The 71,131-nt window shown below is 45.5% G+C and overlaps 2 protein-coding genes and 1 non-coding gene across 4 annotated transcripts; 1 reads left to right on the top strand and 2 right to left on the bottom strand.

The window, feature by feature from the left end:
• Positions 1-27,092: 27,092 nt before the first annotated feature.
• Positions 27,093-44,865, bottom strand: Snx5 (sorting nexin 5). 2 transcript variants are annotated; one of them, XM_055602587.1, is made up of 14 exons: positions 44,802-44,865; positions 44,484-44,567; positions 36,285-36,389; positions 35,429-35,539; positions 34,519-34,640; positions 33,408-33,531; positions 32,567-32,662; positions 31,313-31,418; positions 31,151-31,226; positions 30,608-30,647; positions 30,431-30,517; positions 29,539-29,698; positions 28,412-28,497; positions 27,093-27,693 (listed from the first exon to the last, which is right to left on the bottom strand). In XM_055602587.1, exons 2-14 carry the CDS (start codon positions 44,532-44,534, stop codon positions 27,643-27,645), a joined length of 1,215 nt encoding a protein of 404 aa, XP_055458562.1. In that variant the 5' UTR covers positions 44,535-44,567; positions 44,802-44,865; the 3' UTR covers positions 27,093-27,642. The 2 variants fall into 2 exon arrangements, with proteins under 2 accessions (XP_055458562.1, XP_055458561.1); XM_055602586.1 differs by lacking the exon at positions 44,802-44,865 and having other exon boundaries at positions 44,484-44,794.
• LOC129673038 (small nucleolar RNA SNORD17) lies at positions 40,323-40,557 on the bottom strand. The gene has a single exon (XR_008719601.1). It is a non-coding gene; the product is annotated as a small nucleolar RNA SNORD17 (small nucleolar RNA).
• A 2-nt stretch (positions 44,866-44,867) lies between the features above and the next one.
• Mgme1 (mitochondrial genome maintenance exonuclease 1) lies at positions 44,868-54,021 on the top strand. Its single transcript, XM_055602589.1, has 5 exons — positions 44,868-45,164; positions 45,822-46,390; positions 49,886-50,102; positions 52,489-52,621; positions 52,925-54,021. Exons 2-5 carry the CDS (start codon positions 45,886-45,888, stop codon positions 53,084-53,086), a joined length of 1,017 nt encoding a protein of 338 aa, XP_055458564.1. The 5' UTR covers positions 44,868-45,164; positions 45,822-45,885; the 3' UTR covers positions 53,087-54,021.
• Positions 54,022-71,131: the final 17,110 nt, after the last annotated feature.

Below are 71,131 nucleotides of genomic sequence, written 5' to 3'. Positions count from 1 at the left end.
GGGTGAGTTCACTGGTCCCAAAAAAAGGCCAGAAAAGTCGCCTGCGGTGGGGAGGGAGACAGAGGAGAGGGGAGAGAAAGAGTTTTCTTTCGAACACAGGGAAAGAGAAAATGCAGAGAGAGGGAACCGAAATGTCTGGATTATACTGGGAAGCCCCGCCCCTGGGCTGGGAAGTTCAGGGTAGAGGGCGGGTCTGCCAGCCGTGCCCTGTAGGGGCTGAGGGATGCTGGAAGAACCTGGAAGCCAGGTCCACCTTGGTGTGTTAGATATGCACCTTAGCTGATTGTCCTGGGTCTGAAACCCAGTGCTAGGAATGTCCCTAAGGGCCACATGCATGGTAAGCTTGTTCTCTGCCCCTACGAAACCCTCTCCCCCCCACCCCCGTCACACCCAAAGCTGCACTGCCTTTTCTCCTCGAAGCCCTGCTACTTATAGTGTCTACCAAGTATCATGGGGGCTCAGTCAATCTTTGCTCAATTAGTGCTAGACATGGTGGTACCTACCCTGATCCCAGCACTTGGGAGGTTGCTAACAGAGCTGTGAGGCAATCAAGAGCAGGAGAGTTCAAGATGAAGGTACACGGTTGTACCTTCATCACCAGAACCAGTTCAGTCTTCAAGTGCATAGAAACTGATGACGTCACATGGGCTGAGGGTGCAGAAATAAAGAAATAAGAAGCGCACGGCTTTGATCCCAGCATTTGGGAGGCAGGGGCAGGTGGCGCTCTGTGAGTTCAAAGCCAACTTGGTCTGTGTAGAGAGTTGCAGGACAGGCAAGGCTACACAGTGAGGCCCTGGCTGGCCTGAAATACACAATAATCCCCCTGCCTCTGCCTCCCAAGTGCTAGGACAAAAGGCATTGCACAACCATACCTGGCTTTTTACATTTTGTGTGTGTGTGTGTGTGTGTGTGTGTGTGTGTGTGTGTATGTGTGTCCATCTGGCAGCAAGCACCTTTACACACTAGCCCACCTCACCAGCTCCAGGAGTTAGGATCTCAACAGAGCAGTCTGGAGGAACTATCAGGACAAAGACAGCATGGCAGAGAATGAATGATCCAACTCCCAGCACCTTATCAGGCCGCTTACAACTGCTTCTGCAACTAACTCCAGCTCCAAGGGATATCGTAACCTCGGGCACACACAAATAATAATAACAGGGGGCTGGAGGGACGGCTCAGAGGTTAAGAGCACTGACTGCTCTTCCAAATGGCCTGAGTCCGATTCCCCGCAACCACGTTATGGCTCACAACCATCTGAGATCTGGTGCCCTCTTTTGGTGTGTAGGTGTACATGCAGGAGGAGTACTGAACACATAATAAATAAATCTTTGTTAAAATAGTAAGGATAATAATGCATTTTAAAAAGAAAGAAACTGCTTTGGCTGAAACACACTGACTACTCACTTGAGCCCAAAACACTGAAGGCTCAAAGGCCTGAGGGTCAATCTTTGTCCCAGGACTGTAATCAGCCTGGACCCCAGGAGCAGGTGAGGCTCCCCAAGGGGCAGGCCCTCAGAGGGAGGCCATTCATCTGGGGAGGTGATGCTGCAATCAGGGCTGGGAGGAGACCGTGACACAGGGCCACACCCTGACCGCAGCGGTCTAATACATACCTTCTGTCCCTGCCCAAACCCAACGCTCCAGTCAGTACCCTGCAGCTAGAACCAACACTTCACTTCTTCCTCTCCTCAAGCCCTTCATTAACTCTTCAGTCACGTGGTGGGAGTAGCTATGCTGATCACCCCCAGAACCCAAAATACCCCTGAGACAGGCCTTGTCTGACAAGGGTGGGGGGAGTGACGCTGCCTTTCTGATTCCGAGTCTCGGGGCCTGTGGTTTTCTGCTCGGTTGCTGAGCCCTGCCCAGACCTCCAGGGAACAGCCGACTGCTGGAGGAAGGGACCTCCCAGGGGCGAGCCGGGACCTCCTGGCTGAGGCCACAGAAGAGCAGCCAGAGCCAGTGTTACACACAGGAAGACCCCAGGGAGTCGCCAGAACCCAGAGAGAGCAGAAACAGCCCCAACGTGGCTACAAATAGGGGTGGCAAGTCTGGAGGTTGGTGTGCTGGGGGAGAGAGAGAGTTGAGAGACAGAGGGTGTGTGTGTGTGCACGTGTGTGTGTGTGTGTGTGTGTGTGTGTGTGTGTGTGTGTGTGTGTGAAAGGGTGGCGCACACGCGAGTGCACACTTGTGTGCTGGGACCCGGGGCTTCAAACATCCCAGGCCGGTGCTTTACCACTGAGCCCGTCCTCCCCAGAGGCGTTCACTAAGTAGCACTCCCGTGCCACTATGTAACCAATAACTTGAAGCAGGACAGCCGCTGTGGCGCACACCTTCAACCGCGGCACTCAGGAGGCAGACGCAGGCGGATCTCTGCGAGTTCGAGGCCAGCCTTGTCTACAGAGCGAGCTCCAGAGCATCCGTGGCCACACAGGAAAACCCTGACTCAAAACAAAACAACAACGACGAAGTCCTGGAGATTTATAGCGCAGCACGGGAGCGGTGTGGACGTCATCACTCCATCAGACTGAGGAAAGTGAAGTCTCTTCAGATGTGTCACAGCCGAGGTGCAGAGGCAAGCCATCCTCCACGCAGGACCGAGAAGGCGGGGAACGCAGCGCGGTGGAGCAGTGCTTGCTAACACGAGCAAGGCACCGGCTTCCCTCCCCAGCCCCACTAGGAACACAAATCAGATAACAAAAGGACAGGCCGAGCGAGCCACCAGCGGCAGCTTCCACGCACGCCGCGTCGGGGAACTTAGCAATGTGCGGCCGTAGTGTGGACAGGGCTGCGGGAAGGCCGCGCGGAGCAGGTCCAGGAGGTCCACGTTCTGGTGAGTTTACCCCCGCGTCCTCACCGTGACCACTGCAGAGAGCGTTCTGGGGCTTCCGCACGCGTGCGAGCGTAGCGTGGGAAGCCCTGTCCCCGTGAAATACGCGGAAGGCAGAAGCAGGTAGACCTGAGTTCGAAGCCAGCCTGATCTACATAGTGAGTACCAGGTCTGCCAAGGCTGTATAGAGAGACCCTGTCTTAAATTTTTTTTAATAACATAAAATAAAACCCTCAACAATAATTCTTTTAAAGCAATTTTAAAAATGAGAGAGCCGGCCCTGCACCTCACCTGGGCAGCACAGTAGAGCTGGTGCTGGTTTTGGGTTGTGGATGAGCCGGCCCCCAGGGCGTGAGAGTGGGAGAGCTGGCTCTGCCCTGTGCCAGCTGCGCCACTGGCGGGGCAGCGCTGGAGAGCTCGCGTTGGTGGTGGGCGAGGGAGAGTCAGCAGCCTCACCACCCAGCTACCACCCAGGCCCACCCCAACACCTACCCCGTGGATGGTCTGCTGGCACAAACCCGAAGGACCGCCATGACACAGGGCAGCCGTCCTGGTGAGGACCCAGAACTGATAAGAGTAGCAGGAGCCAGAGGCCTCCAACCAGATCACTGCAAGGAAGATTTGAAAGCAAAGAAAGTGTGGACACACCATGGCACACTCCAGCCTCCACAAGATTTTGTTTTTTTCTTTTGGCAGGGAGCTTGCAAGGTCAGAGGGCAGGTACAGAGCCCCAGGGAAATGAGTGGGATTGAGGAGCATGATGTGAAATTCACAAAGAATCAATTAAAAAGTGAGTAAAGAAATAAATAAAACGAGCCCAACACCCTCACAGAATCTTCACCAAGACAGACAGCAAATAAGCACGTGAGATTGGAGAACTGCAACTTAAACAACGAAAATGCGCCACTGCACAGACTGCAGGAGCCAGTCACCATCAGCGGTCAGCGGCGCTGGCTGGGCCAGACGGCAAAAGTGCGGTTAGCTTTAGGAAAAACCACCACAATGGCTTTCCCAGTGGCTGTGCCCCTCCCAGCAGGCAGGATGCAAACTGTGAATGCCGAAAACAACAGCAAGATTAACATAAGATGGGGGCTGGAGAGATGGCTCAGAGATTGGGAACGCCGACTGTTCTTCCAAAGGTCCTGAGTTCAATTCCCAGCAACCATATGGTGGCTCACAACCATCTATAATGAGCTCTGGTGCCAGCTTCTGGAGCATAGACACACATGCAGGCCAAAAACTGTATAAATAATAAAGAAATTAAAAAAGACTTCATGTAAAAAAAAAAAAAATAAGGTAAGAAAGAAGCCAGGTGACAGAAAAACACTGGAAGGACTGTCCAACCTGGGCTTCACGCTAACAGAGCATGCTCAAGAAAGGCCCCCACACAGAAAAGAGGCAGGCACTGTGAAGATAAAGCAGTGTGGAGCTCATGCATACTCCATTTTGAACTTTTTCTTCAGCTCACTAACCCGCTTTCATTCTTGGGAGTGTTTTCCTTCCCTCCTGTCTGTTTTCCTTCCTTCCTTCGTTTTGCAGATTAATTGTTATTTTTAATTCTCTGTGTGTCTCTGTGTGTCTGTGTGTATCTGTCTGTGTGTGTGCAGGTGCCAGTGAAGGTAGGAGGTGATGATCACCTGGGCCTGGAGTCACAAGAAGTTGTGTGCTGCCCAGTGTGAGTGCTGGGAACCAAATTCCAGTCCTCTGCAAGAACAGTAGGCACTCTTAACTCTCTCTCCAGCTCTCTTCCTTTCTTTTTTAAGAAATACTTATTTTGGCCAGGCAAGGCAGTGGTGGCGCACACTTTTGATCCCAGCACATGGGAGGCAGAGGCAGGCCTGGTCCACAAAGCGAGTACAGTACAGCCAGGCTACACTGAGAACCTCTGTCTCAAAAACAAACAAAAAAAAAGTGTTTTAAGTTATGTGTATGTCTCCAGAAGTGCCTGTAGCAAAACCACAGTGGAATTACCGTGTACTCGCTGATAGAAACATGTCATTACAAGTCGGTCACAACCCAGAGAAAGTACTCCACCAGTGTGATGGCTATTCTTGATTGTCAACTTGACTACATCTGGAATGAACTAAAATCCAAAACCAGAGCACACCTGTGAGGGATTGTTAGCGGTCGGGAGACACACATCTTTAATCCTGAAGTCCCACCTCCACTCTGGGCTGTACCTTCTGCTGGAAGCCTGTGGAAGATGCAGAAGGAGGAAGCTTTTGCTCTCTGCTTGCTTGTTCTTGCAGAGCTAGCAAGCCCCTTCCTTCACGGGCATTACAGCCTACTTCTTCAGGATTCCAGCGTCTGCTCACAAACAGAGCTACTACTGGATTCTTGGACTTTCCGTTCAGAGGCAGCCATTGTTGAACTCGCTGAACTGTAGCCTGTAAGTCATACTAATAAATCCGCTTTACATACATACTGAGATTCATTCTGTAAGTTCTGTTACTGAAGAGGTCCCTGACTAACATGCCAAAAATGAATGCTAATGCAAACTACAGACTGTGGATGCTTCAGCTGAAACAAATGTGCCACTCTGCTGGAGGGGGTTGACAGTGTACAATACTATGTGGGGAGAAGGAGGCCAATCTCCATCTCGTCAGGATATCACCTATTTCTTCTTCTTGTCTCTTTTCTCTTGACAAACCAGCAGGAGCAGCAGCAGCAGCAGCAGCATTACATAGCCTTGGCTGGCCTGGATCTCACTATGTAGACCAGGCTGGCCCCAAACTCATAGAGATGGATCTGAATCACAAGTGCTAGAATTAAAGGCCTGCATCATCACATCCAGCTCTCTGGACTTTTCTTTTTGCCGAATGTATTCCAGAAGAGGTGCCTGAAAAGATCACAATCTATAAATGGAAACCAACAGGTGCACTAGAGAGGGAGGAAGAGGAGGAAGAGGAGGAAGGGGGACAAGAGAAAACCGAGAGAGGAAAGGAGAGAAAAAGGGGGAGAAGGTCTGCTCTTTTTAGCCAAACTCCTAGAGGAAAACAGTCTCACAAAAGCATTTGGGAAACAGAAGTATACAGTCACCAAATCCAGTAAAAAAGAAAGAAAATAGACTTTCTTTTAAAGAAGAAAAAGGACAAAGATAAAAGTCTCAGGGTCCCATGGGACTGTGATCAAAGAGCTGATACCCACAGCACTGTCCAGGGAAAGGATGAAGAGGTTGAAACTGAAAGGCAGCTGAAAAAATGACTGTAAACTTCCCAGTCTGGTTTTTTTTTTTTTTTTAAGATTTATTTATTATGTATACAGTATTCTATTTGTGTGTGTGCCTGCAGGCCAGAAGAAGACACCAGATCTCATTATAGATGGTTGTGAGCCACCATGTGGTTGCTGGGAATTGAACTCAGGACCTTTGGAAGAGCAGACAGTGCTCTTAACCTCTGAGCCATCTCTCCAGCCCACCCTCTACCCCTAGTTTGGTTTTTAAAAAAAAAAAAAAGCTAAAAAGCATACGGCTCACAGCTATGTGTGTGGTCTAGAGAGGTGGCTCGGCAGTTAAGAGCATGACTGAGTTCACCTATGCACACACGCTCTCAGGAGCACCAATTGCCTGTAGCCCAGATCCAGGGGGTCCAACACTTGTAACCTCTGATGGCACCAGAACTCACAGAGCGCGCGCGCGCGCGCACACACACACACACACACACACACACACACACACACACACACACGCGCGCGCACGCGCGCGCGGTTAAAAAAGAAAACCTTTTTAAAAAATAAACTCCATGAATGTTAAACAGGATAAACCCAAAGAAACCCATGAGACATATCATGGTAAAATGTCTAAAAACTAAGGACCAAACACTAAGATCAGTGATAATACTAAGGCTGAAAGGGCCAGACAAGGACTGCATCCCCTTCAGTGGACAGTCAGGAAGATGGCACATCTTTCTCTCGGCCTGGACTGTGTTGGGAACAAGCAAAAGAAACTTATTCAAAGTCCTGCAATTTCATTGTCAGACTCCATTTAATCATAGGGAAAAACTAAATCAAGGTCCCAGGCCCGAGGGGAGTTGGGGCCTTTCCAACAGCTGAACAGCTTCTGCTGTAAGGAGACAGTTGTCCGAGTCCAGCCATCTCAGGGACAACTTCTCCATCTTGCTGGCAGGGTCAAACACGTTCATATCCCCAAGCCCAGGAATGAATTCCTATCCCACTTCTCCAAATATTTCTTCTCAACCCGTAAAGAAAATAGAAATTGCTACTATTTAAACCAAGATACATAAGTTATAAAATATATAACCAATTGCCTGTTGTGCTGTAATTGACTACATGCAGCTGACCTGTTCCTTTGTCCCCAGACTCTGGGTCTTGACCAGTGTGAGTCAAGGGCCTTGAGGCTGGGTGTCCTGGGTCAGGCCATCTCCAGCAGATAACGCCCCTGCTTAACCCCCAGCGTCAAAACACAACTGGATAACACTGTAGCTCGTCCCAGACACCGCCCCCTTCACTCTGTGTTCCGATCCTCTAAAATGTTGTACATCTCCCTTTGGGGATGTGGTTCAGATCCCAAACTGGCCGCCTCCCTGAGCTCAGAAAATAAAGCTTTTATTTTAAACTTCTGTATCTGAAGTGAGTTTTCTCAGCTTCCACCCCACACCCAACACACCAGAAGATCTGTCCAAGGAATTTTACCTTTCTTTCTTTCTTTTGATATTTCGAGGCAGGGTTTCTCTGTGTAGCCTTGGCTATCCTGGACTCACTTTGTAGACCTGGCTGGCCTCAAACTCACAGAGACCTGCCTCTGCCTCCCAGAGTGCTGGGATTACAGGTGTGTGCCATCAAGCTCAGCTAAAGGAATTTTTCTAAAGGAGAGAAATGATAGAAGAAGGCACCTTGAAGCGTCAGGAAAAGGAAAAACTCCTCAAGCAAAATGAATTTGGAGAAACACAATGGAGTCTATTTCCTCTCCTAATATGCCTGACACTTGAGAGGGCAGTGAGTTTCCTGCTAAGAGACTACACTTCCATGCAGACTGCAGAAGTGGTTTTCGTCCCTATAAGGCATCCCATCTTTTTCTGTAAGCATTTTGGACGTCCGCACACGTAGGTGACAAAAATGCTTTCTCACAAAGAATAAACACGGTCCTGCCTAAGGTCAGACCAAGCCTCTCTTTCCACCTCTGTCTCTCTACAACTGCTTTTATGTGAGGAAGTTAGTAATTGGATTTTTCGAGACAGAGATACTCTGTGTAGCCTTGGCCACCCTGGAACTCATCTGCTGTAGACTGGGCTGACCTAGAACGCAGAGACCACCTGCCTCAGCCTCCCAAGAGTCAATTAAAGGTGTGCAACCGTCCCCCACCTCGGCTCCTGAAGTGTAAAGGGTGCTTGCAAAGGCTCAGTAAAGAAACTGCTGAAATGCCTGCTCCATGGGAAAAAAGAAAGTTTATTCCATTCTGCCAAGGCTATCTCTCAGAGGAAAAGCAGAGAGAAGCAGACAGGGAAAAATCTTGGAGCCTATGAAGAGAACAGTATCCTGGAGGAGGCTGGTTAGCAGGAAGAGACTGGGCCTCTGATCTGTCGGAAGCTTGTTTGGGTAGCCAGAGTGCTAACTAGAGGCCTTCTCTGGAGGCTGGGGACTGGAGGAGCAGATAAGAAAGCAATGGCTTCTCCTGAGAAACAGAAGCCTGCTTTACACAGTTTCTGAGGAATGCTGAGCGTTTACTGGGTCAGAGTCCAGCATGAACAGAGCTGAAATTGTCGTGTGGGGTGGGAGAGAGCTGACAGTAGGTATTTAATACTAGCATGTTACAGGAAAGGGTAAGGGAACTAATCAGCCTCTAGTAACGTTCATCTCTGATGCAACTAGACCAACCACAGAAAAAGTGATGCATCTGAAACCAAGTCTCTTCAAATAAACAAAGAATGACAAGGAAATAGTATACATGACTGTTCACGCATAAACTTGATAACTTGGGTGAGACGATATTCAGCTTTTCATCCCAGTGACAGTTTCTGAGATGCTTTTTCTCAGCCTTTCTGAGCTCCAGTCATGGTCAGCTGGATTATTGTTCTGATCCCAAGGCTTGGCTGAAGATCACAGCAACAGGACTCTGCGGCTGAAAATGCTCACTTCCGGGTTGGCCAGGAAACAGGAAACAGAATTTGCCTGTGCTCAGTGGCTTCTTCCCTCTCCTTTTACTCCATCAGAGCCCCCAGGTTATTGGATGTGCGGTCCACCTTCGAGGCCGGTGATTGTCTCTGGAAAAGGCCTCACAGACACTCCCAAGGGTGTGGTTCACTAATCTCGTAGATTTCCCTCCATCTAATCAAGCTGACTGTCAGGATAAGCTATTGCAGAGCGGGCATGGTGGTGCACACCTGCAGTGCCAGCTTTCGGGGGATGGAGGCAAGAGAATTGGGAGTCCAAGGCTAGTGTGAAGTACATAGTGAAAGAAGCTCTCAAAATAAAACAAAATTTAATGAAAAGAATTGTAGTGTGAGGCCTGTGTAACCCCACTTCTGAAAAAGAAACTCCATCTTAAGGGTAAATGACCCAGGCATAAACTCCAGTTTCAAAAAGGAGAAAAACCCACAAAAAATATGCTTCGACCACTCACCTCTGGTAATATTTAGCCATCACCCCTAGCAACGGCTAATCAGTGAATACCTGGAGTTTACCCAGGTGTTCTTTACAATAGGATGAGTAAAACAATTACAGTTTGGCCCTCCAGGTAAACAATTTCCTCCAGACACCCAATATTTGCTAGATGTCAAAATCAATCATAAAACTGCTAAACTGGAATTCCTGAACCTTGATGTAACCCTAAATAAAAGCCCGTCTCACCCTGAGCTCAGGGCTCTACACTTGAGGACTGTGTTGATGACAATGTGGGCCAGAGCTCGAGCTTGTAATAAAGACCCCACTGTGCTTGCATCGGAATCAGCTCCTTGGTCATGTTTGGTGTCCGGGCATAACAGTAGTGGGTGGTGGCACACCCCTTTAGGCTCCACTCTTCAGGCAGAGGCAGGTAGATCTCTGTGCATTTGAGGCCAGCCTGGTCTACACAGCCAGCTGGGGCTACACAGTGAGAGCCTGTTCATTTTTTTTTCTCTTTTAGGACAGAGTCTCATGAGTAGCTCAGGTTAGCTTCAAATCCATGATGCTCTTGCTTCGACCTGGGTGCTAGAATTATAGTGACTAGCCAACAAACCTGGCTTTTAAGTTAAATTTAAATTAAAAACAAACAAACAACAGCAACAAAAAATTGAGCCGGGCTTGCTGTCACAGGCCTTTAATCCCAGCATTCTGGGAGGCAGAAGCAGACAGATCTCTGTGAGTTTGAAGCTAGCCTGGTCTACAAATTGAGTCCAGGACAGCCAGGACAACACAGAGAAACCCTGTCTCAAAAAACAAACAAAACAAAACAAAAAAACTCCATTGTAGATGGAGTTCTCATTCCATTTGTGATGATTGATATTCATAGTCAACATAACCAGACTCACAATTACCACAGCTGGCTGAAGTGCTTGCTGTGAAAGCATGAGGACCAGTTTGGTCCCAGCATCCACATAACAACTGGGGTGCCTGCTTACATTTGTAACCCCAACTCCAGGGGTTTGGAGGCAGGAGGATTGCTGGAGCTTGTAGGCTTATAGCTAGAGAGAACTCAAGCCCCAAGTTCATGGGGAAACCCTGCTTTCAAAGGAAAAGGTAGAAAGCGATAGAAGCAGACAAATCCTCTTCTGGTTCAGCACATGCACAGAAACGCATTTCCTACACACATATACAGCAAATAAATAGCTTTTTTTTTACATTATATTAAATGGCTACCTACTGTACTTTGCCCCATAAGATTAAGAGAAAGACAGAACGCCATGGTCTTATTCAACACTGTACTACAAATGTTAGCCAGTGAGATAAGGCAAGACAAAGTAAAGAGATATGAGAGATGAAAGACAGAATGAAGCTGGCTATGGTGGTGCACACCTTTAATCCCAGCACTTGGAAGTCAGAGGTAGGCAGGTCTCTGAGTTTGAGGCCAGCCTAAACAAGTGAGTTCCAGGACCTCTCTCTCATTCTCATTCTCTCTCTCTCTCTCTCTCTCTCTTTCTCTCTCTCTCACACACACACACACACACACACACACACACACTGAACAACAAACAAACCCAAAAGACCAAAAAAAAGGAAGGAGGAAAGAAGGAAGGAAGGAAGGGAGAGAGAGAGAAAGAAAGAAAGAAAGAGAGAAAGAAGGAAAGAGAGAAAGAAAGAATTAAGGAAAGAAAGAAAAGACAGACAGAGCTGGGCATGGTGGCACACACCTGTAATCCCAGCACTCAGAGGAGGTAGGCAAATCTCTGTGAGTTTGAGGCCAACCTGGTTTACAGATAGAGTTCAGCACAGCCAAGGCTACGTAGAGAAACCCAGTCCCAAAAAGGAAGAAGAAAAAAAAAAAAAAAAAAGACAGACAGACTGAAAGAAAGAAAGACAGAATGTAAGGGACAAATAGAGTGTGGCTCTGTGCCTGATTGCTTATATAATAATATCTATAGATCGTGTGGATTCCACCCCTCCTGGGTGAGAGAGAAATAGGTCCCTATTTGCAGATGATGTGAATGCCTATGTGGAAAAACCCAAAAAATCTGAAAAAATAAAAATAAAATGAATACCAAAACTATTAAGTAAAGACCTAAGCTTGATCTCTGGGACACAGAAAGAGAACTAACTTTACAGGTATCCTCTGACCTCCACATGTGTGCTGTAACACACACATGTGCGCACACATGCACACACACATAAATAATATAACAAAAATATTGAAAAAAAACTTTTTAAGGAAATAGAGAATAACAATATGTTTGTGAACTAGATAACCCCAAACAGTACTCAGTTATTCTTCATAAACTGACAGGCAGGTTTAAAGCTATTGCTATCAGAATTGCAGGCCAGGATTTTATTGATATTTTAAATTTTATATGGAATGACAAAGGAAGCAGAATAAACAATTCCAAGAAAGACATAGTTGGAGGGATTGACAAAATCAGTTTGAAGACCTCCAGCAGTATTGGAGAAAGGACAGACAGACAGATCGTGGATCACAGTAGAGAACCGGATGCTGATGATCTAGCCAGCTGCCTGTTCAGAGTGGTACAGAAGCCACAGTGAAGTGACACGAGAGCAAACGGACACCCACAGGTCAAGTGATGCAAAACTCAACATAGACTATAAACTCAGTGGCAGAACATGACAGTAGTCATGCTTGGGAGGCCGTGGAGGAGAATTGTGAGGTTCGAGGCTAGCCTGGCCTACACAGTGTAACCCTGTGTAAGAAGTAATTTAAAAATGGGTTAGTAACTTATGTGCAAAATATAAACCATAATACTGCAGAGCTGGCACAGAGCATCTCTGGGATCCAGCACTGGGGCTTCATTTGAAGAGCACTGTCCAGTGGCTCAAACTGGACCTTTTCTCTGTGAGAGACCTTGTTAAAGTGGTGGAAGGACAAGCCACAGACTGTGAGGTAATGCTTCAAAGTACCTACCTAACAAAGAGCAAGCCCACAAAGCCCCACCATACAAAAACAAGCAGTTCAGTTAGAAAACAGCACAAAAATACCAGACATTTCTCTGAAGGGGATGTCCACACAGAGAGCAGGTACGTCAAAACAAGTCCTGCACTGTCAGCCACCAGGGAAATGCAAATTGAAACCACTGAGACACCAGCAAATGCTCTTCCTCGGTTTGACTGCAAAATGAAAAGCCACCCTGGAGAACAGGTGGCAATCTCTAAAGAATCCAAGCTCCCCCACTCAACAACAAGAAAATACCATGCCTCATGATGGAGACCTACCAGCTAACTAGGGTTAGTGAAATCATGGATGTTGGAGGAAAACCCACAACCATCACTTCACTAAACCACCATAACCCCTAAACAAATAGATTCTAAATATTTGTCCTTCTATACCTACAGATAAGTGAAGTGCTCAGCCCTTACCAGGAAACCTTTTCTTTGCAACAGACAGGTACCATTATAGAAAACCACACACAATCAAAATGCAGAGTCATGGAGCTCAGTTCCAAAGGCTACACCTTCAAACGCCCCCACTCCTAAAGCTCAGGAAATATTGCAGAAGGGAGGCAGGAAGACTGTAAAAGGCAAAGGAATGGGGAGCTTGCTGTGAGATTGAGATTCCTAGAAATGTCAGAAGCTACACCCATGAAACCTCAACAACACGGCGGCCTAGGCATGACCTAAACAAGGATGACAACCCTAGACGTGCTCAGTGAACGCCAGAAAGACCAGGGGCCTCAACCCTACACAAAGAACTACAAGCAACTAAGAAATACTGAGAGCAGGAGAGATAGTCTTCTTCAGGAAAGGCCACACCAATTGGTTATCCAGGGCCAATCTGTCAGGGCTGAGTACATACACAGAGATAACACCACCAGGCAGTGGTGGCTCATGTCTTTAGTCCCAGCACTCAGGAGGCAGAGGGAGGTGGATCTCTGTGAGTTCAAGGCCAGCGTGGTCTACATAGTGAATTCTAGGACAGCCAGGGCTATGTAGAGACCCTGTCTCAAACAAAAATATACACATATATTTTAAAATAAAAAAATAATTCTAGTGCCAGGCATAATGTACACTCCTTTAATCCCAGCACTGTGAAGGCAGAGGCAGTAGAATTGGAAGCAGCCTGGAGTGCTGGGGAGTAGCTGGAGAGCAGGGGAGACACGAAACATGAATTTACCTTTGACCCACTGATTGCACTGTACTTTTGGTAATTATTCTAGAGATTAAAAACTTATAATAAGGTATAAATGATACAGTAATGCTAATTCAAAAAGCCTTATTTGGAAGAGCCAAAATTAGAAACAAGCCTTTAGGAGACCAGTTGTTAGAGGGGCAATGGTACTTCCATGTCACGGAATACTACTCTGCCATAAGAAGAATGAATTCTTGATAACCTAGTAGACTCTCCAGAGAATTATAGTAAATGGGGTGAAGGGAACAAAGGCTAAAGAGATAACTCAGTGCTTAAGAGCTCATGGTAATTTATCACAACAAAACCCTAAGACAGAAGTTGGTGCCAAGAGTGGGCATCACTGTGACAGACTTGCCCGTGTTGTCTGGGGAAGGATTATGGAAGGACTTCTGACTTTGGGCTAGAAAAGCCACTAACTATTCAAAGCTTGGGGAGCTGTTCTGTGGAAGCTTGGAAGATAAGAATGTTGGGAGCAATGAAGGCTTGGCTTGTGACATGTCCCTTAAAAGACTCTGTAGGGGAAGCATTGTGTAGTCCTGTGGAGCCCTGGCTGTCCTGAAACTCACTCTGTAGACCAGGCTGGCCCTGAACTCAGAGATCCATCTATCTGCCTTTGCCTCCCTCCTGCTGATTAAAAGCATGTGCCACCACTGCCCGGAAACATTTTCTTTAAAAAGAAAAAGTGCTACCACTGCAGGGAGGAATACATAAGACCATTGTGTGTTTTTTCTCAGAACTGTAAGTAAATCCAGTTTATTTAGGTCAAACTAAAAATGTCAATTGAAAAAATATCAAATGGAAGCATTTGAAGCTAAAGACAATATTTTTTACAACCAGAACCTCATGGGGCTGGCGAGCTGTCTCAGTGACAAGCACACGTTGTTCTTGCAGCGGACATGAGTTTGTTTCCTAGCGCCCACTTGGGGTAGCTCACAGCTGCCTGTAACGCCAGCTTCAGGGAGACTTGATGTCTCTGGTCTCCACGGGCACTACACTTATGTGCCCACATAATTAAAAATAAAATAAGTCTCTTTCAAACGTTACTAATAAAATTAATTTTTTAAAGTAGAATCTCAACAAAAACTATTTTTAAACCGGTCAGAAAGGAAATATAAGCAAGATCCAGCACTAATCTAGGTGATCTGGCCTCCTTTACATGCGGGTCTCACCCACCTCTGAGCTGCCCGGACAGCTGCTGGCCAAACACCTACAGCAATTTCCAGAGGTGATGAGCCTTTACAAGTGGGCTGGGTGAAGGGACCATCTTCATTGATTCAGGAAGACAGAAAAGGGATAAGTTCACTGTCCAAGTGTCCGTCAAGACATTCACTGTCTGACCTTGGTCACAAGAGAAGGGCACATGCCAGGAGAAATAAAGGGGCAAAGGAGAATATCTCAGAACTTGGCAAAAACGTGTTGGGGACAAGGTTCCCATCCATGTGGCTTGCATAGAGACTTTAAGGATAGGAGGAATTACGCAATAAAACACGAAGACTAGCTATGTAACTCAGAGGTGGAGCCCTGGCTCCCACCTAATTTAATGGCTCCCAACAGACCCATAGCTTCCACCCTCTGACTTTCCCAGTTGCCAGCCCAATACACCAAACAGCTAACCCATGTGCTGAGCAGCTTTGAGGCTGAACATCACAGTCACTGTCAAGTAAGCGATATGCTCCGTAGCCTGGAGAGAATTATCTAAACATCAACTCAGCAACATCCTGGGGCATCACGTGGAATCAGGGAAAGATGGAGTTTGTTTAAAGAATACAAAAGCTCCAGGGGAGGCCCCCAGTGGCTGGGGCTGGAAGAATAGGAACCAGTATCACGCTGTAACCCACAGAAAAAAAATACATATCCATACTGAGTCCATACTGAGATGCATTAATATTTGGTTAAATAAATTGCTAGGCAAGACATGACAGCTCTTCTTTGGGACAGAAACTCAATCAGCCAGTGTGAAAGGGAGGGGGAAGGAGAAAATTGACATTACGCAAATTACAGGGACTGGAGACAGGAAGGTTTGAGGAGAAAAGTGATTTGCAAAGCCTCGGGTTATCTCTTCCAGGAAATTGCTGACAGCAGTGCCCAGGGCAAAGGACAGGTAGAAACACAACACAGAAGGAACTCCTAGGACAGCCCTTTGCCAGGGAGCAAGCCTGTCGCCCCAGCAGTGTGACACGCCGCACATCTGCAGTACAGGCCCAGGATGTGTGTACCTAATGAAGGAGCCCCCAGCACAGGGTGTTCAGATCCAGTCTCTCCAGGGGTATCTAAGTCCTAACGGTACCAAATGACAAAGGAAAGGCTGCAGGTGGCAGGAGACCAGAGACAAAAACAACTACACTGCAAATGTAGTCCTGCATGGACTTGAGAAAGAAAAGGATGGTAGTAAGAAAATGGTCCAAAGTTTGACTAAGGCTACCATACCAAGGGTCATTTCCTGGCTCTGACCATAGTCCTGTGGTTTTGTGTGGTCAGGAGGCTAAAGGAGAAATACGGTAAGAGGCTATACTGTTCATGCAACCTTCTCTTCTTTATTTTATTTTATTATTTTATATTTATTTTATTTTTATTTTATTTTATTTTATTTTATTTTATTTTATTTTATTTTATTTTATTTTATTTTATTTTATTTTATTTTATATTTTATTTTTGGGTTTTGGTTTCTCTGTAACAGCCCTAGCTGTCCGGAAATTCAGGTCCTCATGTTCACAAGACATTTTACCGACTGGAGTACCTTCCCAGCCCCCATCCTAACCTTTAAAAATAATGCTCCATGACCTTGAGTCTCTCTCACACACACACACACACACACACACACACACACTCATAAACACACATCCATACAAAACAATTTGAAGACCAGGCTAGCCTTGAACTCAGAGATCCACCTGCCTCTGCCTCCAAGTGCTGGGATTAAAGGCTTATACTCCTGCCCAGCTATTTACCTTCTGTAAAAGATTTATTTATCTGTGTGTGTGTGTGTGTGCGCGCGCGTGCATGTGTGAGTGCACGGGTGTGCACAATCCATGTTCAAGTGCCAGTGGAAGCCAGGCGATGGCATCCGATCCCCTGGAGCTAACGTTTCAGGCCGTTGCAGATCACCACGTGGGTGCTGGGAACACACTCTCTTAACCTCTGCACCATCCCTCCAGTCCCAAATCCTTGCAGGTCTTTTACTTGTCTTGCCTCCTGTGCCGGGGAGAAGGCCTGGGGTCTAGCGAGTTAGGCAGGGGTTCTACAACTGAGCTACCTCTCCGACTTCCTCTTGCTTCTTTTACTACTATTTTTTACACAGTACAAATTTAACAGAAATGAAAAGAGGGAGAAAAGCCAACAGCAGTGCCCCAGTTTCCCAGCAGTATCTCACTGTTTGTGTTGAGCAGTGCTTGACGCCAGGGCAACAGAGCTCAAAATATTGTGAATGTGGGAGGGAAGAGGTCGGGGCTGCAGCAGTTTCTCTTTAAGATCTCTCCCTGAGCTTCAGCCTCGGCAAACCCATAAAATCCCAGCTGAAGAGATGGAGCAGCAAGGATGCCGAGGACTGGCCTGGAGCCCGTCACTCAGTTATCAACAGCATGGGTGACTCCACCGTCCTGGGTCAGGCCTCAGTCCTGGCATCAGCCAATGTTGGGCTCTGACCCCTCAGAGCGGATGTGCACATCTGCTGTAACTGTGCTGTCCATGGCCGCAGCCTCTGCAGCTTGTTCAGATTTGGATCCAGAGCCTGCGCTGCAGCCAGCAGTGTCTCTGGGGCTGTCAGGAATATTCTGAGAGCCTCTATTCTAGGCCATATGGCTGGAGCTGAGTTTTTTCTCAAGCTTTTTCCACTCACAATCCCTTTAGCTTGGAGGGAAAAAAATAAAAAAGCAAACAAACAAACAAAAAACATTTGTTTTTTGGCCTGGGAAATTTTTATATGACCCTTGGTGTGTAAGTATATAAAATAGGTATAAGGGGGGGCTGGAGAGATGGCTCATTGGTTAAGAGCGCTGCCTGCTCCTCCAGAGGTTCTGAATTCAATTCCCAGCAACGACATGGGGGCTCACAACCATTTATACTGGGATCTGGTGCCCTCTTCTGGCATGCAGGTGTACATGCAGACAGAGCACTCATACATAAAATAAGTAAGTACACCTTTAAAAAATAGGTATAAGTGGAGGTAGATAGCTCATGGATTAAAAGGGAATACTGCTCTTTCAAAGGACCCAGTTCAGTTCCCAGCACCCACATCAAGTGGCTCCCAACCACCTGTGCCTGCAGCTCCGTGCACTCACGTACACAGATCTACACACTAACACACACATACATGTAATTAAAAAAAACAAAATCTTTAAAATGGGTGTACAAACCAAACATTATTAAATCATAAATAAATTTCCTGTAGTCCAGGCATGGTGGCACATACCTTTAACACCAGATCTGAGGGCACATTGGCAGGTGGATCTGGAAGTTCAAGGCTAGTATGACTAGTATGACTTATACATAGTAAGACCCAGAAGGCGTGGGTCTGGGAGTGGGCCTGGAGCGCTGGCTCCACAGTTCAGATGCTTTTCGTGACCTCCAGGACTCATGGTACATGAGTACATATACCATGGTACACAGGTCAGAGATATATACTCAGGCACACAAATAAAATTAAATGAGTTTATTAAAAACAAAACAATCCAAGCCGGGCATGGTGGCAGTCAACTTTAACCCCAGCACTTGGGAAGCAGAGGCAGGTAGATATCTATGAGTTTGAGGCCAGCCTGGCACCAGCCAAGGCTACATGGTGAGACTCTGCATAAAAATAAAATTTTAATTTAAATAAAAGCTCTCTCAAGTCCTAGTGACCAGCAAGACAGGCCTGCTTTGAAGCCTTCCTGCAGAGAGCTGCAAGACAAGAAGGGCAGCCATGTCTGTTCCTGCCCTTTACACAAACATCTAGCTGTGGGAGGCCAGAAGAGAAATAAATATTGACAAAAGGAGAGAGAGCCTGCTGGAAGGGATTGGGTCCTGCAAAGGGTGTCCCAGGAGAGCCCAGAAGGAACCTGAGGCCTGAGCTGCCCTCCCCAGGGACCGCTGTCTTACCGAGGCTGTCAGTAGCTTTAGCTGACAGTACAGTCCCCCTGAAGATTCGGAGTCAGGTGTCCAGGTGCTCAGCTGCTACCGCTGGCTAACATGTGTGTCTGGGACGGGGGTGAGGCGGCCCTGGGGTAAACCTGACTAGCTACAGCAGTGAGCTTGCCTCCCCATCCACAGACCCCACCTCCTGAGGACATGTGGGCTCAGGGCTCTCGTCAAGGCCCCGGGTTGCTGACTTGGAAGTTATGTTCCTGAGTGTCCCCACCCCCACCCGTCTCTACACTCAGTGTGCCTCAGGATACATCCCAGAAGAAGCAGTTTCCCAAATGCCTTTTTCAATGGGAGGCTTCTAGGCCCATTAACAGAGGGCCCAGGAAAAGGGGCCAGTGTGCAGAGAGGGGACAGAACTTCCTGTAAGTCCCTAAGCTGTGAGGGGCAGTGAGCTGGCACAGGGCTGGTGTCCCAACCGCTATCTGGCCTCACACAGCCAGGACCTCAGTCACTTCTGCAAAGTCTCTTTCCAGAACAGGGAATGTGTCTTGTCCATCCACAGCGTCTGAAGACCAGCTTCCTGCCCGCTTAAATGTCACTACCCACCAAGTGTGTCCCAGCACAGTGCCCAGCATGCAGTGACACAGAAGATTGAGGAAAGCACTCAGGAATTTCTCCAGATGTCAGCCCTGCCTTCTCCACCCTGACCTGCCCTTCTGAGTTACATACGTTTCTGCAGAACCCTTTGAACCAGGCGAAGTGCTCTGCCCACACCTGTGTGCACAGGGCGAAATCAGTAGCCCCAGAAGGGCAGGAACTGGGAACTGAGGAGAGGTGCCCCGTGGGAGAATCAGGGCCCGAGTCAGCTACCTCAGCCTTGGACCAGTTCAGGCCTCACAGCCCTGCCCGCAAATTAAGTCGGCCACTCTCATAACCAGAAAGCTCTCTGGAACCCAGTCAGAACTCCCATCTGCCACGTTGTGGTTCTGCTTCTTTGCTCGCCGATAGCTCAGAAGGCTTGCTGGCTGCTCTCAAGACTTCTGTTGGTCCTCCTCCCAAGGGTTCAGCCCCAGGGTGAGGCAGGGGGTCCAGACCGAGGTCCAGACCGAGGTGGTAAGAGGCGCATTATATAGCTTTGGGCGACCAATCAGGTTCCTCCACACCATCTCCAAGCCTGCCATTGGTTGTTCATCTCTGTGCGGCCTCTCCATCGTCAGATCACATATTCACACTCATACCACGGAAGCGGAAGCGGAAGCTGCCCCAGGCTGTGAGCCCTAGCGGCCTTTTGTTGGGGATGCCCACAGATTCCCATCAGCTAAGTCAAACCCCACCCTCCTGCTGGTGCGCAACTGGCCTGCACTTTCATTTCTTCATCTGTACTGTATTTACATCACGGGTTCCGCAGGAACTCACATCCCATGCCAGCCGCCTACCCAGCTGCAGACACCTGGATTTCTCCACATATAGAACATCCGCTATTCACCCCGCATCAGTACACCCCAGTGTCCCACTCAAAACGAGAGGCCAGGCATGGTGGTGCAAAAGTGGACCTTTATGTGTTTGAAGGAGGCCTGCTCTACCCAGCAAGGCCCAGGACACCCCGGGCTACAAAGAGAGACTCTAAAAGCAAAGCAAAACAAAACAACTTAGAGAGTTGAGTTGCTAGTTAGCATTGCAGTAGTGTAACGGACTATACAAAAATGGGTTTGGCCGGTTGTGGTGGCGCACACCGGTAGGATTTGCTGAAGGAGGCAGAGGCAGGAGGATCACGAGTTCGAGGCCAGCCTGGGCTACACAAAAATGAGTTTGTTTTCAGCTCGCATCGTGGGCAGTTTCAATGCGTAGCTAGCTGGTTGACTCCAGTGCTCTTGGGCCTAAGGCAAAGCATCGCTATTACAGTGAAGAACATAGCAGAAGAATTTTGTTTCTCTCATGACAGGAAAGCAAAAAGCAGAGAGTTGTGTCCAGGTTCCAAATACCCCTTACTTTTAGCCCCTCCCATTTTATTATTTATTTATTTATATTTCTTGATTTTTATGTTTTGCCTGCATGTATATCTGTGTACCACATGTGTGTCTGGTACCCAATGAGGTCAGAAGAGGTCATCTAATCCCCGGGGACTGGAGTTTAGATGACCTCAGATCCCGCCCACCTCAGCTGTAACAGTTGTTACAACCATGGATGATGCTGGGAATCCAACCTGGTACCTCTGGAAGAATGTCCAGTGCTCCTACCAGCTGAGCCATCTCTCCAGGCCCTCCTTCTTTTGCTTGTTTATTGAGAGGGGGACTCTCTGAATCGCACTGGCTGTCCTGAAACTCACTCTGTAGACCAGGCTGGCCTCAAAATCCGCCTGCCTCTGCCTTGAGTGCTGAGATTAAAGACGTGTACCACCAGCCCAGTCTGCCCTTCTTTTTTAAAAAATTATTTATTTAATGTGTATGGGTATTTTTGCCTGCTTGTACATCTGTGTACCACATGTTTACCTGGGGCCTGCAGAGGCTAGAGAAGGGTTCAGATCCCCTGGAAGTTAAAGTTGTGAGCTGCCATGTGGTTGCTGGGAATCTAACTCAGGTTTTCTGCAAGAGCAACAAATGCTCTTAACCACTTAGTCATCTTTCCAGGCCCTGGACTCTCATTTAATTTATTGCCACGTGGAGTAAAGAATACAACACCTGGAAAAATATTAGCGTGTCTGTGTAGTGTGCATTTGTGCTGGGAAGTGTAGATTTGTGTGTCCGTGGTTATTGGATAAGAGGTACAAGGATATTGTTATTAATGCCACACAGTGCTAATATTGTGGTGGCTTTATGGCTTTCGGTATTTTCTACCTTAAGTTATAATTTTGGAAAAACTAGAAAATTTTAAGAAAACTAAGCTGGGGGGTGTTGGAGAGATGTCTTAGTGGCTGCTCTTCCAGAGGACCCCACTTTCATTCCCAGCGCCCACAGTTCACAACTGTCACTCCAGTTCTAGGAAATCCAGTGCCCACTTCTGGCTTCAGTGGACCCTGCATGCATATTGGACACAGACTTACATGCAGGCAAAATACCTATACATGTAAGAAAAGAAAATAAACAGTTTCTTTTTTTTTTTTTTTTTAGAAAGAAAATTAAGCTGGACTCAGTGGCACACATCTCAAATCCTATTTACTTTGGAATTGCTTGAGTCAATAAAAGCAACACAGTTCCAAAAAAGGTGAGTTCTCTGCCTTCCACCACTATCTTAAAGGGAGGAAAGGCTTATTTTGGCTCAGGCTTTTGGAGGGTTCAACCCCACCTCCTATTTTCTTCCCTACCCAATCTATAGACAGACATTCTACAGAGCATCTTACAGTACTTTTCCAACTCCCCAGGGAGGAGAGTCCAGTCTGAGGTTTTTCTTCTCAAGATCTGCACTGAGGCTTCACGTCACTAATGGGGGAGCCACAAAGCCTTCCTATAGAACCAGAAGCCTCAGACAACCCCAGCTTCTAAGTACACTGACTTTTATCCTGTTTTATGTAGAACAGCCAAAAGGAAAGGAAAGAGCAGGAGCCTTGGTCCTTAGCCTCAGGCTGCTTCTGCTCAGACACAGTGACACCAAGGATGAGACCCAGGGATGAGGATCTGGATGTGAGAAAGAGCAGAATGAGGCTAATCTCACTCCCATCTAGTGCTCCTTTTTAATCACAGCATCAGGTCACCTGGCTTTGCAGTATACGCTGTCAGTTATCACTACTGATAACTCAGATATATGGTTGCCATGGAAACCATTGTCATCTAGAATCTGGAAGTAGCCTAGTAATAGCCAAAGCTTTGGAAACCATCTACCCTTGGGCGTGTGCAGGGGTCTGGTGAGCTTTTGACCTGAGGCACCAAACTCCACCCTGGAAGACCTCTCTAATCCTTTATTTTCCTGAACTCATTATGAAGACATGTGTGTGCAGCCTCTGCTACTTCCCTTTTCTTCGCCTTTGCCTGCTTCAGACTGGAGGCTGAGCCCAGGCCCTTCACATGCTAAGCAAGCACTCTACCCTGCTTTATCCTTCACCCTCAACCTTACTATCATTGTACAGTAATCACACAAGATGCTGATTTCAATGTATTTTAGTATTTCACACATATATAAAAAACATACTTTAACTAAACTCTCCCTAATGCAATGATATCCAGCTCTTGGCTTCTTCACATAGGTCTGGGGTACTAAACTCAGGTCCTCATGTTTACAAGACATTTTACAGACTGGAGTACCTTCCCAGCCTCCATCTCAACCTTTAAAAATAATGCTCCATGACCTTGAGTCTCACACACACACACACTCATAAACACACATCCACACAAACGTTAAGTGACCAACTTGCCCAAAAATATTTTGCTATCTACCCTTCTCAAGTTATATCCTTAAACTGAGCATGCTCATAAATAGGCCCAACTTTACATGACTTTACACAGGCTCCGGGAGAAGTCTCTGCGTGCTCCATCAGAGGGCACACACGGGACTAACTCTGGAGGTCTTCTCACTGCTGCATATGCTGGCTGTGTTCCAGCTCTGTACTCACTGGATGCAGCCCAGTACATTCAGTGACAGTATAACGCCAACATCCCCCTCATTAAGAATTGCTCGAGTGGCAGCCACAGCTGCTCCTTCTATTTTGTGTACTAGTGTTTTGCCTGCATGTATGTCTGAGCTCCACACGTATGCTTGGTGTCTGGTGTCCAGGGATTTTTAGGTCCCTGGATCAGTAGTTTCAGACAGTTGTGAGCTGCCATGTAGGTGCTGGAAATCCAAACCCAGTTCCTATGGAAAAACAGACTGTGCTCTTAACCACTGAGCCATCTCTTCAGGCCCTGCTGGAGCTTCTCTCTTCAAGGTCACAATTCTTCAGGGAGACAGAGATACCTATACTCTCACCTGAGATAGGCCAGGGTACCAGATGCCTCTCAGCAGCCAGGAACCAGATTCTTCACACCCTGACACTTTTTTGTACTTATAATATGGAAAAGCTTACTGATGTCAGGGAAAGGCAGTAATCAGATCCGGAAGAATTCTAGATGATATAAACACTGAACATGTTGCAGAATCCTATTACACAGGACCCACCATGGAGACACAGGAACACCTTGAGGAAAGGAAGTAAAGGCAGCAAGACAAGAAAGGGCAAATTTTAAAGCCAGCAATTCCACACAGCTGTGGACACCACTGTATTCTGCTTCCTTCTAGAAATGCCCTTTATGACTCTGTGCTGCTCCTCAAGTAACTAAAAACATACTTAGAGGGACTGGGGCTATGGCTCAGCGATAGCTGCTTGCCTAGCACATGTGAGGGCTGGGTTTCGTGCCCAACCCGGGGCGGGAGGTGCTTGGAACAGCATTTTGTGGGTAGAGACACTGTCCTCTCCTGCTGTTACAGGAGATGAGCCTCTCCCCTTGTGCAGCCAGCAGCAGGAAAGCTGACCCCTCCCTCAGGCCAGAGAGCAGCTTCCTGGCGACAGAAGACAGTTGAGGAAGCAATGAAATTAGAGAGCAGTGCTGAGTAAATTACAGAAGTGAAGGTGGAGGCCAGGGGGCCTTTCATTAACTCAACCTGCTGGAGAGAGGCCTAGCTAAGGGGGAGAAAGCCAAGGAAAAGGTTGTAGTACACTTGGCATCGAGGGGAGGTGACTGGGAGTCCCTATGAAGTCTGGGGGCCATAACTGTCCAGATCCTGCCCCTCACCATTGAGACTCCAAAGCAGAGTCCCAGATGCACCTGGGATCTTGGGCATCTGGCCTGGTCTCTACACCTCAACTTCCTCAGCTGCAAAATGGAGCTGACAAATCCCAACTCCTAGTTACGACACTGGATGAACTAGGTGGTCTCAGCCTTGGCTGTCTCATAAGAGCATGCTAATTTCTTAGACTGCCAGCCCACCAGACATGTTGACATCTGTGACCCCATCATCTTGGGGAAGGAGGGGGGAGCCTGCCTGGGATACAAAGTAAAACTCTCCCTCAAAACACAAGAACACCAAATCGTAAAAACTATCAACACCCCGGCTGTCTCCTCCACAATCTAGATCTGTAGTGTGGGAAGGATTGGAGGCCCTGAGGCATGAGGGGTTTTAGGAACTGGAGACTGGCTAAAATGGAGCTTGGGCGGGGCAAACAGAAAAGAGGGTTGAGGACTTTCAGTTCCATTTGCTGAGTAGGAAGCCAAAACTCACAGCTGGAAGGACATCCAAAATCTTAAGAGTTGTCCTTCAACAACTGTGACCTGGGTGCCCAGACCCACACAGCAACATCCAAAAAGCATTCCCTAGGCCCCTGGATACCAGGAGAAGAGGGTCTGGGACAGGGCTCAATGGCAGATCAGTGGCCTAGTTTGCACAATGCTCCAGGTGATTCCAACCTCCCCCAAAGCACCCTGAATTTCACAGAACAGTTGGAAACATCCAGAAACTACCACCAATGTTGGCATCATGGACCACTCACCACTGAGATGTATATACAGATAGAAAAGAAACCTGAAAATATAAGCTGTAGTGAAAAAAAAATTTTCAAAATAGGAACTTGTAAACCAGGCCAGCCTCCAACTGAGATCCACTTACTGTGCTGGGATTAGAGACCACTGTGCCTGGCAAATTTTGGTTTAAGACACAGGTGTGGGGGCATGGGGCTACTTTGGCCTGTCAGCAGCAGCTGACTTGCCTTATGTTCTAGCAGAGGAATGAGTTTTGTCAGCTGTAGAAGATTGTGACATTTGGAATTCTGGACCTTTTCAGAGGGCATAAAATGCTAGGGTCCCAAAAAGTGGGGTCAGTTTTCAGTTTGTTAGTAGCCATGCTCAATTCAGAAACTAGATTTGGGCATCTCTAGTCCCTCTGTCCTCCTTTCTCTATATAGTGGGAAGAGGATAGGAAGAGAATAAAAAGGCCTGGCTTTTAATCTCTATCACCACAACACAGAACACGAGGGGCTCAGCCAGGAAGGCTCAGGATAGTACTGTGTATTACTGAAGATGCCAAGTGATCGGACATTTCAGCTAAATAACTTGGCAGGCGAAGACCACCCACCAGGGGCTGGGCTTTGCCTGCCGCCTATAGGCAGAAAGCTCAACATGCAAAACCCTTAATTTTCCCTCTGCTGAAAATACCTTCCAATGGATATCCTCCTTAAGACCCAGAGAGGGGCTGTTATCTCTAGTTAATCTCCAACAAGCAAGTCATGTAGAACTCATGTGCATTGGGTAGAGCGAGGTAGGACCATCTTTGTGTTGTGAGGACCAGTGATCCAGAACTGGGACACAGGCAGTTTTAAAGCTGCCAGGTTTAGAGTGCTGCTCAACCTTCTAACCTAGACTTTAGGGGTCTGTAAATAATCTCTTGCTTGCAGTTAGGAAAAATGTACAAATACAAGTTTCTAGGGATGTGGGACCTTCCACAGCAGAACTCCAAAGCCAATACTTGCCTTCTTCCACATCATTTTGGGTGGAGTTTCAGAGTTGTCTAAAACCCCAGCACTCATGAGGTAGTGAGAATCACATGATGTCCTGATGTCTGTGAGGCTGAGCCCACCTGCACTCTTGGCTTGCTTCAGGATACCGGTAGCCTCTCCTGCCAGCGAACTTAGTCCCCAAGCACAATGACAGCCTGAGTATTGTTATTTGTCTGCAGGTCTACTTACGGATCCCATTCTATTCAAACTGCCTGCAGGACCAACCACTGGGCATAATACACACACTGGGCAAGAGACGTAGAACTAGGACTCTAACTTACGTGCCAATTGCCAATTCTGTGTGAGAACATGGGTCTGATCAGTTACTCATGTAGCTGTGCTCAAGGTACCCAAATGGGGACTTCTATGTGCCACCAGAAACAGTCTAGGGTCAGGCCATGGTAGTACACACCTTTAATCCCAGCACTTGAGAAGCAGAAGTAGGTGGACCTGAGACCAGCCGGGTCTACAGAATGAATTCAAGGATAACCAAGGACACACAAACGCGTCGTGAAGTTTATAACAGGTAAGGAGTTAAAGACAGAAGCCAGACTTTGCTGTAAAATATTTGCTTAAATCCACTCTCAATTTGTGTTATGGAATCAATACCAAACCAATTCAGGTATGAAGCACACACACAAACACAGCATTTAAATATCAATTTAAGTCATTTGAAACAAACAGAACCAAGCTGCAAACCCTCAAAACTAAGACTATGCCAGGCATGCAGGTATATCATAACTGCAGAACCCTAGAGGCTGTGAAGCTAAGGCAGTGGAGTCCCAACCTCAGGGCCAAACCCTGTTTCAAAAAAAAAAAGATAGACAGACAGACAGACAGACACACACACACACACACACACCAGGGGCTGAAGTACTGCTCAATGTTAAGGATTGAAGCAAGTACCGGGCTCAATCCCCACATAAGACTGGTAGTAAAGATTGGGTAGACAATAAACCACTTCTACTTGTGGAAATGCCTCGGCAGCATTCTTGAGACCCACTCTGGTTTTCTGCAGAAACACTCCATAGGGTAACATGGATTACTTTATTACATACTTTATAAAAACATCCAAAGCACATGCCCCAGACCCCATCATCAGGGAGTGTCAGAACCCTAGATTTTCCTTTTCCTCAAGTATTTACATCCAGTTACAAAAATGGAACTGCAAAGGGTGTCTGCCACCCTCCCACAAGCAGTTTACCTACCATTTATTATAACTGGCACCTGACATGCATGTTTGTAGGGGCACAGGAAATGTAGAGACAGATATGGGCTTCTCATTTCCAGAAGGCACACATCTCCATACCATTTATTAGTAATTCCTGACAATCTATAGAAGAATCCATTATTTAGACTCTACCTGCTTTGAGGTATTAAATGAGTAAGAATTAGTTATGTCCAAGAAACATGCAATGAAAATATTTTTAAACCAACATGGTTAAGTGTTAAGATTTTTAGAAATCAAAATATTTATTCACATGATTTTAAACTAGTCAAAGCTATGTCTTTTGCAATAATGATTGAAGTGCAAGTGATGCTGGTTTTCACATTGGTGTCCTTCAGAGTAAAGACAGGTCAGTTGTTCTTGAATAAATCAATACAGCTCTGCAAGAGGGAGACATTGTTCTAGAAAAAAGAAGGCAGGGGGAGCATAAATGAAACAAACAGATACAGCTTTTCTAATGAACTCTCTGAACCTGAATAAGCAACTAGGCTGACACTTTCATCCTTCCACTCTCAAGCACCACCCATGCTCTGCACTGCCCAGAAGGTTCCAGGACAAGAAGCCACTCCTGCCAAACCCCAACCACAAACTTGCCCGAAACACTTGATTCTGTGCTGCTGAAAACTGAGAAAGGCTTGATGAAGGCGTGGCCAGGTTATCAAGTAAGAACCCAGGATCAAGCATGTGCCATTTTGTTTCTGTGCTGAGTTACCATAGGACAATGAATCATTTTTAGCTTTCAGTCCCAACACTTAGGAGGCAGATCAAGTTCCATGACAGCCAGAGACAGAGGCGAGATGTCTCAAGAACAAACAAAAAAATCTAAAGATACTAAAATGTCTTTTTTGTTGGGTATGTGACTTGCATGACAGTGTCTCACTACGTAATCCTCACTGTCTTCACACTTGCGGACTCTTCGGTACTGAGACTATAAAGTTCACGCTACCACACGGTTCTGAAGAGCTTACTAACCCTAACCCTACTAACAAAATCAGAGTAAGAGCTTGAGAAAGTCAGGTCTATGCGAGGGAGAATACTCAAAATTTCAAGCCAACCTATATCCATGACAGTGGGACAATCACCTGCCTAAAATGCTCTCTGATTAATAAAGGAACTCACTCTGGCATGCTTTATTTCCAGTTCAGACATTTCAATCAGGTTCTTCCTAAATGCTGCCACTCTCTTCCGTTTGAAGTTTATCAGTTCTACGGGATAAAGTAAACATTTATCAAACTGTAAGAAAGGTCAGTTTTCCCACTCATTACAACACCCAAATACAGCTTTCACAAATCACTCCAGCCCTTTCCTACAGTGCCAATCAAGACACATTAAGCCACACATGGCCTGTAACACTTACAATACCACTCAATCACCAAGCACACCTTGGTTAGATCTCTAATAGCCCAAGACTGTGCAAAAGTTGAGGTAATCCTTCCCCCCAACCTCCTACACATAGTTGGTGGGATATGGACGATCATGTTTAGTTTCTTTATGAAAACTTGAGGGGTAAGAATCAAGTCTACTGTCCTATCATAATTACATTTATGTATTTATTTGAGGAGACACACTCTAGTATTTGCACTGGCTTTATTTAATGACCATCCAGGCAAGATACATGAGATCCTTCCACGAAAGGACTATACCTTATATGTTCCAGCCTTCCTCAGACATTGGGAGGGGGTGGAGCTCCTAGCTAACATAGAGACCAGGACCTCATCTCAGAAGCATGTTAACACCAAAGAAAACTGAGTACATTTCTGTCTCAGTAGCAGATTCATCCTTTCAGATTACCCACTGTTATTCTCTGGTGCTGAGGCTCAAACTCTCAACCCCCTGCCATGCTGCTTTTCATCAGTTCATGGCAATTACTCAAATATACTCCTATAATAACTAATACAATCTTTATTTATAATCTCAGCTATTTGTGCATGATGCCAACTGTGATCAGGACAGGGTTCCCAGATTCAAGTTACAGGCAGCTGCCAGCCACACGGGCACTAGGAGTCAAGCCCTCATGGTCTGCTGCGTAACTTCTCCAGGCCCTCATAACCCTAACAGACAGCTGCATTTTCTTTAGTGTTACAATTCATCTTTTTTGTGTTGCTGGGGACAACAAGCCTGTCGCCTCACAAATGCTAGGGTGGCTGTCTGCTAGAGCTACATCCCAGCACTCTAAGGAGAAGGTTTACCTCCACATAGTTTTAACATTTGTTGCCAAATAAGAGTTTACAGAAGTAATGCTCAACCTTCTTTAGCGGATTCAGAAAGCTGTTCAAACTTCTGGCAGCACTCCTGCTGGTGAGTCTCAGCCAACTTGACATCTTTGCTTTTTAACCTGGCCTTGTCCAAAGCTTTGTTTGAATTCTCATAGTCAATTAGGGCTTTTGTGCGCCTGTATAGGAGATCCTGGGAAAAAAAGTAACAGTCACGACATAAAAATCTCCAGAGCAAAAGAAAATATCACACACTGAAAATAAATTCTAGGTGAAAAGATCTAGTGTAAATACTTCTCTATCTAGCATTAACATTATTTTTAATTATGTATATGTCTGCACACATCAGACTCCTGGAGATGAAGCCACATATGGAATATGAAATCAAACTCAACTCTTGAGCCATCTCTCTAGCCTTTTATCCAGCATAATCTTAAAATCTCACAGGGGACTAAAGATGTCGCAAATTGGTATCATGCTCCAGGTTTGATCCCCAGCATCAGAGAAAGGGGAAATGACAAAAACAAACTCCACCTCCAAAATGAGTGCCCAATTTCAGACATTTTTTTTAACAATCATATCCATAAAATTCTTATATAACTCTCCATATAGAATCCCACTTGTGGAAAATCTGCACCAAGGAACTATCTAATTAAAAAAACAAAAAACAAAAACAAAAAAAAAAAAAACCCTATGATTTGAGTCCAGGCCAGTGAGAGGCCCTATTTTACTAGTGAGTAAAATGCATGGCACTAAAGGAAAAAGGCATAAAGTTGTTCTCACATGCACACACAAACACTGCAAACAAGTGTACCCCAATATAAAGCAACAAACATTCCTTTCCAGTCCAAAGGGACTATCTATCATAAGCATTAAATTTCTGGTTATGGCAAGATGAACTAGTGCTAAGTAACCCCCACCTTACCTTTGCAGCCTCTATGTTGAGCATGTAGTATCGGAGGAGCTCTGTCAGTTTTAAATCTTCATCTGATGAGACTCGACCTTCAACTTTCTATTAAAACAAGTAAAGGTCAGTCAGCATCCACGCAGGAATCTAAGGACCTTAACTAAATAATTCCAAGAGGAACACAAAACTTCTTACCCTAAGTTTTTCAAAGAGCTCTGCAACCTTCAACAGGTACCTGAAAGTATACAGAAGGCCACAGTTCAAGATCTTAACTCTCTTGATATATCAACTTATCAATGATATTAAGACAGAAATAAATGGTCAAGAATCAAGGTTTGTGGTAGTGACACAAACCTTTTAATGCCAGCATCAGATCTCAGTTTGAGGACTGCCTGGTCTACAGAGCAAGTTCCAGGCCAATCAGAGCTACAGAGAAACTGTGTCTCAAAAACCAAAACAAAATGAAAGAAACAAGCAAACAAACAAAAAAAAAGATGGGGTCATACACCTCACACTTGCCTCAAGTTCACTGTAACAAAGGATCAACCTTGACTATCTGGTTCTCCTCTACTGTGCCAATGCATGCTGCCACTAGGGTTTTTGTGAAAGATAGGCAAGCCTTCACTGTAAGATTTAATGAGAACAGGGAAGAGCAAAGACCACAAGTTACACTATGGGCCTTGCATAACCTACAGAGACACTCTGCTTGAACTCCCACTCCAGCTACCCAACACTTACTTTTTGATGACTGTGGGTTCTTCTAAGGCCAGGCTATGCAAGCAGGCTGCAGTATGGATGTAGTCATCAGCAACACCTGGAGAAGGAAACCAGCACACACCCTGTTACCTGAGCAGAACGGACACATAGACTGGTAGGTACCAAGTGGGTAAAGGTATTTACTTTTGTGAGATCTGGTCATTTTGTCAGCTTTAGCGCAGGAATCCTTGATCCTGTTGTAATAATTAATCAGGAAGTTCTTCTCTTGCTCAAAGAAGTCATCCACCTCCTAAAAAGGAAGAAAAGGGAGCTTAAACAAAAATGTCAAGAATAGGCACATATACTGTATTAGAGAAAACATGGCTACCAATCTAGCACATTCGTAGCTGAGGAATGACCAGTGAACTGAGTCTAGCTCAAACTGTACAATGAGAACCTGCCTCTAAACCAAAGGGCTATTAAAATCCTAAATTTAACCTCTACAGACTATGGATTATCACGATACTTATATGTGTAATTCCCAAGGCTGGCAAAAATAATCAGGTACTAACAGGCTACAGCACGGAATCATTTAAGATCACTTTGTAAATTGCCAGTAAATACCGATATCCTCCACAACCCTATAATCCTTCTCGTGTAGCAGCTGTCAGCATGTGTGTTTGTATATTTAATGGTGTTTTTTTCTTCTAATTTGGCTATTCATGGTAGGCCCTTGCCAGGAATGTCAACAGTAAATGGCAACCCACAATGAATATACATAAAACCCATGCAGTATTGCCTTAAAAATACCATTTCCAACTTTTCTTCCTACTTAGCACCTGTGTTCTGGGCTCCCTCATCAAGCCCTGGAGAGGCAAAGCCAGATACTTGATAGTAACTGTCAAAAATTATTATTTACAAAGAACAGGAAGGCACTGGGTGAACAAGAACAGGACTTTTTGTCATTATGTTCTAGAACAGCTCTGGCCAATTCTCAACAAAAACCTAAGCATATGTTAACTTTAATCCTAACACATTAAAAAAAAAAAATCACCATTTCAATATAACATTAGTGAACATTTCTTCCTCTTGTACCAAGCTCCCACAAGGTCTGATAGCGCACACCTGTAATCTCAGCACTTTGTGAGGATGACAGGTGGACCCAAGCCTACCAAGGCTGCATAGTGAGTCCTCAAAAAAAAGTCGTTCTCATGTGTCATCTAAGCTTTACAGTTTTCACCATCACCTATGGCTGCCACCAACTACAGTCCCGATAACTGCACACTGGCTTCCATGCACACAGGTACTGCAGCACCAAAGCTTTATCCCCACCCGTTTTTTTTTTTTTTTAAATGAGACAAAGGCTGGCCTGCACCCCAGTACTAGGTTCAAAGCCTCGTGACACCATGCATATTTTCTTTTTACAACATACATCCTTAAAGAGGCCAAGTGTCTTACCTTAACTCCAGAAAAAAGGACTTCATCAGCACTCTTCACCACACTTTTAAAAAAGCCACCAAACATCTCTTTGGTATTTTTCCGCCTAACACTTAGCTAAAGAAAGGAAATTCCAAAAGAACAGTTTATGATATGGCATCTTTCTGTTAGCATCTTAGTCAAGCAGTCACAAGTTAACAGGAACTTTTTATTATCAAATAAATTCAAGGTACTTTTAATCCTATATTTTATGAGTGCTCTATCTGCACATACACCTGCATGCCAGAAGATGGCATCAGATCCCAGGATAGATGGTTGTGAGCCATCATGATTGCTAGGAGTTGAACTCAGGACTTCTGGTGCTCTTAACTAGCACTCTTAACCCCTGAGCCATCTCTTCAGCCACATGCCCCAGGCTCTTCAATTCTTGGTAGAACTACTGCTTGATTCTATTTTTCAAGCTTCCAGAATCTAAAGGTACTTCCTTTTTTGAGACTGTGTCTCCCCATTTAGTGCTCACTGTCCTAGAACTATGTAGGACTGGCCTCAGGCTCATAGAATCTGCTGGAAATAAGGTGTAAGTCAGAGCTTACTTTATCTATGAAGAAACAGGTTTTTAAAAAAGTAACTGAAATAAAGGCACATCAATTTAAATTCCTTCCAACAGTCTTAAACAGAAGGAAGAAAATTAGTTTCAGGGAGAGGTCACTCCAGTAGTTTTAAAAAAGTGAACTCTATACAGATCTAGAGGAAGAAGAGAAAGCATTATTTCTCCACCTTTTTTCTGTAATGATAAATTCAAGCTCAGGAAGCTCCTATTTTAGGAAACATTTCAACCATGAAAATGGAAAAATTGCCTTACATCCTGATCATATTCCAGGAAAACATGAAAGTTGCGGTCTTTACTGAGAATGGGGTGAGAAGAAAGCCGCTGAAGAAAGACTTCATGTGAGGACACAGTCTTCTTAAAGACAGCGAGATACTCACTGAAAAGACACGTGCACAAAGAATTCAGTTGACATTGCTCAGTTCCTGCCCAATACAGCTCACTCCTTATTTCACTCCAGTCTTCTGCTCATGGTCAATACAGAAAACAAGACTACTAGGCTGGATCTAAACAATTTAATCCAACTTGGTTTCTAGTAAGAAGGTAGTTGCCATTTTGAATTTGTAGAAGGAATAAATTTAGAAAAGGATGGTACTATAATTGAATTTGCTGCATCAAGTCTGAGAAGAGTCCAAGCCTACATGCAATTACAGCTGTGATCAATAAGGGCAAGACATTCCTGTCTTTAAATGAAACCTCTCTCATTCCCAGAGACATAAGGCTACTACTGTTAGTTCAAGCCTGACAAAGTTATTGAAATAGGCAACTGAATCATACACAGCAGGCCGATAGAGGGGGTGAGTACTTCTGAGCCAGGACAAAGAAATCCAAGGGGCTCTTGGATCTTAAAAGTTTATAGTATTTTCCTCAGGCATTCAAATGGCATTATACCATGTGGTTTTTAGAATTTATATGTGCTCTGCCTCATAAATAACTAGCCAAACACTTTTTTTTTGCAAACTTTAAGATATGTTGTAATTTGTGGGTCGAGCCTTCTCTTTCAAGCTATAATGCTACAATCCAATAAAGCCCCAGAAGCACATCATGTGAAATGCCAAACTGTTAGGTGCTTTGGTCTGGTGTTTTGTATCTAATTAATTGTTGACTCCCGAGATTCTTACTGTTCTATAAACAAACCCTCACATATACCAAAGTGATCTTATGTAACCTTGTCTCCAAATTATCCCTGAAAGTGGGTTAAATAATTGCAGTAATAATTATTTGAGTAAAAAAGTAAATACAATAATTTTCTACAAGATCAAACTCTACAAAATGTAGTTTTGGAAACTGGCAGCAGCACCAGGTGTACTTTAGTGTCAGGTCTCCCACCCAGCTCCTACAGACGCTTCACAGGAGATTCACTCACGCTTCCAGTTCTTGCTTCATCTTGGCAAATTCTTCTTTTGTCATAGATCCTTCCCCTTCTCCCAGTTTCTGCATTTTCTCTCGAGGGCCATCAAAATCTGGCTTTGTAGGAGCAGGAGGGATCTGTAGCAAAGGCAGGCAATCTGTGAAGACCTTATCCCTGGGGCCATATGGTAGCTGGCACCTCATCAGTTCTGCTCATAGATGGCCACCCCAACAGAACTAGGTCAGGTCCAGTTCTTGCAAACCTTATTCAGGTGTGGTGGCACACCTTTAACCTTCAATCTGCGTGCAAACCAACCTGACCTACACACAGGCTATCTAGTGAGTTTGAGCCTCCATACTGTACCATACTGTAAATAAATAAATCATTCTTGGCCTAGCAACATTCCTGAGCAAACTTTAAACATAAATCTAGTGAGAAATTACAAACAGCCGTGGTGTGCAGAATCCAGGAGCAGAGGCAGGATTAGGAGCTCCAGGTCATCTTGGGCCATGAGACTACTTGTCAAAGACCAAAAAGAAATTACTTTATTCTGCCCAGCAGGACATTTGTGTATTTGAATTTATTTAAAAACTAGCCAAAAGCTCTGCCAACCCATCTCTTTCACTGTGAGTACCACTGAGGAATATACTGTATGCTCTAATACTGAGATTTCCTAGAAATCAATTCTACTGGTGTCTAAGGTGGGTGTGAAGAGAAGACTCAATGGTAATAAGTTCAGTTCACAGCACTCGTGTGTGAAATCACTGTGAACTCCAGCTCCAGGGAATCTGACAGTTCTGACCTGTGGGCACCCACACTCATACCTACACACAGACATAATTCAAAGCATTGCAAAATACAGTCTCTTTAATCAAAAAGCAAGGTCCAAGGAAATAGCTTAATTACTTTTTTTAAATGAACTCACAATAAGCCCAGCATAATCGGTTGTTTCAGTAAGAGTGTCATGCAGCCACACGAAGTCTTCATGTTGTCTTGTAACAGAAAACTCTGGGCTCTGAAATGTGGGCAGTGTGGTCTGTAACGAGATAACATGCCTTTAGATTTCCTAGGCTGCACAAATGGGAACAACACACAACTAACACAGTAAGACCAAAAAGAGTACACAGCAATCTATGATCTATAGCCACTGATCTACATAGTTTAGACAACCTCATCTCCAAGAAATGCTTTTTCACAAGACCTTCTGAAGCTTGCTTTGCACTAAACAGCAAATATAATAGTAAAAAAACTTTTTTTTACTACTGAACCTTCTCCAGTTAATAAAAACAGAACAGCAGCCAGTTGTGGTCCTGCTAGCACAAGCCTATAATCCTAGTACTTGGGGAGGCAGAGGCAGGCTGATCTGAGTTTGAGGCCAGTCTGGTCTACAAAATCCAAGACATGCAAGGTTACACAGAAACCCTGTCCAGGGTGGGGGGACAGAGAATAGCAAGTACAATGTTTCCCAATATCTTCACTACACTTATAATTCCAGAAATTGTCCTTGGCTTCATTTCATGCTGTTCATTTACTTCATGTGCAAATGAAAACCAAGAGGCTCAAGCTGTGAAAGTGGCTGTGGCTGCACATTTGCCTGTTGAGGGCTCCACCCCAACAAAAGGGAACTAACCAAAGCACATATGGACTCTCAACAAGCAAGAGAGAAGCTCAAGTTCTCATCAGTTTGCCACATTGCTCCTAGAGTAACCCATTTCAGTTCAAGTAATCTTTCCACACCCTGAAAATGCAACCTGGCACTAGTAGGTACTGCTGTTACTTACCTTGGTGTGCACTGTAAATTTGACCTTATCCCTCTCACTGAGTGCATCAGGTATGTCAATCTGAAGTGACGGGTCAACATTCAGGTCCACAGACACAGATCTCAACTGAAAGACATTTCAATATTAGTGACAAGTTTACTTCAGAAAGCATTTCCCACTGGGAGAGGAGAACCAGCAATGATATAACCAGGGTTGCCCACAGGCCAGATCATCCAAAGATTTAAAAGGTCTACACTAGCTGGGCATGGCAGTGCATGCTTTAATCCCAGTCTTGAAGATCTGTGAGTGAGACCAGCCTCATCTACAGCCAGGACAGCCAGAACTATAGAGAAAACTCACCTTCAAAATCTAAATCCACCCCATCCACCCTTGACAAGAAAACCTCATATAAATAAATGCTGCCATACCCAGCCAAGAGGTCCTGACATCTTAGCATAAATATCTGTTTCCCCAGAAGCATTTTAATATTTATTCAGTTTCTCACATGTCCACCTGAGATGCTTGCAGACAGACAAAGTCTGTGGCTAAGCAACACATATAACAGGATAGCTATAAAATGATCCAATTCCAAACCATAAGCTTACTTATAAAACATTAGTTTTCTTCTATAACCAGGGTATGTATCAAGAGGCTGGCTACATTTGAAAGCCTGAAGGCCAAGGGATTCTTTAATAACAATTTTTCTTAGTTCCGACATTTCTGGTAAGCAACTTTTCGTCTGTAAATAGACGAGCCTCCAAGAACTATCACATAAACTGCAAAGGCAAACTGGCCACTCCATCTTTCATGACTGTTATGGTGAGATGGCCTCTTTTTTTTTTTTTAACAATTTAGTTTTTTTTTAAGATTTATTTATTTATTTATTATGAGAGTGAGTGCTTTATTTGCATGTACACCTGATGCCAGAAGAGGGCATCAGATCTCAGTATAGATGGTTGTAGACCACCATGTGGTTGCTGGGAATTGAACTCAGGACCTCTAGGAAGAGCAGACAGTGCTCTTAGCCTCTGAGCTATCTCTCCAGCCCCGAGATGGCCTCTTAGGATAGGAATAATGCCAAAAGCTGGGCTTTAAAAATTATACACTGGGGCTGGAGAGATGGCTCAGAGGTTAAGAGCACTGTCTGCTCTTCCAAAGGTCCTGAGTTCAATTCCCAGCAACCACATGGTGGCTCATAACCATCTATAATGAGATCTGGTACCCTCTTCTGTACATGTACCCAGACATTGTATACATGATAAATAAATAAATCTTTAAAAAAATATATACACTGGTAAACAGACAAGAGCAGTCAATCACTGGGACATCTCTATAGAGTATGTTTTCTGTAACTCAGCAATAATGCCCATACCTCTTCTAAATATTCCTTTCTTTATTCTTCATTTTTAAAAGAACTTATTTTACTAAAGTTACAATTGTGAGCTGCCAAGTGGACCCTGGGAATTGAACCCGGGTCCTCTGGAAGAGCAGCCAGTGCTCTTTAACTGCCAAACCACCACTCTAGCCCCATTTCTTTCTTGAGAGTTTCTCTGTGTACCCTTAGCTACACTAGACTCACTGGCCTCAAACGCAGAGATCTCCCTGCCTTTGCCTCCCAAGCATGCACCACTGCGCCCAGCTTCCTTTCTCTTAAAGTCACAAAGCCTGGTTTCTAGAATCTTCAGGTTAATGCTCTATCAGTGGTTCTCAACCTTCCTAATGCGGTAACCCTAATATAGTTTTCCATACTGTAGTGACCCCCAACCATAAAATTATTTCACTGGTACTTAATAACATTGTTACTGTTATGAACCATAATACAAATATCTGATGTGACCCCAAAGGGATCAACCCCACAGGCTGAGAACTGCTGTACAAATTCTTTCACCTTTGCTCTCCGAGCCAAGCAAACTCACTGGGCTACTTTTGTAATTATGGTAGGATGACCCAAGTGGGCAAGGGATCAAGAAAACAGGGTTTCTCTTAAGTACTACAGGCAACGTGGAAACAGGAACCTATCACTTTATAACTACCATCTGTTTGGCTTTATCTTCTCTCATGACAACCAACCATGACCATAAAGGGGTATATAGCTCCTACCACTTACACCAAATCCAGTGGTAAAAAGTTGTGCAATGCCTCGAACTTCCACGTCAGCACTTGTATCCTCCTTCTGAAGCCACCAAGCAAGATTAAAAATTCAGCATTCCTGATTATGCCTAGCTGGCAAAAACCAACACCCAGCAGTCCAAAGCCATAGCATTTGCTAAATAAACCAGGCCCAAGGATAAAAGGAGTGGTAACTTTCCCGTTATCTACTTCCTCAAGAATCTTTTAAAATTGTAATATTACAACCCTCCCCCTTCAAATACTCCTCCTTCAAATTCATGGCTTCCCTTTTCACTACTGTAATTTACACACATTCCTAAGCAACAAGTACAACTTGCTCAGTCTACCTATGTTACTTGTGTGTTTTCAGGGCTGACCATTTGCTATTAGATAAAGAGTTTGTGTGTTCCTCTCAGGGAGACTATTTCTTCCACTCTCAGCATTCATTAGTTGTCTGTAGCTCTCTGTGTAGGGCTGGGGACTCCTGGACTTCCTTGTCCTGTCAGACATGTTGGTGAGGCTTCATAGGTGTAGCTTTTCACATTCCTAAAAGACACAATCCCACAGTATACTCCCGGTTCCCCCGGCTCTTACAATCTTGTCTCCTTTTTCTACAATGATCCCTGAGCCTTGTACTGTAGATGCAGCAGTTGGGACTGGCCTTCATAACTCCGCATTGATTATGACTTTTCTACTGCAAGAAGTTTCCTTAATAAAGGGTGAGCGCTACAAATACCTGTGATCACAAGGACAAATATCTAGAATAAATATGGTTAAGTTTCAATTTGAAGCATCAGTAATAAGTTTTCCTTCCAAGACTCATGACTTCACTAGCCCCAGGGAGGTTGCTAGGTTTCTAATACAGGTACTGTTTCTCACAGGGGGATCCTAAATTTAACTAAAAAGCTGCTGGTGAGATACACAGGCCAATATACTACACCCTTAGGATTATAGTGCATGCTGCTCAGAGTTGTAGTTCATAGGCATCACATAGCGAGGTGGGAATGGATGTTGACTGCTTCCCTCCTTTGGAAACTAGCATGACACCTGGTACCACAAAAGCTAGTCTTTCTCCAGGTCATTTGCTGCTTGGGGGACCCTCTGGGCCCTTTGAAAGTGCATGGTGTCTTTAGCAGCAGTACCTTTCACTTCTGGAGCAAACAAGGGCAATACCAATAGTCTATAATATTTTTAGGAGTCTCAGCATAAGCCCAGTTAAGCCATCAAAGGTGGTAAGTGCACTTCAGAACCAGGCTTCTCACCTGGTGGTGTTGGGAGCACTGTCAGCCTGGGCCTCCTTGAAGCTTTTAAAGAAAAATTAAATGTGTATCCTTTGGTTGCTGAGGCCAGATCAGATCCCCTGGAGCTGGTGTCACAGGCATGAGCTGTTGACATGGGTGCTGGGACAAGTGCTAGGCTCTAAAAGAGCAGCATTATTCCAGGCTGAGCCAGGCCCTTAGCTTGAAGCAAACCAAGGTAGTGGTTATTACTTCACTACCAGGGATAAAGAAACAGATTATTTCTTGAGGAAGGCCTGGTGTTTGCTGTCAATCAGGCTGGCCTTGAACAAGAAATCTGCCTGCTTCTGCTGGGTTTAAGGTGTAAAGCACTGCTAAATATTGCTTCTTGAAAAACTAGTGTACAAGGCATGTGTGCACGCACACACACACACACACACACTCAGCAAGAGAAAGCGCATGTCTATAATCTCAGTACTTAGAAGGCTGTGGCAGAAGACCAGAGACTACACTACATATATCACTACAAAAACAGCTTCTATTTAAATGATTTTTCCATTTCCCATTCCTACCGTAGACGCTTTGTTTGCCTAGCACATGAGAACAGAGAACCCTCCCTCTGGTTATTCTGTTCACTCTAAGGATTTTATCCTTTACTGTCTATCCAAGAAACCAATAATTTATGAACAAGGAACTAGAAGGGCTGCAGGAAGTGATCAGATTTGCACCACTCATCTCAGTGAGATGGAGCCCAGAGGGACCCATCCCTGCTGACACTAGCCATTCTTACCAATAGTAGTCCACCAACACACACAATCTGCAATAGAACACTGCAGACAGCAGGGCATTGAGGCTACTCAGCCCAAGTTCCCAGAACAGGAACTGAAGCTGGGAAGAAGGTCAGTGTAGCGTACTCAGCGAATGGATAAACAAAATCATCATCTCACAAGGCTGCAAGCCCAGATACTAGTCAGAATATGAATTCCTGCCTTAAGTAACTCATGTCAAGAGGCCTTAGCTCTTGGACTACTTTCAAATAACTGCAAAGATTCCACTTCCCTCTTTTAGAAGAGCAATCTTCAATGACTTAACAGAAAATAGGTGCTGGTGCAAGCAAGAAGGCATCTGTAGCCGAGCCTGATTACCCAAGTTAGACCCCAGGACACACATGGGAGAGAACAAGCACTCCAACAAGTGCCCTCCAACTTCCACTTTGTGTCCACACAAACTTAAAGGGTAATGTGTTGGCAAGAGAAGTCACTTTTGGAAATTCTCAATTTAGATTTTATTTAAGTTTAGCACAAAATGCTCTGTAGTTCCCTTACAATTCCAAAAAACAAATGTCTTCTCAAAAACTGAGACTATTACAAGATCCTAACACTTATGAACAACTGATACTTAAAGACATTTAGGCAGGTCTACCCACAAAATTGTTCTCACCTAACTGCTCAAGCAACAGGCTGGTAACAAAACCTAATGTCCAAACAGCATATTTTAAAAAGGGGTGTGTGTGCTAATATTCTAATAGGCAGCCCATGCTCACCCATATATATCCTGTAACCCCAAGGATCAATCCATTTCTAGGTGAGTTACAATCCCACCTACAATGCTTTGTGGGTGTATGCTATAGCAAAAGAACCTCAGGTTCCTGAAGTTTAAATTAGCCTGTCACTCACAAAGACAGTAACCACAACCGCACTGTGTAAATGCTAAATTAAATACACAAAACTTGAAGAAACCCACCCTTCATGACCTTTGATAACGTTCCTCATAGTGTCTGAATAAGGACAAGGATGTTCAACAACCCAAGTTTAATGTAGCAAGTTATTTTCTTCATAACCTATTAATCATAGACTTAAGTCCTTGTGACAAATTGGCGAACTTCACCCCACCCATCACACCATTTTAGAAAGTCAGTTTAATCTCAGGATTCTCAGGGTAAATTTGTTCAGTGCCAAAGAACATCTGACAATGTTTACTACAAACAGAAGAGGAGCGGTGGCTACTGTCACCTCCAGTGAAAATGTCTCTTCTACTACTATAACCCGTGCTAAGGTTTAACAGAAAGCCTGCCTTTGAAAAAAATCTCTTCAACAAGCACTTTGATCACAGTAAATCAAATCAGAAAACCCTCTGAAAGTGGGCAGGCTACTTTTGCAGCCAAAAGCAGAATACATCATAACCTGCTCAAGTATTCACAAATGGGACAGAGACGCCATGTGCAAGTTGCTGATCCAGAACTAGGGCGTGGGCAGCTTTGAAAAGACACACTTCCTGAGTCCTGTGACTACAGTGTAAAACTTCACTCTAAATATATATAAAAAATTAGACTTGCTACAGTACTGATCAAAGAGTTCAAAGCTGTACTAACAATCCCAGTTCATGGAAGTGTCTATAGGGAAACAGGAGCTATAGTTATGTCTTTCAGCCAGTATCCTTCATTAAGTCTATGTATCCTCCAGTGAATATTAAAGTCCAGTTTTATAAGACTGAGGATAGAATTCAGAGCCTTGCTCATTCTAGACAGTCTACCACTGTACATTTCTCTAAGAAAAAAAAAAAGGACCTAGTTTTAAACGGCTATAAAACACAAAGGGTCATCAGTTAGCCCTTGCAAATGCTAAGATAGGCTCAACTTTCAGAAAGCTTCATTTCAAAGTTTTTTGGTTTTTTTTTTTTTTTTTTGAGACTCACTGGCTGTACTGGGAACACATACTACCAGGCTTGTGTCCAGAGATCACCTGCCTCTGCCTTCCAACTGCTGGGATTAGAAGTATGTACCACCGCACATGCTCAGTTTTCTCCGTTGGAGACCTTTATGGCTATCCAGTCCAGGCTGGCCTTGAAATGAGCCTTCTGCCCCAGCATGCTGGGGTTATAGGCAACACTACTTGGCTCCATCTACTCAAAAACTCTCAAGCTTAGCAGGACATGGTGGCGCGCTCGGGAGGCAGACAGATCTTTGTTGAGTTCAAGGCTAGCCTGGTCTACAAAGGACAGCCAAGGCTACACAGAAGAAGGAAAAAAAAAAAAAAACTGCCTAGGAAAACAAAACAAAAAACTCTTCAAGCTTTTCCAAATAAAAACTATTCAGGGACAACCAGAACATCAACAGACACACACACACACACACACACACACACACAGAGGATGCATTTGATTTACCCTAAATTAGACTAATCTCAAAAGACCCCACAAAGACACACAACAAATTTGGTATGTCAGACTACTCAACCTCATCTATGCAAGAGACCCTACCCTCCCAAGAAAAAAACAAAAACAAACAAAAAACAAACACACACTAGCCAGACTTGATAAATCTCTACTTCTGCATACCACACCAAAGGGAAACCAAGAACCAAACTGAGAGCTGACAGGGCATGGGTGTTCTATGTAAAAGACAAAAGAAAAAATATGCCATGGAATTCTACCTCTAAATTCAGCTTAAGGAGAAAATACCTTGAAGCAAAATGCACAGCCTACCAACGTACACCCCTCTAAGAAAAAAGGACCTAGGTTTTACAGTAATTCAAATGCCCACAGACCAGACTCTACTCCCTTCCGTCCAAACCTTGCCAAAGCATTCAACTAGCTTTCAAACTTCTCAGTGCTAGCTTAGAATTGAGGGTGAGAGCCTCAGAGTTTTTCATTCCCAACCACCCCCAAAAATTCTATTAGTTTTTTTCACTAGAGCAACTTCAAGAATCCCCTCTTCGTGGAAATTCAAAGCTGTAATCAGAGCATTAATAAAATCGAAAAAACATTAGTTGACAAATTTGCCAAGTTCGACTCCAGTTCCCTTTTAACTTCCAAATTGCCTTCAGATAACTGAAGCCAACGTGCTATAAAAACCGTAAACTCAAACGAGAAAGAAAAAGCTATGTAATTTTCTGCACTGTATGTATGTCCGCACTCACTAAACCCACAATCATCTCCAGTTTTGCTGGATGAGGGTGATGGGGAACTCATTTTCAAGTCCCACCCAGTATTCCAGAGGAGAGAAAATTAATTCTACCAGAGTGTAAAAGAAATACCAAGTCCAAAGCTCTATTTCAATAAAGCACCGTACCTGGTTGGAACAATCTAACTGGTGTTCCAGACCGGTATTTACTTACTAGATGAAAAAGTTCCTCTATTCAAAGATACTGTTAAAAAAAAAAAAAAAAAAAAAAAAAAAAAAAAACAAAACTGATACAGCGCTTATTTAAAACTTTTAGATTTTTAAAAACTTACTTCTTAGAAAAACTATACTATGTTTCTGGACACAAAACTGTGACCCGCAACCTATTCGTGGGATGGAAAATTGAAATTTAAAAGGCCAATAAAAATGCAATCTTTAATTGTCTACATAGTAATCTCCGTTTACTGCATTAGACCGCAAGATATGTGCAGCCCAGGGCTTACATCAACACAGGACTTACTAAAAATTACAACTCCCACAAGGCCACATTTAGCTTTTCTAAGTTGCAAGAGACATGCTACAGATTCTCGTTGGAATTTCTCCACGGAAAGGCCATTTTCTTGGAAAGGGATAGGAATCGCAAACGAACCTCCGATTCACTTTCCAATTACCAAGGAGTCAAGTTTTAGGGGCCTTTTATAGAGTCTCCTAAGGACTCCGGGCATTAGCCTCACTCAAATGACTGGCAGAGCGTCTGTCGGCTTCGCACCAAAAGCTGAAGAACTGGGGTCCCGGCTGTCTGGTTCTCCTTGGCTAGAGGAGGGTGCACCCAGCTTTCGGTAGAGGCAGTGTCAACGGGGCGGCGGGGGAACTCCGGGTCGCGCAAGGGCTTCCCTTGCCGAGGCCCCACCAACAGCACGAGGCCCCGAGAAGGACCTCCAGCCCTGGGCGGCGAAGCAGGGAGGACCTCACCTTGCTACGGTCCTCCTCCTGCTGCTCCAGCAACTCGGGAACCGCGGCCATGGCGACGCGGGCCTCGAGCAGGGGGCCGTCTGGCTGTGCGAGGAAAGAAGAGGCTGGGCCGCCGCCGGGGCGCCTCTCAGGGGCGGCCGCGGCCCCGCCTCCGCCGGCCTCCCTGCCGGACGGCGGCTGGAGGCCGCCGGACTCCGCCACCATCCCAGCAGCCCCGGGCGCAGGCCAGCGGCACGCCACGTGTTCCCCCAGCGCGGCCTCCCCCGTCCCCGCGGCCGTCCATCTTGGAGCCGGGCAAAGAAGCAACGCGGGGCCTACCCTCGCTCCGCGCCACGCGGACACCAGCACCGGAGGGCCGGGACAGGGGCGCGGGGTCCGAGCCCTCTCCCAGCGAGGCACGCCTCGAGAAGGAGCGCGCGCTGCGGCAAGGGGGAATTTATTGCTCAGCCAGAGTCCAAGATGGCGACCGGCGGTGACGTAACAGGATCTCGTGCGGACGAAATCGCGAGGCTTGACGGCGCCCGCGCTCCGGCTTCAGAGGAAGAACGCCTCTCGGACGGGGCGTGAACGCCGCGGAGCATGCTGGGGCCGCCTGGCTTTGGGGAAAGCGCGGGACCGAGGAAAGTACGGGTCCCGAGAGGTGGTTCGTGCTCTGGGTGTAAAAACGTGGTGGCTTCTCAGGTACAGACAGAACCCTGCAATAGGAATATCTCTTTCCTGTACAAACTCGCGCACGAGCGGCCACAGTGGTCCTGCCCCCGCCGTGGGAGACATCTGCGAAGGTCTTTTTTGGGAATTACGTAAATGGGCCTTGCAAACCTACCTGCGACAGGTGACCTGCAAGTGCGCCTGTCCCGAGTCTGCACCACGGTGTCATAATAGCACCCACTTTAAAGGGTGTGAGGAATAAATGAGAAACGCCCATACAGATTATTTAGTAAAGACTTTGGTATATAGATGTAGATAATTAATTTGTAATTACGACTGGTGAGTTTGGTTTTAGTTGTTTGGGGGCTTTTCTTTTTGTTTTCAGAGACAGGCCAGCCAACCTCACACTAGCAATATTATCCTGCCTCAGCCTCCCAAGTACTAAGATTCTTATCCTATGCTACCAGGCCTTGCCACATTTCTTCAAAGGTGAGGGTGTCTTGCCCCAAGCTGCTAACACATTGACATTTAACTAATGTTAAATGATTTTGATGAATCTTTTTTGGGAATGAATTTCTCAAAACGGCAAGAGTTTAAATGTATGCACTTTTGATGTTTGTTCTTGTGTGATGCCTTTAGTACATAAAACGTCTTACACCTAACACCACTGTTTTTTACTTTTTTTTTAAGATAAGAATACAGCGTGCTTTTAAACATTACAGTCTAGAGAAAAGTAAGGGAGGAAAGTTAAGACATGAAGCCACTTCTGGCCATCTGCAGGCTGCTCAGAAGTTTCAACAGGTTTCCTGTAAATTCAAACCTTCTTTTGAGTTTCTCCACTTCCTCTTATTCCTGTGACCAGAAGAAAAAATCCTCCTACGAAGCAGTAGACCAAGCAAAGTACTCTAGGTTAGTCCAGTCTGTCTTGTCCAGAGGCCCTGTCCAGACCCCGGAGTCATTGTTCCAAGAAGATGAGGTCCTGTACGGTCCTGTGAGGAAGCATAAGGCTGCAGAGCCAGAGCAGCAGGCCAGAGTGCCACAAAACTGGTTTCCCATCTTCAACGAGGAGCGAGCTGTGAAACCACACACAGGTGCTGCTTCAAGTCCTCTGAAGATCCCTTTGCAAAGAAATGTGACACCCAGCGTGACACGCATCCTTCAGCAGACCATGGCGTCAGAACAGCTTTTCTTTTTGAAGAGGTGGAAGCAGCGGATGGTTCTGGAGCTTGGAGAAAAAGGATTTGCAGAATATACTACAAGTAATTCTCTTAATTCTTCAACTCTTCAGGGTTTCTCTGTGTAGCCCTGGCTATCCTGGACCAGGCTGGCCTTGAATTCACAGAGATCACCTGCCTCTGCTTCCGGACAACTGTCTTATTTTTAGGAATGTTTACTAGTTCTTATAATTTTGTACAATGTGTTTTGATCATATCCACAGTCTTCAACTCTTGATTTAGTAGACAAGTGAGGAGTCCAGCTTCCTTAAAGCAGGTGTAGTAGCAGACACCTTTAATCCCAGCAGTCAGGTGGTAAAGGCAGGCAAACAGATCTCTGTTGAGTCAGCCTGATGTACATAGTGAGTTCCAGGACAGCCAGAGTTTCATAGTGAGACCTTGTCTCAGAAAATAAACAAACAAACAAAAAAGGCAGATTTAAAAAGAAATAGACGTTTGAGTCCAACATGGTGGTGCATGCCTTTAGTCCCTGCACTCAGGAGGCTGAGGTAAGCTCACATCTTCAGGCCAGTCTGGACTTCATAAGGAGACCCTGGTGTGGGGGAGGAGGAGACCATTGGCATGGGAGAAGGAACTGGTCTCATAAGGATTATATACATGTGCTTGGTAAAACTGGGACGTCCACAGACATTCTTTATCCTTTGTTCCCCCAAGAATATTATATGTACTCTTAGTGACATATGAGCCTTTTATTTTAAGATTATTGTCCTTATTTCCAGGTAGCTTAGAGGAAAAAAAATACCAAAATAGTATAAGCAACTATAGGTGGTCCATGGATATGGCAAAAGTGACAAAGGCGTTCCTTTATAACAGTAGTTCTCAACCTGGGGGTTATGGCCCCTTCGTGGTGCAAGGTCCCTTTCGCAGGAGTCAGCTAAGACCATCCAAAATCACAGATACTAACATTACAATTCATAACTGCAAATTTACAGTTATGAAATAGCAATGAAAATAAATTTATGGTGGGAGGTCACCACAACCTGAGAAGCTATATTAAAAGGGTTCAGAGCTGGGCCTGGTGGTGCACGCCTGTAATCCCAACACTTTGGGAGGCAGAGGCAGGTGGATCTCTGTGAGTTCTAGGCCAGCCGGGTCTACAAAGTGAGTCCAGGACACCCAAGGCTACACAGAAAAACCCTGTCTCAAAAAAACTAAATAAATAGATGAAAAGGGGGGGGGGTCTCAGCATTAGGAAGTTTGAGAACCATCATTTTATAACATTATTGTGAGGGGCAAGGATTACATGCTGGGGTGCCTTCTTAAACTGATAATAACTACTAAACTATTCTCTTTTTTTTTTTTTTTTTTTTTTTGGTTTTTGTTTGTTTTCGAGACAGGGTTTCTCTGTGTAGCCTTGGCTGTCCCTGAACTCTCTAACCAGGCTGGCCTCAAACTCAAGAGAGTTGCCTGTTGATGCCTCCAGAGTGCTTGGGAATCCTCAAATCTAGATGTTCATAGTTACACATAAATGAAGACTCTAGTCAGGATAGGTCTGTATAGCTGGTAATTAACTATTTGCATGGCAGTGGATGAAATAATTTGTATTATTTTATAATATTGGTGGTTAAACTCATGGCCTTGTGTATATAGGCAAGTACTCTGCTACTTAACTACTCCTGGTTTTAACAGGTTTGTCTTGTAAATCATTAAGTAGTCTATAGGCTAACATTGCATCTCTTTAAATTTTAATTCCATCTAGGTTATCGGCCTTTCACATGCAGATAATTTCAGCTGGGCCAAGAATATATGGAATAGAACAGTTTACTCCTAACTTGAATTCTATTTAACTCTCCAAATAATTTCCCAGAAGCCATTTTAGTTTTTGCTAATGTAGAACTGACCTTTCTAAATCTTTGTAAATTTGACAGATATAATATGGTTTTATATTACCTCGTTTGGACGAGATTGTTTTCCTCCTTTCTGTGGGTCTGTCTACAAGCATGTGCTTCTGTGTGTATCTAATGCTCCCTGAGCTTAACTCCTCACTGTGCTAGGGAGAGACTTGAGCCAGGGTACTTGTGCTCTGGGTAAACAAGGCAGCCCAGGCTGGTGGAGGAGGCTCATTCATTATCTTACTGAGTTGTTTGAAAATTGAGTAATGCTTGAAACGCCAAAGGCCACTCTCAAGCCTAACACTGTACCCTCTTTCTCTTTCCCATTACTAGTGATCAAGTGACTAAATAACATTTTTTGTGTTTATTGACTGTGTTTGTCTTTCCTGTTCTTATAAGAATGTGAGGAGGCCTAGGGAGCTGAGGCAAACATTGATACTGCAGTGTTGACCAGGGCTGCATTAAGGCACTAAGTGAAAGCTATTATTTCCTTCTGCTCAAGAGAATGGAACCTCCAGCCCAGCTGGAGGGAGACCTAATACTATGTATGACCTACCAAAAATATTAAGAGTTTGGTCAGTCGACCTGGCTAAGGGGCCATTCCTCAGGAAGGTATATTCACCCAGCTACACTAAGAGATAGAAGAAATAATTGTCCCCTTAATGAATAATGGGTTTTTCCTTTCCAGAAGCCTGTGGTCTCCATACAGTTGCCTCTGAGCCGATATGAGGCTCTGTTAGGTCTGCCATCTTTCTAAGTCCTAACTCAAAAGCATAAAGACCCACACACACATACACTTTGGTCTGTTTTAGACTCTGACCATAGCCTATGTATGGTCCCCCGCCCCCCAGTACTTTTGCCTTTTTCACTCTTTCCACATGGCTGCTTGCCAAACCTCCATACCTATCTCAGAAAGGAATGTCTGTACCTCTTCATTTTCCTCCTCCAGGCAGCTGCCAAGGTTTACAGCTTTGGTACTGGAAAGATGCTCAGTGTTTTAGAGCACTTGTTTCTCTTCCAGAGGACCCAGGTTAGATTCCCAGCACCCATGTGGTGGCTCACCACCACCTATAACTCCAGTCGCAGGATTTCTCATGTCCTATTTTGGCCTACATGGTCAACAGACACACATAAGTGGTATACGGTTATACATTTAGGTAAAACACTCTTACACATTAGGAAAAAAAAAAAAAGATTTACCACTTGCCTTCCCTGTGATTTTTCTTTTAAACTCATTCAAAAAAAATTTTTTTTAAAGATAGCCCAGGTGCAGTGGTATGTACCTTTAATCCCAGCACTCAGGAGGCAGAAGCAGGCAGATCTCTCTGAGTTCAAAACCAGCCTAGTCTACATAGTTCTAGGACAGCCAGAGCTACATAGTGAAATCCTGCGTCAGAACAAACAAACATTCTTGGGTTTTACAGGAAACTGAAATTTGCTAGGCATAGTTATATATACCAGCACATGAGGCTTAAGTAAGATCTCATGGTCAAGGCCAGCCTGTAGTGTAAAACAAGATCCTGCCTACAAAAAACAAAAAAAAAGGATGAAATTTTGTGTCTGAGGGGTTTTCATCTAAAGATAACTTTTATGTAAATTATATGTATATTGTATATAAATATATACTATATAATATTTGGTTGGGTTGGGTTGGTTCTGTTTTTATTTCTCCTTGGTTTTCTTTTAGACATGTTTTTACAAGGCAGACAGTTCCATGAAGCCTTGGAAAGCATACTTTCATCCCAGGAGAATGTAAAAGGGAGAGAAGAACACCCCCAGTATGGCTACCTCGACAGTGTCCAGCACATTCTGAAAGACATCAGGGATGTGCAAGCCCTGGAGAGTGCTGTCCAGCATGAGGCCTTGAATTATGTGGGGCTGCTGGACTGTGTGGCTGAGTACCAGTAAGTACAAGAGTGTTTCTGTCACAGTGGAGTGCTACAGTAATGTCTGTGGAGCAGGTGTCTCTTACCTGCTGTTTCCAGATGTGCCTGAGGAATTGTGGCCTCCACCTTTAATTTTAATTTTTTTAATTTATTTATTTTGGTTTTTCGAGGTGAGGTTTCTCTGTAGTTCTCCTGGACTTGCTTTGTAGACTAGGCTGGCCTCGTCTCACAGCAATCTGCCTGTCTCTGCCTCCCCAAGTGTTGGGATGTGCCAGCAGTGTGCACCACCAAGCCCAGTTTGACCTCCACCTTTTTAAAGTAAAAAAGAAGTGAGCATAGGGTGGGAGGTAGGAGAGACATAGTGGGGAGAGCCACATGTTCTGTGCTAATATGAAAATCAAAGTGGCCAGGGAAAGGTGTGTTTCTGAGTATCCCTAGCATGGCTTATCTTCCAGACTGTCCCTTTTTCCTTCTCTCCAAGAAAGATGCCAGCTGCAAGACCCAATTTGATTCCTTAATGCTCTTTTCTGTTTCCGTTTTTAATCAGTGTTGTTTTCTTTTGGTCTTCTTCCCCTCCCCCTTTTTTTCCTGTTTTCCCAAAGATTGTACATCACTGTTGGCCCTGAACATCAACTCTCTTCCTGGCTTCCAGGCAGTGGCTGATAAGATAAGAACTCTGAATCAGCTAAAACTTCCTATCATTTCTTAAGTTGCTACTGTTACTGTTTTTCCCAGTCTTTCCAGATTCCAAGGGTTGCTATCATCTGCAGATACTCCATTACAAATAACCATGTGAGCAATAACAGGATGTGAGGGGAGAGTGTGGAATCTGCGTGTGACATTTGAACCTCTAGTTAGATAGTAAGTGTTTAAAGATAACAGACTCCCGTGTAGCTCTGGCTGTCCTGGAACTCACTATATAGGCCAGGCTGGCCTCAAACTCCCAGAGATCCACCTGCCTTTGCCACGCATGCATTGGGATTAAAGGTGTATACCTCATGCCCAGCTTCTGAACTTAACATGTTAGATGCCATGTAACTGACATCATTTCTGTGCCTGATGTAGTTCACTTAGCATACTGTCTTTTGTTCATCCATGTTGTCCCAAGTGACAGAATTGTCCTTTTCATGTGTATCTATCTATCTAACTGTATCTATCTATCTATCAATCAGGGTTTTTTGTTGTTGTTGTTTCTTTGTTTTGTTTTTTCCAAGACAGGATTTTTTTGTGTAGCCATGGCTGTCCTGGCCTTATTTTATAGACCAGGCTGGCCTTGAACTCACAGAGATCCACCTGCTTCTGCCTCCCTGAGTGCTGGGATTATAGGCATATGCCATCTCACCTGGCTATTTTTTATTTTTTATTTTTAGACGGTGTCTCATCACAGAGCCTTGACTGGCCTAAAACTCACTATGTAGATCAGGCTGGCCTTGAAGTCATGGAATATGCCAGCCTCTGCCTCCCAAGTGCTTGGATTAGAGGCTTGCACTACCAAGCCTGACCCCACACTCTGATCTTCTAAATATCTACAGTTAGTGGGTATAGCATCATACCAGAATGGGTGGAATGAGGAAGTGCCTGTCTACATGTAAGTCTTTAGGCAAAGGTCCAGATTTCCTTATGTATATGTCTGCATATCATAGGTTCCTACTGATTGAAACTCAGCTTTTATGTTGAAGTGCCATAACATGCAATCAATCAATAATGAGTTCTCTATTACTGATATTGTGCTTCAAAAAATAAAATAACAAAAATCATGATAGATGTAATTTTAGTTTCTGTCCACTGTTAAAGGAAAGGAACCCAAGGAAATCACAGAAATAGAGAGAATTATTATTTGAACTTCAAATATTTGCTTCTTACTCCTGAATAGCTTCCTGTATAATAGAATTATCTGTTGCTGAGCTACCCCCAGTCCCATTCGTCTTGGCTTTTCCCCCAAGGCAAAAACTCCCTCTGTAGCCCAGGCTGGCTTTGAGCTCATGAGTATCCTCCCGCCTCCACATCAAGCTGCTAGAATTCTAGGCATGAAGACCACACCTGTCATGCTTTTCTAACCCTAAGAAATAAAGCCTATTTTAAAAAGTGGAGGACAACAGGAAGTCCTTGAAGAGCCAAAATAAAGTACATAAGATTTAACTCAGTAGTTGTTCTGTTTCAGAGGATTTTTAAATTGCCTTTTTATTTGTTTGTTTGTTGATTGTATGTACATATAGACACGTAGGCTTCTCCACCACCGTGTGCCAGTGGAGATCCAAGAACTACCTTGGGAGTTAGCTCTCCTACCATGGGAGTCCCAGGCACTGTGCATGGGTTGTCAGGCTTGGCCGCAGGTGCCATCTCCCTGGCCCCAGGTTTTCTGGTTGACTGTTCCTTACAAAGACCTCCTCTGGATTCTCCTCAGGGGCAAGTTGTGTGTGATCGATTGGAAGACATCAGAAAAACCAAAGCCCTTTATTCGAAATACGTTTGACAACCCAGTCCAAGTTGTGGCGTACATGGGTGCCGTAAACCACGACCCCCACTACAGCTTTCAGGTCAGAACAGGGAGCTTTTGGGAGCTTTAGGGCTTTACTCTATTTGTAGCACTGCGGACTGTTCCTTAGGGCTCTCACCTACAGAGCACGCCCTCCCTTCCTGGGGCTTTCTGTTGTTTGTTGTTTTTGTTTTTTCTCCATAGTTGCTTCCTGAGCACATTCCATTTTTCGGTGTTTATCGTGGTGTTCTCCTATGTCCTGATGCAGTCTTTAACCAGCCCATCTTAAAACCTGATGTGGGGCTAGTGCTGTCTAGCTCGCCCTGAGCGGAGGGGCCACTGAAGCTGTGTTGTTTCTCTTTAGGTTCAGTGCGGCTTAATTGTTGTGGCCTATAAAGATGGGGCCCCTGCCCACGCTCATTTCATGGACGAAGAGCTCTGTTCCAAGTATTGGGCCAAGTGGCTTCTTCGACTAGAAGAATATACAGAAAAGCAAAAGAACCAGAGTACCCAGAAGCCAGACTAGAGGCCAGGGCGGTGCACTCACCTTCTCACTGTCTGGGGAGAGGCACCGCTGCCGCTGCCTTCCTAAAGGGTGATGCCACAAATCTGTGCATTACATTGGCACAGGCTGAAGAAGTAATTGGCTGGATGTATTGCTACTGGGAAGCCAGAACGTCCAGAAATCACTTAAAACATCAACTCTACTACCTCTGGCTCTTACCTGCCTGAGGAGAGGACAGAGGATCGACAGTCACCTTGGTGACTTCTGGACTCCCTTGTAAATCTTTCTGTGTGCTTGCCAGGATGCCCAATCTTGGAATTGAGATCAGAAGGCGGTGAAGCATCATGTGCCAGGCATGTCCCCAGGGTTCTCAGGGAGGGGAGGGGCTGCATACCCCTGAGGGGTATGTCAGGCATCACCATTGTAACAGTTTCCTTGAGGGTGTTGTGTGCATTAGGACCCTACATCATTAGGGGGAACTTCCTCTTAACACTGAATTCGTTCATGTTGACTGTTGAGCCCAGGGTTAGCCTGGCTGCCCGGAAAGTGGGAGCACTCACCATATCATTGGCCTGATCCTCTTCCATACCAGGTGGGCCCCAGGGGTAGTCAAGCCTGTGTGTGAAAGTCACCACTGTTATGGCTTTAGTGTCTGTTTCTGGTGTCAGTCGGCAAGCCATTTACTAGGAAAAGCCACTGTTGTGGAATTTTTCAGCTAAGGGGAACACTGATAAAATCCATTATATTATTTTTTTGTGTGTTTGATAGGTAATAAAAATCATTAGCTGTCCTCGGATTTGGGAAAGTTAAATAAATGCCCATTATTTCCCTGGAAGAGGGTTTTGTGTTATAAAGAAAATCTAGTAGCATTGAAGTTACAGTTGACTTAGAATCATAGGATCCACAATCACATTTAGTTTTCATTATTCATAAAAAATAAAAGATACTTAACTGACTCAGCTGTTAAATGCTTCCTAGTCTTTCAGAATTTGGTTCCCAGTACGCATGTCTGGCACCTCACAACTGCCTATAAGTCCTGTTCCCGGGGACCCAGTACCCTCTTCTAGAGTCTTGGGGACACTTGTACTCATGCACAGACGTACATACACATAAAAAATGAGCTTGTTTTTTCTGGCTTCTCACATGTGTTTATTCTTCAATACTACATCCCGACTGCAGTTTCCCCTCCCTCCTCGTCTTCTAGTCCCTTTCCCACCTCCCTTTCTCCCCAGATCCACTCCTCCATTTCCCTTCAGAAAAGGACGGGCCTCCCCGGGATATCAACCAAACATGGCACATCAAGGTATATAAGACTAGGCAGTTCCCCTCATGTTAAGGCTGGGCAAGGCAGCCCAGTAGGAGGACAAGGGTCTCAAGGAAAAAAAGAGACAGCCCCTACTCCACTGTTAGGAGTCCCACAAGAACACCAAGCCATATGACCACAGCATATGCAGAGGACCTAGCTCAGACCCCTGTAGACCCATTAGTCCTGGTTAGTTGATTCTGTGGGTGGTTTTCTTGTGGTGTCCTTGACCTCTCTGGCTCCTAAAATCCTTTGTCCCCCTCTTCTACAGGATTCCCCAAGCAATAACGAGCAATTTTTTTTAAAGAAAAGTTAAAAAAAAAAGTAATAAAAGATTTGTTTTTATTTAAATGTGTATTTATAGGATAATTTCATGGGCCTGAAAGTTGTTTGGACTTTATTTTCATTTGTTTATTTCTTTTGCAGTGGGGATCAAACCCTTGGCGCATGCTGGACCACTAAGCTTTGTGTCTAATCACACAAAGTTTTTTAAGTTTACAGTCCTACTTCCTACTGCTGGCCCAGTAGCTTATTGAGTTCTTACAGCTGCATCAAAGAAGGCGCCCTAAGTGAGCTCTCAACCAGAGTTACCTGACAGAGTCAGCAGGATGGAGATAGAGTGCCCTAGAGGAAGTGAGCCAAGAAAACACAAAAAGACTCACTGGACTGACTGAAAGTATAGGGCCGGGTAGTCCAACAGTGATCTGTGCAGGAGGGCCAGAGAACACAGTAGCTGCTCACTGCAAAAGGCCGGATGCCTCTGCAGTTCCTGTCAGCTGAAAGACTCAAAGCTGCCTGGAGGGTTACTACTGGTGTTGAGTTTCTACTCGAAGGCTGACTTGGACAGCTCTAGCGTTGGTGTAAGTACTATGAAAGCACCGCTCCAGGGAGGCTTCCTTCCTCAAGGGCTTCACTGTGTTGACACTCCTACCACACCAGCCCAGGTCTCAACCTCATGAGAGGGAGAGGGACTTCTTGAAGAATTTTTTCTTTAGTTCATATTTATCTGTATGAGAGTGTGTCTCTAGGAGTGTATAGCACAGGTTTGCAGAGGCCAGAAGAGGAGATCAGATCCCCTGGACCTGAAGTTAAAAGCAGTGTTGAGTTTTGCTGGGAGCCAAACTCTGGTCCTCTGAAGGCAGGAAACACTTAACTTCTGAGTGAACATTTTTAAAAGATGGAGAGAGGTGCTGCAGAGTGTTCAATGGTTAAGAGCAGGGGCTGCTCTTCAAGAGGACCCAGGTTTGGTTCCCAGCCTCCACATGGCAGCCCACAATTGTCTAACCCCAGGTTCAGGGAGTCTGAAGCGTATTCTGGCCTCTGAGGCCACCCACACTCACATGTATATACACGTACACATGAGCATAGTTTTCAAGATTTTTTTAATCTTCTGGGTTACAGTGGCGCACTGCCAAGCACTAGGGAGGCAGATCTCTGTGTTTGAGGCCAGCCTGGTCTACATGGCTCTCCCTGTTACATAGGGAAACCCTCTCTTGAAATACAACACACTGTTAGGCATGTTATACAATCCCTGCTGCTCTGGATGCTGAGGCAGAAAGCCCTTGAACCCAAAAGATGAGGGCCAGCCTCAGAAGATACTGATACTCTCAAGAAGAAATGATCACTATTAAAGGCATAGAACAATAAAACCAAACTTGAGTAAAGATATTACTAATTTCTGGATGCTGCCTTTCCCTCTAAATCAGTGGTTCTTAACTTTTACAGTGCTGCAACCCTTTAATACAGTTCCTCATACGATGAATCCCAACTGTAAATTTATTTTGTTGCTATAACTAATTTTTCTACTGTGATGAATTGTAGTGTAAATATCTGATATGCAAGACAGCTGATATGCAACCCCCAAAGAAGCTGAGAACCACTGCTCTGAATGGTAGTAGGTTTTTTGGGTATAATTTTTTTTTTCTAATGGCCAAGCCATGGTGCCACACACCTCTAATCCCAATACTTGGGAGATAGAAGCAGGCAGGTCTCTGTGAGGCCAGCCAGGTCTACAGAGTTCCAGAACAGCCAGGGTGACACAGAGAAACCTTGTCTCAAAAAACAACAAAACAAACGATTTGTTTATCTTTATTTGATGTACATTGGTTGGTGTTTTACCTGCATGTATGTCTGTGTGAAGAGTGTCAGATCTTCTGGAACTGGAGTTATAGTTGCGAGCTGCCATGTGGGTGCTGGGAAGTGAACCTGGGTTCTTTGGAAGAGCGGCCAGGGCTCTTAACCGCTGAGCCATCTCTCTAGCCCCTAAAATGTTTTACATGGTAACATTGTATTTTATTTTGAGACAGAGTCTCACTGTGTAGCCAGCCCAGTCTTGCCTTGAATATTCTATATACTGTACCTCGTTGAGTCATGGCAGTGCCGCTGCTTCGGCTTCCTGAGGGCTGGAATTATGGGTGTGCATGACCATACCAAAGTTTATTAAAAGCTGACCTTTTAAATCATTTTATGTGGGCTGGAGAGGTGGCCCAGAGGTTAAGAGCACTGTCTGCGCTTCCAGAGGTCCTGAGTTCAATTCCCAGCAACCACATGGTGGCTCACAACCATCTATAATGAGACCTGTTGCACTCTTCTGTCATGCAGATATACCTGCAAATGGAAGCACTCATACGTAAAATAAAGAAATAAATCTTTAAAAAAACCACTTTATGTATGTGTGGGTATACAGAAGGAATGGCACACAAAGACGTAAGAGGACAACTTCGTGGAGCTGGTCCTCCTTCTGCCACTTGGGTCCTGGGAATTGTTTTGTTTTTGAAAATTTGATTTTATGGGGTGAAGAGATGGCACAGTGGTTAAAGCACCTGCTACTCTTTGGAGACCCAGGTCTGTTTTCCTGGAACCCATGTGATGGTTCACAACCACCTGTAACTCCAGTAACTAATGATTCAGCCTCTGATCTCCACAGGCACCAAGACACACATGGTAAACATACATACATCCAGCCAATCACATAAATAAAAGTAAATCTAATAAAAATATTTTAAAGATTGCATTTATGTGTGTGTGTGTTAGAGTTTGTGTACACAAGTGTATTCTAAAAAAGACATCCAACATCCTGGATTTGAAGTTATAGGTGGTTATAAACCCCTCGTGGATTCTGGAAACTGAACCTGGGTCCTCTACAAAAACAGGAAGCACTCTTAGCCACTGAGCCATCTCTCCAGCCCTAGCTAGTCCTGGGGATCTTACTTAACTCAAGTTGTCTGGCTTGGTAGCAAGTATCTTTGCTCATTGAATGATCTTGGCTTCCTTCTAGGAATACAAGATGTGATTTTTTAGTCCTTAGCTTTTGAGATAAAGCTCACTATATTCTTTTTTCAAATATAATTCAGGGCTGGTGATAAAGCTCAGTGTAGAGTATTTGCCAGCATGTAAAGGGCTTAGTTTCCAGCACTACAGAAACAACCTGATTAACGCTATTCATTCCTATTCATTGCATTAGAATGCGGGAGGCACTGAACAACAAAACAATCTTAATTTAACCCAACATGGACTTATTCCCCACTTTAGACCTGACCTCTTCATTGCAGCCATTAGCCCATGATAATCTGAGAACACTAACCTCTATGAACCCATTTTTAAATTACAGGGAAACTTGTCAACATATGACCCTGTGGTTTGATGTGTTGACCTTGGCAAAGACAGGAAGAGGGTTGGTTAGTGAGACTGGTTTCTAGGTAACGAATTTGCCTACCAGCTTTAAGAGGCCCGAGAAGGGGGTAATTTGTTCTAATCACTGCAGCTTTCCACCTGAGCAATTAACATTTGATTACAACTTACCCTGCCCTGCCCCAGACACAGAAAAGTGTAGCAAGGGAATAGAAGACAGTCTATTTTTAAAGAACCGCTTAAGATGTTTTGAGCTGGTATCTAAAGGAAAACATTCTAAAGCAATCAACCCTAAGCATAGGGCAGAACTGACTTCCCTCTGCCCCCAAACACAGCTGATAAATATAAAAGGATATTCTGGGCTGGGGGTTGAGACCCTTCCCTTTTGCTTAGGAGCTGTACTGATAGATGATAGATGGGAACTACCGAGTAAGCAGAGCATAATCTTTTCAGAGCTGGAAATTAAACTGAGGGCCTTATGTATGCTGAGCAAGTGCTTGCCCTCCCCCTCAGCAATTGTTTTTAAGATTTATCCAGGTTAACATCTGGGTATAGCGCATTGTTTTAAATTTTATCATCATCATCATTTTGGAGACAGGGTCTCTGTACATAGCTCTGACCTGGAAATCACTACTTACTTAGACCAGGCTGGCTTCATGCTCACAGAGATCTCTCCCTGCCTTTGCCTCCGGAGCACTGGGATTAAAGACTCTTGCCATAGCATTTGTTTGGTTTTTGTTTTTCGAGACAGCCCTGGCTGTCCTGGACTCACTTTGTAGACCAGGCTGGCCTCGGACTCACAGAGATCCACCTGCCTCTACCTCCTGAGCACTGGGACTGAAGGCGTGTGCCACCACACCTGGCTGCCACAGCTTTTTTTTTTTTTTTTAAGATTTATTTATTTATACATTATTCTGCCTGTATGTGTGCCTGAATGCCAGAAGAAGTTATGTGATTTTATTACAGATGGCTGTGAACCACCATGTGGGTGCTGGGAATTGAACTCAGGACCTCTGGAAGAGCAGCCAGTGCCCTTACCCTTTGAGCATCTCTCCAGCGCTGCCACAGCATTTTTAATGCTGCTCTATGGCATTCTCTCATGATTTTCTGCCATACTCATGAGTCGTTAAGTTAACTTTTGGACAGTGTGACAGGGCTTTGGTGACCATTCTGTACATGCTTTCCAGCACATGCAAAGCATGTACAATACAGTAGAAGGTAGGACACAGTCATGGCTCGGTCATTTGCTTGCTCTGTAATCTTGGACAAGCTTCCCAGCCTAGTCTTCTCAATTGTAAGCTGAGGGAAAAGAATATTGCTGAGGAGTTGTAGGATTAGGTGAGGCAAGCCTGTAGACATGTGCCACAAAGCGGGAACAAATGGCAGCCCTCATCAGCCTCCAGTGGTCAAACCTGTTTTTGCTCAAGAGAATCATCATTGTCAAACCTCTTCTCAAGGCAGAAAGAGCACAAGGCCTCAACCCTCCACAAAGAAGCACAGGCAACTAATGATAGAATGGAAAAAAAGTCTTCCCTGGGAGGATGACCAACTGGGTACCCAAAAACAAACGGTCAGCCCTGGAAACATAGTCACAAGTAACGTTGTGCATACTGAGGTTTAGCTAAGCACATAGACATACATGTATATATGCATGTAACAATGATTAATGAAGAAAGAGGCTGAGAGCTGGAAAGAGAGCAGACAGAGGGCTGTGTGAGATAGTCTGGAGGGACAGAAGGAACGTGGTAGGTACAAATATAATCTCAAAAATAAAAGAAATAATTAAAATATTTCTCTCCAAAATGACATTATCAACTTAAACACACACAAGCAGTGTCTAGAGTTTTCTCATTTTTCCACATCCTCATCAACAGAAGTTATAAGACTGTCCCCAACCTGATAGGTTGAAACAATCCATTTGAAATACTACGTAATTGCTTGTATGAAATCCGCTTTAGAATAGTGCTGCCATCTAGTGGTGAAAATTGCACTGCGCTTATGATGCCGGAGCCAGAAACGGCAGACTGTTGCATATCTCTGGGTAAAATAGGTCTGGTTTGATTTTATTTACCTTTTTGTTTTGTTTTATTTTTGTTTCTTAGAGTATTCCACGCTAGCCTCAAACTACTAATCTTCCTACTTCAAACTTCTGAGTCTGCCACAAGCCCCAGTTCTCTGATTAGAGTAAAATGGACTAAATGAGTTCCCTCTCATTAGTTCTCCAGTTTTTAAGCAGCACTTTTCATTTTTCTACCATGGGAACATGAGGCCTTTCCTCTAAGCCCCAGATAAGGAAGTCCTGTTTGCAAACCCAGAGAGGCCTCTTTCAAATGAATGCATCTGGGCCACAGCTCAGACCAGGGATAAATTAGGAATGAGGTTATTTAGCAAACCAGCAGTAGACGGTGGCTCCCAGCAGGGTGGGCTGTCACTGAGTACTGCTAACCTGCAAAAGAGATTACCAGTAGGGCACGACTCAGTGCTGGCCGGGAGAGTGTCACAGAGGCCTGAGCTGGGTGCTCAGAGAATCCTGGTTCACATCCTTCCAAACTGGCCCTAACCTATCTGCTGCGAAGACTTCTATATCGTAGTCCGAAAGGATCTGAGGGTGCTTAAAATGCTAGGTACCAGTCAGAGGCACAGACACATCTTACATTTATTTATGCCTTCTGTGTTTGCACACACATGCATGCCATGGCACACATGGAGGTCAGGGGACAGGGTTCAGGAGGCAGTTCTCTGCTTCCAATCTGTGAGTCCTGGAGATCAAACTCAATTTCCAGGCTTGCCAGCAGGCACTGTCTCCCACTGAGCTTGCTGGCCCACAGGTACATTCTTAAAGATCTGTACAAAAATATTGACAGAAAGTAAGGTGTCGAAAGTGATGTGGCCAAGCTGGCTGGTGGCACACTTTAATCCCAGCACTTGGGAGGCAGAGGCAGGCAGAGCTCTGTGAGTTCGAGGCCAGCCTGGTCTACAGAGCAAGAGGTCAGGACAGCCAAGGCTACACAGAGAAACCCTGTCTCGAAAAAACCAAGATAGATAGATAGACAGACAGACAGACAGATAGATGAGAGAAACCTTGTTTCAAAAAAAAAAAAAATAAGTGGCTAAGGAAAGAAGAATTTAGGGCCATTTGTAATTAGGTGATTGTGAGCTGCCATGAGGGTTCTGGGAACCAAGCCCAGGTCCTCTGCAAGAGCAGCCAGAGCTCCTAACCACTGAGCCCTCTCTCCAACCCCTGTGCTGGTGCCTTAAACTAGACTAACTTCCCTTCTGCCCTTTGTTCAGCCACCTCTTGACCGAATAAGTAGGGTGTGAGTAGAAACCCCAGTCTTGATCTGCTCCACTGGAAACCAGACAGAGACCGGGAAACAGGACCGCAGAAGCAGACAGGGCTCAACCCCAGCCCTGTGAGGGCGAGTTACGTCGCCTCTCCGTACCTATTTTCACAGGTGATTTAGGTAGCTTTCTGACCTCAGTGGTGCTGGAGATCGGGATGAATGACACAGGAAAATATTATTCCTTTCTTCTTGGAGCTGACTCAACCCTTCGCGCCAGTGGTGCCACTGTTGGTGTTCTCCCCGCTGTGCCTTCGCCACTGCAGGTGTGCATGTGGGCTCTAGAGCACAGGAAAGGCCTATAGGGCTGGGGAAGGCACAGCTTGAGCTCGCTGTTTGCTCTGTGAACCACCCAGCATGCATTTTCTACTAAAATCAGCTCAGCGTGTGTGTGTGTGTGTGTGTGTGTGTGTGTGTGTGTGTGTGTGTGATCTATAATGGGCAGGTGAGATGGCTCAGTGGGAGAAGGAGCTTGCCACCAAGCCCAACAACCTGGGGTCAGCCTCCAGAACCATTTCACAAGGTAAGAAGGAGAGAAGTGACTCCAGAAAACTATCCTCTGAGCTCCACACATGAACTGTGGCACCGTGCACCCCTACGCTCCGTAAGGAAGCAAGTAAGTGTGAAACATAAGGTGAAACATGGAGAACTACGGAATGAGGTGGAGGATGGTCATAAGTGAAAGACTTGGGTGCATTCTGAGTTCAAGGTCACAGAAACAGTCCAAAGCTACATAGAGAAAGACTGAAAGCAGCTGGAGAGGAGGCTCAGACATTGGGAGCACTGGCCTCTCTTCCAGAGGACCTCGCTTCCACACTCCTGTCACGTGGCAGCTTAAAACCACCTGCGACTCCAGCCCCAGCTGGTCAGAGGCCTCGTCTGGCCTCTGAGGGCACTAGGTGTGCGTGTGGGTACACAGACATCATAAATGCAGATTTTTTTAAAGATTTATTTATTTTATGTATATGAGTGTTCTATCTGCATTTACACCTGCCAGAAGAGGGAATCAGTTCACATTATAGATGGTTGTGAACCACCATGTGGTTGCTGGGAATTGAACCCATGACCTTTGGAAGAGCAGACAGTGCTCTTAACCACTGAGCCATCCCTCCAGCCCCCTAAATGCAGATTTTTTAAAAAGAGATAAGAAAAGGAACAAACAGCACAGAAAACTGCCCTGGCCCTGGACAGTAGTGAAAGCTCTGAAGGCCAGAGGGCTCGCCAGACATGACAATTAGTGCTGGCCAGCACTTGGGAGAGGCTGGGAATGAACTCACGTGTGAACAGAATGACTTAGCGTGCACATGCCGCACTAGATATCTCGGATGGCGAATAAAGACGTGATGCTGGAAGTCATGGGGCTGTGAGTTACATGGGAAAGGAATCATGACTTGCCAGTGACAGAGCAAGAGGATACGTAGACAGGTGTGAGAGGATTTATTAGGGGGATTTGGAGGTTAAGAAATCTCACAGTGTGCCATCTGTGAGCTAGAGAACCAGGGAAGCAGAACTGTGCCTTAGTCTAAGTTCAAAGTCCCAGAGTCAGGGAAACTCAGTCTGAGGCTGAAGGTCTGAAACCCCGGGGGCCACAGGAGTGCATGCTACAGTCCCAGGGTCAGAGAGCCTGGAGCAATGACGCAGGACAGAAGCTTTTCTTCCGGTTCCAGGATAGACATCGACTTTACCTTCCGTCAGCCTTTTGCTCTGTGCTGCCACGCACCCCACACACATTCGCTCGCTATATGCACATAGTGAATTCATGGGCGCACACACGCACACACTGAATAAAAATGGATCATCCTTAGTCCACTGTTCAAACGCCACAAGCCCCAGGCACCCCACACAGAACAATTCCTTACTAGCAATAGCCAATCCAAATGTGCACCTCTTACCAAGAACCCAAAATTTTCCACCTGAAGGGCTTTTTTCTGGGGACAGGTAAGGCCAAGATTACACAGGACTAGTGCCCCTGGGCAGAGCTTCATGTTGCTTGCTTATTTTGAGACAGGCTCTTTACCCTCTCTACACAGTCCTGCCGGGGCCGAGAGCTTGCTCGGGTAAACAGAGCTGGTCGTGAATTCACACCGATCTGCCCGCCTCGGCCTCTGAAGGGCTGGGTGTGCAGCACCTGGCTCTTTTTCTTTTCTTTTTAGTCTTTGCTATTTCACTTGCATAGGAGTTTTGTCTGCTTGCATGTCTGTGCACCACAGAGGCCAGAAGGTGTTGGACCCTCTGGCACTGACGTTGCAGACGTCTGTGAGCTGTCATGTGGGTGCTGGGAATCAAACCTGGGTCCTCTGGAAGAGCAGTAAGTTTTCTTTAACTACTGAGCAATCACTCCAGCCCCACTTATTTATTTCACAAGTATGAGTGTTTTGCCTGTATGTGTGTCTGTGTACTGTATGTGTGTCTGTCTGTGCACTGTGTGTGTGCAATGTCTGAGGAGACCTGAAGGAAATGGCTTCTCCACCGATGCAATAAGTCAGATGGAGCCAAATTAAAAGTGTAAGAGCAGCATGTTGAGCTGTTGAGGGAAGTTCTTGCAGGAGGGGAGGGGGGCGGCGTTCAACAGTCCCAAAGCACAGGGTTGAGGAAATTGAGTGTGTCTGGTCTAGGGAGTCGATGACTTGTCAGCTAGGAGGTAGGCTTGTGCCCACATCTGGTCAAAAACTTGGCAGGCATTCTTGGGTGGCTGGCTGGCAAAAGCGCAGACAAGGGATGAGGAGGATGGGCCAGAGGGAAGGACAGCAGAAGGGGCCCCGAGTGGGGTGTCTCTGCCTGGTGCAGTGGCAACAGGGGCTCAGCCAAAACAGGAGTTGGATCCTCTGGAACTGAAGTTACAGTTTGGGGCCACTGTGTAGGCACTGGGAATCAAACCCAGGTCATCTGGAAGATGATGGGTATTTATTGTTTGTTTTATATTTGTTTGTTCTGTTTTGGGGGTTTTGTTGTTTTAGTTTTTTGTTTGTTTGTTTTTCTTTGTTTTGGCTTTTTGAGACAGGGTTTCTGTCCGTCCTGGAACTCACTGTGTAGACCAGGCTGGCCTTGAACTCACAGAGATCCACCTGCCTCTGTCTGCTGAGATTAAAGGACGTGCACCACCATACCTGGCTCAATCCACATTCTTAACTACTGAGCCATCTCTCCTCCTCACTCGGCAAATTTTACCAATGAAATCCGGGAGCCAGTGACCCAGACCACAGCAACTGCGGGCCTTGTTCTTTCTGTGCCCACGGAGGGATGCCAGCAGCAGTGACCTGCACCCTGGCCTTGTCCTCCCTTATGCTGGGGCCTGGTACCGAACAAATGACCCTATCAGGTCAGCTTTGGGGAACTTCAAATTAATACAGGGGTGGCTATTGCATCAACGTGTGGATGAGTGTGCCTCACAGTAAAGAAACAAGCCACCCCACCAGCTGTCCCCTACCACACACGGCTGCTCCCACAGCCTGTCTAGACTACGTAGGAGCACGTGCTCAGCCAAGAGTCCTAGCACAGGAAAAAGCACTTCTCAGCTGTCCCCACCATGCTGCTATTTGTCATTCCATCCATCTGCTGTCCCTGAGAAACGCCCACCCCCGTCAGCTAAAATGGTACACTGGGCTTGGAACTGGCTGAGGAAATGTCAGGCCGGCAGAACAGAGAAGAAAACCAAAATAGCAATTGTGTGGACAGTGGTGGCAACACAGATCTACCCCTTCTGGATAGGGCACAGGGAGGCCTTTGGTGGGGCTGTGTGGGGAGGACTTGGAGGGAGCTTTGGGGACCTTGCTGCAGGCTCAGGGCCTTCCCGACATCTCTTCCTGGGCACCTGGGAACTCCTGGCCCTTGCCTGGAACTAGCCCTTTGCATCAGCTACTGCTTCTGAGTCGCCTGCAAGAGCGGTTTGTTTGTTTGTTTGTTTGTTTGTTTGTTTGTTTGTTTGTTTTAATTGATGTTGACAGGCCTATAATCCCAGCACCCAGGAGGCAGAGGCAGGAGGGTGGTGCGTGCCAGCTAGACTGGTTTACATAGCAAGACCTTACCTCCCCAAAATTAAACAACCAGTTGCTGTTTGTTTACCTGTCGGTTTTCCGATCAGCCTTTCTTGTAGTAGTTGAACAAAAATGAGTGAACTCTCAACTTGAGGTCAGCTGTAGGAGGTGTCCAGAGAGGGCTGAAAACCTGGAGTTTTTCTCTCCAAGGTCATTCTAAACACAACTATTTGGATCTTAGGCTAGATAGTTATACATTTATTTCATCCAACAAATATTTATTGGAGTTTATTTTGAGCTAGATACTGTCCAGGACTCCAGCAATAAATCACTGAGCAAAATACACTCACCTCGCTACCCTCCAGGAGCTTCCAGTCCAGCAGGGAGATAGTAGTAGCTACAGCTACAGGTGTAAGGGCACTGAAAATGCTGCGAAGAAAAGCAAAACAGGGGCTGGGCATGTGGCTCAGTTGGTAGTGTGTTGGACTAGCATGCACAAAGCCTTGGGTTCAGGCCCCACATGACATAAAATCAGGTATCGCAGCAAGTTTGAGACCAGCTACATGAGGCTTTCAAAAGAAAAGAAGAAAAGGAAAGCAGAGGGAGGATGGAAGGAAGGAGAAAAGAAAAAGAAATGGAGATGAAGCTGCAGTGTGAACTAAGGAGGCCAGAGAGAACTAACTTCCTATTGTTGCAGGATATTTGATCACACTGTGAACCCCGAGACTGTGAACTGTAAAAACCTGTTTCTTGTTTTGTGTGGTTCAGCCCTAACACACACCTTTAATGGAAGAACTTTCTGTTTATTATAAATAGGTGATTTTGATGTGACTCAGCCCCAGCACACACCTTAAATACAAGAGCTTTCTTTACACAGGTTTTAATAAAGTTAACCCTAGATCAAGAGCAAGAAACCAGCTGACAGGGATTAAGTAGAAAGGAGGAGCTTGGAGAGATGTGTATTTAAGAAAGGATGGACAAAAAGAGCTCTTTGGCTTTTAGCTTTGTCCTCCTGGGCTGTGGAGTGAGCTGGCAGGCTTTTTCCACCTGGGCCATCAAGCTGAGCTACCAAGCTTTTGGCCTTAGGCCTTTAGCTCTTGGGTTTTGGCTTTTTCCTTCTGGGATGTGAGCTGAGTAGGAAAGGTGTTTTCTTTCTGTGACTTCAGCTGAGGAGAAAGATCAGCTGGGTGCTTTCTCTGCTTCTCTGAGCTATCAAATTTTCGCCCTATCATCTGGCCCCTGAGTCCTTATTGGTAAAATTGATTGGTTGGGATTGTCTTTCTTTATATACAACATCCTGTTGTGCTGCCTGACAAACCATCTGAGAATGATGTGAGTAAAACGGTTGTTTTTCATCTCAGGACTTCACAGAGTAATGGGGCTCAGGTGGCTCTTTGGTTCCTTGAGGGCTGATGTCACCTGGAGTTTAATTGGTAGTTCACTCACCTCTGAGGTCTAGGCAGAGATGGCTGGGGTTGGGGACCACTGCGCGCTCTCTCTCTCTATGTGTGTGCGTGTGTGTGTGCAGGCAGGATCTCATTATACCAGGCTAGTCTCACACTCAACAACTGACAGTAGCTAGACTTCTTACCTAGCAGCTCAGAGCTTCCAAGTCAAAGCTTCCAAGACATCTGGAGAGTTAGCCTGGAATTGCCTTCTGCAGTATTCTGTTGGTTAAACTGAGTGGCAGGGCTACTTCAGAGTTTGGATGGGGAACCACCACCCAGGGCGGTGTTGCTCTCCTGATCTAATTGCCTCAGGTTTATTGCCTCTGTCTGCTATCCTAGGCCTACTCCTGAAAGCTTCTAGCCTCTGTACAATCTAATCTAGGCCTAGACAGTTTTCAGCCTCTGAGACTTACTGCTGAACAAGCCCACCCTTTCTAGTTCTTTCTGAGATCATGGCTGGCTGGTTCAACTCAGTTGTTTTGGCTCAAACTTCTCTCCAAATTGACTGATTCAAACTGGCTTCTCTCAGTTTTTCACTGAATTGCTCTGCTTGGCCTCAAACTAACTCTAGCCATCTGTTCTCATCTTCTGGCTCCTTCTGTTTTCACCTGTGTCTAGCCTGTTCTCTTTTCAACTCTGTAGAATTCTCTCGGTAAAACTGCCTCTTCTCGGGCTGGAGAGATGGCTCAGAGGTTAAGAGCACTGATTGCTCTTCTTAGAGGTCCTGAGTTCAATTCCCAGCACCCACATGGTAGCTCACAACCATCTATAAAGAGATCTGGTTCCTTCTTCTGGCCTGTAGGCAGAATACTATATACAAAATAAATAAATAAACCTTACAAAAAATAAAAAAAGAAAACTGCCTCCCTCTTTCTGCACTGCTCCATAAAGCCACTTTCCTTTCCTCTCTTCTCATGAGGCTTAGGCATATCCTATTCTGTCAAATCTTTCTCTGATTCATCACTTTGCCTGCCACTCAAGTAGACATCACTTTCAAACATAGGTGCTCCCTTCTACAAGCTAACTTTACTTTCATTGTTTGGGATTAAAGGTGTATACTAAGGGTGTGTCTAGATTCCAGCCAGAGGAGCCATGTTGCTGGTTTAAAATCCCTCTGCAGGGCAAGGAACACTAGATGCCGTGGCTCACTCTGGACCAGCCCTCCGGAAAGCCTCTCTGTAGACAGAGGTCAGAATAAAGAGAAAAGCCAGTTAGAGAGTGTGAAGAGGGCCTGAGGTTAGGATGTGTGAACCAAGGCTAGAGAAGCTGGTGATGAGGTCAGCACGCAGCCACGAGTTGGACCACTTTGGTCCTGCCAGCCATGGAAATGGATGCTAGAGTCACCGTTAGTGGCAGGAAGGGGGTGGGCCTTCACCACTGTCACCCTACCTCGGTCCTACAAGCCGCAGAAGGGAATGCCACTGTTAGTGTGGCAGGAAGCCAGGTCGGGCGCTCACACCCCTACAATCCCCCTCACTGCTGGGTTGGGCTTGGGTTAGAGCCTTCCATGGGCACCGCCGTGCAGCCTGCTTTTGGAATTTTCCACAGTCCTCTGCTGGAAGCGTTCTCCATGGGATGTGGTGCATACTACATGTTCTGAGGATCTGTATTGTTGGCCCTCAGCCTTTCCCCTCTAGAAACTCCAAGTGGGCAAGGATCTTTGTCTGCTTCAGCAGGGGGCACACAACAGATGAGGAACTCATCAGTCAACCTGGGTAGGCTAGCTGAGTCTGTCACAAAGTTTGGTGCATGCACTGTTGAATTACTCTGAACTAGCACAGCAGCACGAGATGGCTTTTAGAGTTCTGCTCAACTTATACAGAAGTCACCTTTCAGTGAGCAATTATGCGGGACAAAAGAAAAAGGAAGAAAAGGAAGACCCTGGAAGCAGTCCAGACACTGACTAAAGGTCACAGGACAAACCCTCATACACTGGATTCAGGTACACCTGATAAGCTGGCTACAGAACAGCGTAGCCTGGAAAGCCCTTGTTGGAGGGGGAGGGGCCAAGACAAGAAGGAAAACAGCAGCTGCCAGCAAACCAAAATGAGAAGAGGAGGCACTGTTTCCAAGCCGACGGATCTAGAGCCTCACTGTGGGGCAAGCAGGCTGGGAACCCAGGGTGCCTGAGGCTGTGCCTGCATCCTGAGTAACAGCAGTTACTATCTGAAATGATCTCCACATCGCTTTGTCGGTCTGTTTTTGTGTTTTAGATGGGATCTCATTAGGTAGCCCAGGCTGACCTCAGATTTATAATCCTCCTGCCTCAGACCCTACCGTGCTAGAGGCGTGCACCACCACCTGGACTCATTACAAGAATCACAGTCACACATAAAAGAATACATTTTAATTCTTTCATGCATAGGAGCGAGCAACTGCATGATGCAGGTGCACTGCCTGGGTGCCTGGTGCCCTTGGAGGCCAGAAGAGGGCGTCAGATGCCGTGAAGCCTCGTGAGCCACTCACCTGGATGCTGGGAACCGAACCCTGGTCTACTGCAAGGGAAGCCAGTGCTCTTAGCAGCTGAGCCTTCTCTCTAGCCTCCACTGCACATTTAAAGGAGCAAATTACGCTTAGGGTTCTCAGCTTAAGATGAAGACAGATAAACATTTAAGAAAAAAAAGTATTCAAAGCAGAGATAGTAGCTCTGTGGAGACAGATGCTTACTCTGTTGAGACACAGGATGTCCTTGTTCTGGTTGGGTGTTTTTTTTTTTTTTGTCAACTTTGTTAGCAAACTGGAGTTATCTGGGAAGAGGAACCTCTAAGAGAATGCCTTTAGGTAAGTTTAGGGTTTTTTCTTTCTTGTTTTTATCTTTTTATTTTTGTTTTTGAGGCAGGATTTTTTCTGTGTAGGCCTGGCTGTCCCAGAACTCACTCTGTAGCTAAGGCTATCCTTGAACTCAGAGATCCGCCTGGCCTCAGTTAGCCTAGCTCCCCTGGTGGTCATTCTGTTGCAGTTCCTGTTGCCTCAGTTCCTAGGGTAACTCCCAGCGGAAGGCCAACACTCAGGAGTTCTCCCTTCTCATAACCAGAATAACCATACAATTACATAAGCCAGAACTGGTCCCGGACAAATAAGGATGTGTGGTCTCGCCATTAACCCATATCCAACCATCAGCAAACCCTGTTAGTCCTATTTTAAAAACACACCCAGCATCCGGCCATTTGTCACCTCCTCCACCATCCCTCCAGTCCAAGCATTCATTGTGCCCTGCTTTATTTTTGCAAAGGTTCTTTAATTGGTCTCCCCACTTCCACCCTTGCCTCCTACCCCCAAACCTGTTCTCTCAGCATCCAGAGCAAGTCCCCTAAAACACAAACAAAAGCATGTTAGTCCTCTGCTCAGAGGGCTCCGTGATTTGGGCTTTAGTTTGAATTAGTGTTCTCTAAAGGCTCATATAGAAAAAAGACTTGGTCCCCAAGGTGATACTATGGACCTTTATGAGATACACCATTGTGAAAGGTCCTCAGGTCCTTGGAGCTGTGCCCTCAAGGGGACTTGTAGGACCCTGCTGTTCTTTGCTTTCCGTTTTTGGCCGTGAAGTGAGCTGAAGTGAGCTATTTGCTCTGTCAAGCGCTTTTGTATTTGCCACCCCGGCCCTCCACCCAAGTCCCAGATAAATGGGTCCACCTGATCTTGCACCATGACTTAAATCGCCACACCCCACCTACCCTCACCATCACCTGCTCCTGACCCAAACTTGCTGTGTAGCCCCCAAGTGCTAAGATTACAGGAACCAGCCACCCTGCCTGGCAAAGCTCTTCTCCTTTGTAAGTTAGATGTCTGGGAAAGTTCCTTACAGCGATGTGAACACGGTTAATAGTGCCCTGATTCATTCAGAAGGAAGGCTGAAGTCTGCCTAGAGCATTAATCTGCTCCCCGCCCCTACCTCTCTGCTCCCATCTGTCTACATGGCTCCCCATTTTTTCTCACTTCACACACTCCACACATCTTCTACTGATACGTCACGAACATCCTCCACTCTACCCGCCTTCCTGGCCCGTGTCTTTGCTGTTCCCCCTGACTAGAGCGCTTCCTGAGTTAGCCAAGGGGTTCCTTCCCTCATTTCTCTCAGGTCAAACATCCCTGACCCCCATCACTACCTCCACTTTATGCCAAGCCCTCTTCTCCTGAAGGCAACAAACTATGTTTTATAAAAAATGACCACTGTGATACACACGGTCCCATGAGCTCTTCAAGAGCCATGCCCCAAAGGAGAACGTGGGCTTCCTCCCCTAGAGTGTGGGCCGGACATGGTAACTCACCTCTTACAAAATGTAGCAGTTCTGTCAGACCCACAGAACCCATAAGTTTGGCTCAGTAGTTAGTTACATAGTCACAGGAACAGACGACCTGGTTCAGTTTCC

The sequence above is a fragment of the Psammomys obesus genome, unplaced genomic scaffold (genome assembly GCF_907164565.1).
Source record: "Psammomys obesus unplaced genomic scaffold, mPsaObe1.curated_primary_1811, whole genome shotgun sequence".
NCBI classification, from domain to species: domain Eukaryota; kingdom Metazoa; phylum Chordata; class Mammalia; order Rodentia; family Muridae; genus Psammomys; species Psammomys obesus.
Note: the sequence above shows the minus strand (reverse complement) of the source record. Positions and strands in the feature narration are given on the sequence as shown.

Coding starts and splice junctions, on each gene's coding strand:
- Snx5 (XM_055602586.1), bottom strand. CDS start 44,687: ATGGTGGCGGAGTCCGGCGGCCTCCAGCCGCCGTCCGGCAGGGAGGCC. Junction 36,390..44,483: donor AGGAGGAGGACCGTAGCAAG/GTGAGGTCCTCC, acceptor AATGTCTTTCAG/TTGAGATCTGTGTCTGTGGA. Junction 33,532..34,518: donor ATGAAGCAAGAACTGGAAGC/GTGAGTGAATCT, acceptor GTGTCTTTTCAG/TGAGTATCTCGCTGTCTTTA.
- Mgme1 (XM_055602589.1), top strand. CDS start 45,886: ATGAAGCCACTTCTGGCCATCTGCAGGCTGCTCAGAAGTTTCAACAGG. Junction 46,391..49,885: donor ATTTGCAGAATATACTACAA/GTAATTCTCTTA, acceptor GTTTTCTTTTAG/ACATGTTTTTACAAGGCAGA. Junction 52,622..52,924: donor ACCCCCACTACAGCTTTCAG/GTCAGAACAGGG, acceptor GTTTCTCTTTAG/GTTCAGTGCGGCTTAATTGT.